Consider the following 72,089-nt stretch of genomic DNA (forward strand, 5'->3'; position numbering starts at 1 on the left):
CGGGCTATGTTTTGCAAGTCTGGCAGCGAATCGAGACATCTTGATTGGGGCCTAGACGAAATGTACAATCTTCGTAAAAAGTTCAGTGTATGGGCTCCCGGAGGCGATCTACCTGATGGCAACGGTCGCTACTCGCTTAAAACCTCGTGGCACGTGGCACGTGCGATTCCATTTTCCCCATGTTAAGTCAACGGGGTTTTGGACACTTTTTGCGCGATCGCCAATGGCGGGAAAACGAGCCAAGGAAGAGGTGGTTTTCTTCCCAGCATTTTATGGCAAACACGTTCCGGTACACGCCAGTGTGCGCTGTATACCCCTCAGAATCTCGGAACGTGTCTTTGCACGAGATCAAAGTTGGAATTTTGCTGTGTTCCATGTTAAGTCAATGGACGGCGATGTCGAGACTTTGCAGAGACATTTTCATTCGATCTTTATACAAAATTTTAGAGATAGATTTCGCCCAAACTCTTATATCTTGTAGAGAAAGGAGCATAGTACATGCTGGTATGCTTCGTTAAGCTGGCAGAAATCGTTTTTTTCTTGTAAAGTTCATTTGAAAATTAAAATTTTTAACATGGAAAGTCAATAGGAGCGTCTTTATTCCTCTATAACTTTTATCGTTAGTAAAATATATAGGTGAAAAGTTAATATAATATACAACTTTTGATGCTCTTTCCACTGATGTATAGAACGTCACTGCACGATGTGCCGTTTTTAAGAAAAGTTGTAAAAAAGCAGGGCTCGACTGTGACTTGAACCCAACCACATTAGAGTATACGAACAGGTGACGGAGATACCTCCCGTGTGCGGATGCGACACTGATTATTGCTAAATATTAGCAGTAGGGCCGCCTGTGGGGTGCCTTTACAAACCTTATATCTCTGCAACCACTGGACCGATTCACTCGCGGTCTTTTGTGTGGGATAGCTTCTTCCTTTCTTACACGTAGTGTGCTATTCTCGATGCGTATGGGTGACCCCTAATGCACGTGCCACGTGCAAAACGATGAGAAGTCAGTTCAGTAACAAGTCTAATAACTCTGTAGTTAGTTTGCCGATTGCGCTGGTACTTTGCATGGATGTTGGCACGCACCCGGCAATGCATTTCCATGTGTCACGGTTGGGGTGCCGCTGCACGTGCGCACGGGCAGGGTGACGCTTCCAGATCTCGAGAACGGCTGGGCCGATTGTGATAAAAGTTGGCACACCGTTAGGGATCGGTGAGTAGGGTGCCGTGCACAAGTCAGATGGGACCCATTTGGCACGTGCGCACGTGCAGGCTGACGCTTCCAGATCTCAAGAACGGCTGGGCCGACTGTGCTCAAATTTGGCATACCGCTAGAGACTGGTTAGTAGGATGCCGTGCACAAGTCAGTTAGTATGTATTTCCATGTGCCACGGTTGGAATGCAGCTGCACGTGCGCACGTGCAGGGTGACGCTTTCATATCTCGAGAACGGCCGGGCCGATTGTTATCAAACTTAGCACACCGCCAGAGATCGGCGAATAGGGTGCCGTGCAAAAGTCAGTTGGAACCATTTTGCACGTGCGCACGTGCAGTGTGACGCTTCCGGATCTCTAAAATGGCCGTGCCGATTGCACTCAAATTTGGCACACCGCTACAGACCGGCGAATAGGGTGCCGTGCACGTCAGTCCGTAGCACACCCACTCCGGTCTGCACGTGCCAGGCTCATCCTTTCGTTTGGCGGCGGGCGTTTTTGCGGCGTTACAGAGGTGCTTGCTCAAACAACCTGCGGTCCCGCGATGCGGAGCCCAGCATCGCAGATGCTGGTATGTGTTATTCACTTGAAATCAATTTTTGTTAAATCAATTTTGTATGGTAGCAGTTCAGATTTTTTTTTTTAATTTATCGGTCAAATGCAATATGCTCTCGCTCCTGCCTGCTCCTTTTTAGGAAAATAAAATCATTTGTGGTCATTTCTTCGCGCAATAACCGACCACTCTTTTCGGGTCAGTGGCTGACTTTCATAATGTTTCAAAATTACGCGGCGGTAGGTTTTCAAGGGACAATTTTTGAAGTGAGGCGTTGAATGGTACTGCAGTTCAATGGCTTCCCATGCCGTATCCATGTAAATCTGTGCAATTACCCTTCGGTGGGCATTATCGCTTAGACGATGCTCGTTAAACTTAACCCTATTCCTGGCGGGGGGGGGGGGGGGCCTCAGGAGCCCCCCTGAGATTTTTTGGTTATTTTTCCCAAACGCGTTGAGCTAGGAAGCTCAAATTTTCTGACTTTTCCTAAAAGGCTTCTACGCAACATGTCTGAAAATTTTGAGTTGATCTGACCTCAGGTCAGGTCACCAGAGGCGGTTTGGTGACCCTACCTCAGAAAAGTTTGCAATCACGCCAGAGCTAGAGTTTTTGACCGATCAATTTCTTCTCTTCAGGCTTTAGTTAGGGTACCAGTATGTGCAATTTTTATATCTCGGAATTTTGATATCGGTGATCTAAGGTCAGGTCAGTTTCGCGACCTCCCCATTATAAGTCAATTATGGGGGAAAAATCAACTCCCTGTTTTTACCACTAAAACGGGTCGGAATGGCCCCATATACCATACATGACTTCATATACGATCAACCTTCACTACCTTGAGGTCTGTTTTGCTGTTGGGCAGCTGTGAGGTCATGTGACGTCATCAAAGGTCACCAAAGGTTTTTGGCCAATAACTCCGTACAGGAACAAGATACAGACGCGTGGATGGTCTCATTGTGTTCAGCTCGTCAAGACGCATCGAATGATATACATGATGACCTCGAGGTCACGTGACCTGAGGTCAACCTTTGACCTTGACCTTTCGAGGTCAACATATATATCATTCGATGCGGATTGACGAGAGGATCACGATGATGCCCTTAGTTTGTTCCTATCTTGACTAATTCGAAAGTTATTCGAGAAAAACTCTCTCCATATCTAGCGCCGCCATTTTGACTTTTTCGACCCCTGTGACGTCATCTTTGACCTGACCTGAAAATGACCTTTGTAAAAATTGTAGATCTTGACCGTGCGTATCCGATGCCGTTTACCGTTTGTCGCTGCGATGTGTAGTTTTTGAGATCTGAAGGGGGGCCGAATCGGCCCCTCCCCGCCAGTTTCTTGTCCCGGCGGAGCCCGCCAGGAATAGGGTTAAGACGGAGAGAAACAGTAGGTACTTACGCATGATGAGAATTTAATAGAAATAAGATATTAAAGGGACAGTATCACCATTTTGATGAAATTTGACATTGCATAGGCCCCAACTTTCTGGTCCGGGAACTGAAGACCGATCCTCGAAGCTCCACACCGTTATCCCGCTATCGCCGCTCAAAGTACGAAAGGTGTACTACACTTTGAATCGTGCTTCACTATCTTTACTGTTTAAATGTTCGCGCCGTTTTGAATCGACCGCCAGTAATAAAACTTTTACCCTGGTCATTTCATCAAATTTTATAAAGCCAAAACGTTTTTCGCACTTATTCATCACCGTTAAATTCATTAAATAGTCGTAGGCAATTTCCGCTGTTTCCTTCGGATTCTAGCCAAATTCTAGCGGCTCAACAAAGGAATTCCTTCAGCTTGAAGGAATTCCTTCAGCTTGTCACGTGATATCTTCTGGGCAATACCTAATCATGGACCTAATGCTGCCTTTCCCTAACGACAACTCAATCAGAAGAGCGGCCGCGTAAGCGTAGCGTCAATAATGTATTATCTGCGCCAGTTCTGTAGTAATTTCGCAGGCTTCCAAAGTGGCGGCCATGCTTGTAGTGGTGGTTCGCTCATGAAAATGACTCGCTCATGAAAAATATTTTTCATCGAGTTCGGTCCTGAAACTATGTTTTTCTGATTCAGAAAAATAAGAAATGCTAGTAAAAAAAAAAATCAGCTCCATACATTGATTTTTTTTTTCGATGATACTGTCCCTTTAAGTTGATAATGGAACTGATTTGCAGCCTAACTGACAGTAAGCCGTTTATGGTTTGTACTGCATACTTTTTCCTTTGGCAATGCCTTTTTAAAACATTCTAAAACATAAATCAATTTTGCAATATAATAGTGTGTGCTCTAAAGTAACCTAATTTTACGGCAGCATTTTGCAAAAACGCCAAGCGTTTCTAGTGGACAGACGTAGCGCCGCGGTAACGCCGTGACAATGGCAGCCGCCTCCAGCGCGGTATATGGCGTGCGGTGCCTGTGCCCGGCCCGACTGCCGCTATCGCTCAGCAGTGAATAATAGCCGGCCACGCCGTCACGGTAGTGACGTGACGCACACACGACAATCTCCAGCGCGTATTGTCGCGCTGATTGGGTGCTTCAGGCCGCCTATATCTGCCCCCAATTAATGATTGTTTTGCCAATAATAAACGTCATAATGTCGGCAGTCGTCGGTAAATAAATGACGCCCTATTATGGTGGGTGATTGGCCGGCATCACTGTTGGTGTGCCAAACACAGTTAGGCCTAATTAATACGGCGCGACAGTCGGCGGCAGATGTGACAGGTAGCAGGGCGGGGGGGGGGGGCGATAACGTACAGGAGCGGCGCGGAGGAGACAGGCAGAAAATATGGACGAGCTCACCCTGGTTAAGTGTTTTATCATCACAAATAAGCATCATATGTTTGTGGCACCAAAAACATTTGTGTTCCGAAGATTAGTTGCATGGAGTAAGGTGGGTAAGAAATGGGCTGGGCCATCGTGGGTTTGGATTTCCATGAGCAACAAATGGCTGAGTACCTAGTAAAGAATCCTAATTTGTGCGTGGCAATTGCAATTTTGATGAGGCGTAGCTAGTATAGTGGACGCTTTCGCACTGGAGCTTGCAACGTGGAGCACCATGCCACCGTAACCCACCATCCGACACCCATCACGACCTTTTTGACTATCTGTCAAGTTACAATAGACCTTTTCACGGCGGTTCGCTGGTGAACAGGCGGTGGGGGGGGGGGGGTCTTCGTGACCTAGTTGGGTCTTCGTGACCGAACTAGATGCCTACATACTCAAAAACATTCTATGTGTGTTTTTTTGTGATTGGAAAGTTATTGCTCGCACATCATGTGATTTATAGTATTTACATAGATGCGCATTGTGCATTACCTGAAAACATAGCATTTCAATGAGCTTTTACAGTTCTAAATTCTATCGGGCACAATTTCACAAATGGATTGCGTACTCTTGCCGACCCCTTGCGGAAAGAGTACGAATTTGCAGACTTTTGCGAAATATTTGATTACTCAATATCTAATGCAGATGCAGGGCTAATTCTTTGCAACAGCATGGGTAAATGATCACATGATCAAGTGGCATTCATGTTGTTTGCTTCCTAGGTATTGCGCTAGAGTGCTGCAAAGTTTGGTGCATACTCCTCCTAGCACCTCACCTATGCCTAAATAACTCAATAACACTCCCGGACCGAAGATCAGAAGCTTTCCGTTTTTCATTGACTTACCTCCTTCCTCCTCAAAACACAATGGAATGACAACCACACAGCTTTTGTGGTTTCACCTGCGTCAGCGCAGATGTGAGATATTACTTTTGTGAGTCTGACTCAGTAGCTCGTATTTGAAAATAGCCCGTGCAAAGAGCCACCAAAAAACTGGCAAGTGTTACGCCAAGTGCGTTCAGCGTCCGACAGTGTGCGGCCATATCGCGTGACAAAGGGCGCCGATGGGCGGCAGCTGCGCGGCCGGCGGCCCGCCGATCTGCAGCGGTCCCCGAGGTGGGCGGCTGCCGCCGACCCGATCCACCCAGCCACCGCTGCCGGCACCCCTGGGAGGCGGCCAAACCGGCGCGCTGCGCCGCCACTCGCCACCGACGCTATTTATTTGCTAATGTGTGTAATGCGCGGGGCGGCGTCGGCGGCTCGTCTCCGGCCTGGCGGCAAACTCCGCGCGATTGGCCGTCTCCGCCGGCGCCCGAGCCTACAAAGCGGCTACAAATTAGATCGGCTCCGGTAAAGGCCCAGCTTGATATTTTTCGAGCCGCGTCGGCCAGTCAGTTGGGGACGGAGGGCGGGGACAGGGGCGCCGGGGGAGGGGCTGCTTTCAGCGCAGCAGAGGAGCGCGGCTCAATCAGACCAGTTACTTCCCCCCGGCTGGCGTCGTATTGGATTTGTGACAGCCGGCGATGCCGACCGGCTGAAAACAGAGCCCAAAGTGACAGTCTAACGTGCTCATACGATACACATCAGCAGTGGGTAACTCGCCATTTTTCAAGACGCTTCCAGTATAATGTCCCTCGCTCAAACTTTCTCTGCTGCTCCGCTGCTATCGTTATTTCAACAGAAGTTCTTGTACGCAAAATGGAGAAGCTGAAAATCCCAATGCCTCGGTCCTGCTTCTGTTTATAAAAAAAAAACATTTCATATATTTACCAGGTTTGAAATCAGGTGGGAAAAATTAGCGAATGGCATGAGCTAGGCAGACAAATAAAGAAAGGAGAGAGAAAAAGACGGAGTGACTAAGAGAAAGAGAGAGAGAAAAAAGAAAGAAAGAAAGAAAGAAAGAAAGAAAGAAAGAAAGAAAGAAAGAAAGAAAGAAAGAAAGAAAGAAAGAAAGAAAGAAAGAAAGAAAGAAAGAAAGAAAGAAAAAGAAAGAAAGAAAGAAAGATAGAAAGAAAGAGAGAAAGAACAGAGTGAGATAGGAAGGGAAAAACGCAGTGAGCGGGCGAGATAAATAGAGAGATGACGATGGAAATAGGAAGAGAACAACTAAGTGGCAATGACTGACCGTCCGTTATCCACTTTGTCGCGTTCTGCGCACTGAGTACCCACTACCCAGCCATTTACGTCTCACTTCGGCCATTAATGCTCAATCCTCATAAACATTCGGGCAGTTCACAGTTCGTTAGGTTAATAGTTCTCGTCAAAGGCGTAACGCGCCGAGGGCAAATTGCATTAGGCCACTTACTGTAACAATCAGCCATAGTAAATTACGTTGAAAGATAGCCAACGAGCCGAGACGCGGTGTGCATTAGTGTTTTCAAAATGCGATAACCAATAACGTCCGGACGCCATCAGAGCCGGGGCCGGCACAGGGAGAGAGCAGAGGGAGGAGGGAGACTGGAGAGAGAGAGAGAGAGAGAGAGAGAGAGAGAGAGAGAGAGAGAGAGAGAGAGAGAGAGAGAGAGAGAGAGAGAGAGAAAGAGAGAGAGAGAGCGGGGGAAGGAGCCAGAGCCGAGGAGAGGACCGAGCTGAGGGAGAAGCTGGAGGAAAGAAAGAAAGAGAGAGAGAGAGAGAGAGAGAGAGAGAGAGAGAGAGAGAGAGAGAGAGAGAGAGAGAGAGAGAGAGAGAGAGAGAAGGAGGGAAGGAGAGAGAGAGAGGGAGAGAGAGAGGGCGTGGGAAAGAGCCTCGGAATAAGGGACCGGCACAAAGAGGGGAGAAACTTGATATATAGACCGCAGGGGAGAGAGGGAGAGGGTGAGAGAGAGGGCGGGAGTACAGGGAAAGAGTCGGGAACTGAGGGACCGGCGCCGAGAAAGGGAGGCTGGAGCGTAGAAGAGAGAAGGGGCTACGGATGTGACGAAAAAAGTGTCCGTAATTGTTCGCGAAAATTTGGACTAGTACAAATTTGACGATATCGATGCATCACTCCATTTTACCTTAAGGCGGCAGAGCTACAGGCAGGCACCTTGGGCATGAAATACCAATTACCAAATTCGACCGTGGCTTGTATTGGTGTACTCAAGAGTTGCATCCGATTGACATCTCATATCGCCACTGAGTAAGACGACAGTGCACCGTTCGCACCCTGGCGCTGGGCGGGTTCTTCCAGAGGTGCTCGCCGAAGACCCTTATTAGACGACCAGCCGCACGTGCCGCATGTGGGGCGGCGCGTGTCTGCTGGAGTGTGGCACGTGCCGCTCCCATTAGGTGTAGGTGAGCCGGGCGGCCGAGGGACGGGGGCGGCACAAGCCACGCGCTGGGTGTCACTGTGAGCCCCGGCAGCTGTAGGACCAGCCGGGCGGGCCGCCGGGCGCCACAGCTGGTCGCGTTTGGGTATTCACCTCCTGTGGGATAATTGGGGACTCGCGGCGACTCCATTCGCCGAATTCAGCGTCACACAGTCACTCTCAGCATTCAGTATTCAGGCATTTCAATATTTCTTATTACTTTGCGTCATTCTTAAAAATGACTATGGCCAAGAGAAAGTATTATTTTGAAATACGCATTACGGAGTTTTGCATTTCATTTCGCGCAAGTTATTTGGCTATTTGGTTGATATACAATCCATGCATTTTTTTAATGAATTTCAACAGCATGTCTTAAAAGAAAGAAAGAGAGAGAGAGAGAGAGAGAGAGAGAGAGAGAGAGAGAGAGAGAGAGAGAGAGAGAGAGAGAGAGAGAGAGAGAGGAGAGAGGGGGAGAGAGGGAGAGAGAAAGAGTGTTAGAGAGGGAGAGAGAGGGGGGCAGATAAGAAAGAGGAGGAGGAAAATAAGAATTAACTAGCAGAACTAATTCTACGCTAGCAGCATAGGTACGGGTTGATTTGATCTACATTCATAACCGCATTGAACCCAATCCCGGTAGCGCGCTCAGTCACCCGCGGGTAGTAATTACGCATATACGATCACCTGGTGTTCTACACATCAGTGTTCGGCCATTTTAGTGAGCAGCGCATGTCACGGGGCTGTCGGAGCATGGCATTTCGGCTGAGGAGCGGCGATAAGTGGCATTTTCCTCCTTTGTGGCCGTCGTTCGCCGGCTGTGTCCTCAATCATGTCCTCCAGCGAGCGGCTCGCGCGGCCACCGGCCGCCGCCAAGGCCGGCCAGACAGCGGCGCACAACCCTCCAGGCAATATTATTCGTTTATTTGTGTGTTTCAGGCTGGAGTATGATAGGACTTTGGGGTTAACTTCAGTGTAGCTATTCAGAATAGAGGGAGCAATACAGGTGCCATGAAAAGGCCGCCAACGCACATTTTCCTACCAAGATATGGGTGCGTTTGTATGCGTTATAAATCCTTAATAATGAAAAGTTGTAAATGCCGGCTGCCGGCTGGTATATCACTGACAGGTCGGGTAGAGGGCCGTCAATAGCCGATAGCTGTAAACAAACACGATTATTGTCTCGGCAGTGCTGCTTCCAGCTGAACATACAGCGCACCGATAAAGCTGCCGTTCGTGCGCCTATTTGGCCGCCGCTGTGGCGGTCGACTATGAGGCGTTTTTATGGCGGTCGGTTTGGCGATTGGTGTTTGCCCATCAGCCGCTGGCTGCCGGTGGTACCGTGTAATAACTGAGCGCCCCTGGCCCCTCAGCGGCGTGTGTCCGACAGCCGCGGGGCACATACGGAGGGGGGGGGGAGGAGAGGAGCGGCACCGTGCGCCGTCCGCCGCCGTCACTGCGCCGCTCCTCGGCACGCGGCGACACAACACCCACCCGCTAATCACACTGTAACGTGGCCCGGGAGTCATGGCATGCTGTTATCATTAGCGAGCGGACGCCGCCCAGAATTGCGTCCCCGGCACGATACTGTCCCCTCCCCCTCCCTCCCCGAACGGGCGCCACTCCCACCGGAACGACCGATCAGCGCTCTCGTGGAAAGGTCGACAGCTATAGGCGAACTGACGGCGCTCACCACCGCTGCTGCGACCTTTTACAAGGTTTTGAGAAGCCGAAAGGCGTCTTAATCGTAATGGTCACGCTAAGCGTTTCCTGAAGCACGAGTAGTTAGCGACGGTAGTCGGCGGCTTCTTCAGCGAATCACTCAGCCATTGGGCGATGGGAGTCGGTCGACAGCTCCTTATCGCCGGCGCCGGCGGCCGGTGGCACCAAGCACCGCGACCGGTCCCGCTGCCGCCTGGCACCGGCCGCCCCGCAGCCACGATCAGCCACTATCGGCACTGCGAGCCGCGTCTTATACGCGTGCTTCCTTTTACTTTGTTTCTTACCAAATGGTCACATTGAAGTGTGAATGCATTCGTCGAAAACGCGCCCATTGGAATTCATTGGAAAGAAAACTCGCCACTTTTACGTCTTTCACCATGATGCAATAAGAATCACCTTTGTAACATATATGTATATCATAGCTTACAATTTACATAACGTTTACGAATGCTCGGAGACACTCGATGAACCGCTAACATGTGTCAAGAAATTCAAGAATAAGCAATGTGAATGCAAAGAGCACATATTTATGTCCATGACGGTATGTTCCGTTGACGTGTTTCGCAAATGTTCACAACACACAAAAAAGGCTAACGGGACTGTACCACTGCACCGCGAGGACCGGTGAGGGCTATAAACCTAGTGATATTGATGATATGTTGCCGATTGTCGATATCGAAGTGCAAACGCGCCGTCGCTCACCGCAGACCGGTGGTGGCTGCCCGGTGCTGATCCGAGGCCCGGTCCCTGGTCGTCCCTGGTCCCGCCCATGTCCAGGCAGCAGCTACTGACGGTCGTGTTGATCCGCGCCCAGCTCAATCGGCCTTTGGACAGGCCCCGTGCTGCCGATCCAGCGCCGATCGGGCGGCCGGATTCCTGGCGTGCCGGCGGACAGACGGCACCTCTCCAGCGCTGAGAGCTGTAAGCCGATTACGGCCAGAAGTCGAGGGGAGCGCTGACTCTGCGGGCCCGCTCTGAATCACTGCGCCGTGGCCGGCGCGCGCTAATCGGCGCCACTTTTGTCGCCCCATAATGGGCCGCGTCGCCGGCCGGCGGCTGAGCCGCGCCTGCCGGCAAACATGTCTGACGTGCGCTGACAGCCGGCGGCTCGCTTTCGAAATACAACTAAACCAACACTCGGGTGTTAGCGGCGACACATTAGGGCGAAAATACCATTGTTAGGATAAAAGGTCAGCTAAGTTGATACGGATGGAGCCTGACACAAAGCGCGATATGGCCGTTTGTAGACATTTGAAAGAAATGGCGTCTTTTAAATGAACCTAATGAACAATTAGAAGCTCGCTCCATAAAGTTGTTGAGTAAACACCGTGAAGTAAAAAAGGCCTGCGGTAGGCCTCTGGTCGCCTCTGGTCGCCTCCGGACGCCGGTCCGGGCCTCTGTCCGGGAGCTCACAGCTCCGGCTCCGGCCCGGCCGCGGCGCGCCGGTCCTGGTCCCGCCCGTCGGACGCCGGCTGCTCCGCCCACCGCCACATACAATCCTCCAAATGGCTCTAAACTTGGTTAATGGCATCAATCTGTTTCAATCCGAGCACTCGCCGGTGCTGCATTAGGCACTGAATGTTTCAGTGTGGCTCGGCGGTTATGGGCCGCTTCTGAAGGCCCGTACCAGCGCGCTGGCCATGCCGCCGACTCAAATCGAATGGCTCCATCGAGGCCGGTGTTAATGTTTGATTGGCCGCGGGACGTCGTCACCAGCCGACCTGGCCGTAAGGAGGGGGAGGGAAGGGGTGCACACAAGGGGTGCTGAGCTGGACACGTGGCGCCGTGATAGCGGTGGCTACTGGCTAGTTACCATTGGACACGTGGCGCCGTGATAGGGATGGCTAGTTGGACGCGTGGCGCTGAGGGATGGCTAGTTGGACGCGTGGCGCTGTTATAGGGATGGCTAGTTGGACGCGTGGCGCTGTTATAGGGGTGGCTATTTGGGCACGTGGCGCTGCTACAGGGGTGGCTTGTTGAGCTCGTGGCACCGTCCAGCTAGTCATGGTGCAGCTGGTCGTGCTCCGAGAAGCTACAGCAGGTGTCCACGACACTGGGTAACCCTAATGGTGGCAGCGAGAGCTATCCGTGCCCCTGAGAGACACTGGAGGTGTCCGTGTCCGTGGGAGATATTGGAGCTGTCCACATCCCTGCGAGACACGGGAGAGCCCCTGGGGGAATTGGAAATGTTCGTGTCCCGGAGGTACATACTCTGGAGCTGTCTGTGGGGGATATTAGAGCTGTCCATGTCCCTGAGAGACACTGGAGGTGTCCGTGTCCCGGAGAGACTCTGGAGCTGTCCTGGCAGGTACTGGAGCTGTCCATGTCCCTGAGAGACACTGAAGGCGACCCATAAATAACCGCAAAATACGGTCGTGCCCCCGGGAGGGCAAATGCTGGAGCTAGGGCTGACCGGGCCTCGGGGACCGATGTAGCTAGCCACGGAGAGTAGAGGTGATCGCTGGGGCTGAACGCACCTCGTGGCCCGGTGTAGCCAATCACAGAGAGCCGCTGGAGCCTGGAATGACCACTGGGGCCAACCGCGCCCCGGAAGTCGCAGCTGTTAGCCTCAGGGAGCCGCTGGGGTCTGGAATGGCCACTGGAACCAACGGCGTCCGGGGGGGGGGGGGGTGTTGCAGCTGTTAGCCTCAGTCACCCGCTGGGGTCTGGAGGTGACCGCTGATGTTGACCACTGTAGATAGCCTCAGAGAGCCACTAAAGTCTGGAGGTGACCGCTGGAACCGGCCGCGCCCCGGGGACCGGCGCCGCTGTCAGAGCTGTCCGCTGCCGGAACCGGCGCTGCATGTTTGACCACGTCACGTCTTCCCCTGGAAATGGCCTGTCTGAGAGCGAGCCGAGGGCCTCTGATGTTCCAATCCTATCATACAGCGGACGTGAGCCTCGCGCCTGCTCGCGCCCATCATGCCACTGGTCAATTTCAGTAATGGCAGGCTACGATCAAAGCAGATTCAACTTGTTACAAGCACATGCAATGACATGTTTCAGAGAAGGCTGTACCGGTTTTGAAGCGTCTGTAATTGTTTTGTATGCGCAACTGCTACCAACAGCTAACGGAAGACGACAGGCGGCGGTGGAGGTGCCAGACGGAGGTGGATGGTCAGACTGAGCGACCGCTGTAATTACATAGAACTGCATTTCCTCTGTTCCTGTCGACCTGGAACCTATAGTCCCGTTGTAGGCTGTAGGACAGGTAGGTACGCCACAAATTTCACGCAGGCGTGGATGCATATTGAAATGCATGAAAAACATTACCTGCCTAGCATCAATTGAGTCTGAAAATTCCCAGTCGGAAACGTAAAATTTCCTTGTCAAATTGATTCACTATCCTACAAAAAAAAAAAAAACGCTTGGCTGCTGTTAGGTACATCGACAGACAGTACATCGACGGTATATCGATGTTAGAGTGAGTTTGCGAAATCGGTGGATCCGCGGAGTCCCTAGGGAATCCACGGAGTCCCTAGTGGCTCCGCGGATGAACATCAAGTCTAGTATATTCGCGGATAAACGGGCGGGGATCCGCGGATGAACAAGACTCTTCAGGATAACCGCGAACTCCCTGAAGAGTTGACGAGATCCGCGAACCACCCGGGGAATCCGCGGAGTAACGATTCATTCTAGTGAGTTTGCGAAGTTCCTATGCGTTTCGTGCAGCTATCTTATGACAAGAATCAGAATGCAAGGCATATTGGATAGATCGTCTGCGACTTAACCCTCACCCGTATTGGTGTTTTCCCAGTTGCTGTTGGAATTCACCGAGTAGGTACCGATTCATTCTAGTGAGTTCGTGAATTATTCTTTCATGTCGCTTAGACGTCGCTCGCAAATATTAATATGCAATTAAATAATGGACGGTAAGCCATTTTTGGCGTGGTTGAAATTCTGCGACCAGTCTGCTTACTTTTCTCCCAACCATTAACCCTATTCCTGGCGGGGGGGCCTCAGGAGCCCCCCCCCTCAGGTTTTTTGGTTATTTCTCCCAAACGCGTTGAGCTAGGAAGCTCAAATTTTCTGACTTTTCCTAAAAGGCTTCTACGCAACATGTCTGAAAATTTTGAGTTGATCTGACCTCAGGTCAGGTCACCAGAGGCGGTTTGGTGACCCTACCTCAGAAAAGTTTGCAATCACGCCAGAGCTAGAGTTTTTGACCGATCAATTTCTTCTCTTCAGGCTTTAGTTAGGGTACCAGTATGTGCAATTTGTATATCTCGGAATTTTGATATCGGTGACCTAAGGTCAGGTCAGTTTCGCGACCTCCCCATTATAAGTCAATGGGGGAAAAATCAACTCCCTGTTTTTACCACTAAAGCGGGTCGGAATGGCCCCATATACCATACATGACTTCATATACGATCAACCTTCACTACCTTGAGGTCTGTTTTGCTGTTGGGCAGCTGTGAGGTCATGTGACGTCATCAAAGGTCACCAAAGGTTTTTGGCCAATAACTCCGTACAAGTACAAGATACAGACGCGTGGATGGTCTCATTGTGTTCAGCTCGTCAAGACGCATCGAATGATATGCATGATGACCTCGAGGTCACGTGACCTGAGGTCAACCTTTGACCTTGACCTTTCGAGGTTAACATATATATCATTCGATGCGGATTGACGAGAGGATCACGATGATGCCCTTAGTTTGTTCCTATCTTGACTAATTCGAAAGTTATTCGAGAAAAACTCTCTCCATATCTAGTGCCGCCATTTTGACTTTTTCGACCCCTGTGACGTCATCTTTGACCTGACCTGAAAATGACCTTTGTAAAAATTGTAGATCTTGACCGTGCGTATCCGATGCCGTTTACCGTTTGTCGCTGCGATGTGTAGTTTTTGAGATCTGAAGGGGGGCCGAATCGGCCCCCCCCCCCCGCCAGTTTCTTGTCCCGGCGGAGCCCGCCAGGAATAGGGTTAATGGAAAGCTGGAAAGGCTACCGCGCATCTGAGCGATCATGTGAATGTATGCAAGTATGTATGCATAACAGTAATGCTCACTCTTCTCCAGGGACGAAGCTTCCCGTACAGTTGGTGGGGCAGTTGCCCCCCCCCCCCCCCAACTTGCCCTTTTACCACAGCCGACCTGACTCGACCGGTCAGCACCGCGCCTACAGACGCTCCAGCCCGGCGCCACAGTATCTATTCTGGGGAACATTTGGACTGGAGGGGCAATGGCAATGCTGAACTTCGATACAAGAACCCAACACGTACATATCAACCCGCCTTTGAATATAGTTATTTGACCCAAGTTGACCGTAATTGGCTGAAGCCATTGCGTACTTGCAAACAAACTAATGAAAACTTAATCACGCATTGGCATTAATTGAGGTTGTTGGCTGTTGCGTCTCAAAGGCGATTAAAAAGACAGGATGTCCCCTATGCTATTTGGAATCGACCTGGAATGTCAACCAAATACCAATTGGCCTGGGGCCGTATGGTTTGGGTATTATTGGCTTCTTCTATGTAACCACGGAAAGCAAGCTATTTTTTCCGCGAAAGGTTTAGCTCGATCAGGGGCCGCACGGCAAGGGTTCCAACGGAACCCTCCCCCGCGGACAACTCCTCCCGCACACGGTAGCGTCCGAGAAAACAATAATACCCCGTTGGGGGAGGCAATTTGCCACCCCCCTATGGTTTATCCTGAATGCCAAATTTTTAGTTCCTTCCCGGGCATCAATTTGACATCTTCACACAAAATTTCAAGTCTTACGTCACCTTAGGTCAGGAGTTATTGAGGTCAAACTGAGGTCATGTTCGAGCAAAAATGACCAAAAAACATGAAATCTTGAAACCATCACAAAAGCTACGGTTACCAAGCAATTTCAAAGTTCTTTATGTGGTTGTGTAGAAATAAAACGGCGCTAAAAAACTGTTATCTCAGATTTTTAAAATTGTGGGATTTTAACCCCCCCCCCCAAAAAAAAAAACTTAGTCTTTTTTTAGAAAAACGCAAAATTATTCCAAAATTTTACGAAAAAAACGGAATATGTATGATAGTCCGTGCGCTCTTCTATCTCCATACCAAATTTTAGATCGATATCTCCTTTTTTGGCCAAGCTATGCGAAAAACTGTTCAAAATTGATGACGTCATTTTTTAACTCAATTTTTAGCAATTCTAGACCACGTAGCGCAAAACAAAGACCACCATTAGGCTCCCCGTGACGAGCTGCATCGAATCGATTACCATTTTAAAAAATCAGCTTAAATTTGACCTAATTTGACCTGACCTTGACCTGAACTTCACCAGAACATAACCTTAACTGGCCCCAAAGGCTGCCTGACCCACATAATCGCATTTGTCATGTAAAATGGACCATAAAACATGCATCATATGATATTTTCATATTCTGACCCTCAGTGACCTGACCTGGCATCAGTGACCTCAACTAGCAAAATATGTGTTTAACGAACAATTCCCATCGATGATTTTCAATGACATGCATTTTACTCGATTTTACAATCACATTTCTTGAAATGCCTGTAAACGGTGAAAATTCGACATTTGACCTGACCTCACTCGCTTTGACCTAGGTCAATGAAATTGGGTCACAAGGTAGTTCTCCGCCGTGGCTACCCAACACTGTTTGCGGCTTGTTGCTATGTTGCGTGGTTCTCGAGATCTTAGGGGGAGGGGGCCAAAATGCCCCCCCCCCCCCACAACAGGGCGCGTTGCTCCGGCAGACCCCAACGGGGCGCGGGTTAAGTCGCAGATGATCTACCCAATGCATTCTAGTCTAGGTAGCTGCACGAAACGCATAGGAACTTCGCAAACTCACTAGAATGAATCGTTACTCCGCGGATTCCCCGGGTGGTTCGCGGATCTCGTCAACTCTTCAGGGAGTTCGCGGTTATCCTGAAGAGTCTTGTTCATCCGCGGATCCCCGCCCGTTTATCTGCGAATATACTAGACTTGATGTTCATCCGCGGAGCCACTAGGGACTTCGCGGATACCCTAGGAAATCCGCGGATCCACAGATTTCGCAAACTCACTCTAACATCGACAGTTCCCAGCAAGAACATCTTAAGTGTCAAATTTTTCGAAATTTAGGTTTTATACCATTCGAATCAGCTCGTCCAGCTGAGTTGAATGGTATCAAAATATCGATTTCGAAAAATTTGACACTTAGGATGTTCTTGCTGGGAACTGCCGATATGTTTGACACTTTTGGACACTAAATGATACGTTTAACACTTTTGATAGGGTTATAAATACTCCCAAGCTATCTCAAAGAATATTCAACATGTCAAAGTGGAGAAAGGTTTGAAATGTGCATCAAAAATCAGAATATGTCAAGTCAAAAATTGCTTTAATAGCATTACATTGAAAGTTTCCATGGAGCGCCTGAAGTGGGCATTGAAGGGGTTATGCATGAGACATCAAGTTGTTGGTGGTTTATCGTTAAGCGAAGTCCTTACGGCTATTTTTTATGGTTATACATTTTTGTATAACCATAAAAAATAGCCGCATTTGTATAACCATAAAATTGTTTTTATAGATGTGTCTTATACATGCCTGCATCGAAGGAGTAATAAAAATAAAGAGCACTTGATGTCTGCTGTCTAATGCTGCATAAATGTTTTTGCAATTCAGTGTCTTAATCTAATTTATTAGTATTGTTTTGTTAGCCTAGTACACAGACAAAGCACACGCACACATACATAAACTCCGTTTCAATAATTCACATTTACAGTCTTATGTCCATAGTCTGCAATAATGAGCACGCAATGTGGTTTTGGTCTAGGTTACGTCGTGTGATCGGCATAAGCCGTGTTTGGATCAGCCAGCTGTCGAATTCGGGCTCAAACGGCACAAAAACAGCAGCGGAGAGCCAGCAAACTTTCAGCAATCAGCAAACGAACTCGGAAATAATTGGGTAGCTGACGACCTGAAATGGGCAGCGAAATAGTGCACACAGCCATTGACGTTCACCTAAATGCCGCCGTGTGTGTAATGCAACGATATGGAGCTGGCAGTGTTGTTTTTGCATCCGTGGTATGTTTGCTCACCAATGTGATTCAATTTAAACGTCAATTTCGGGACGTGAATTCCTTAACCAGCCATTGTTGTGGTGTAATCTGAGTGGGTATTTTTTAGCCCGCTGCCGCGGACGGCGCCTGTTTTGACGGCTAGCCCGTTATTGATAGTCACTCGGCCACTCGACGTCGGCCGGCCCCGAGCCCACACAGCACACATCAAACTGGGCTGGAACGCCATGCAATACACACCAAACTGGGCTGGAACACCAGGCAACACGCATCAAACTGCAAGGGCTGGAACACCAGGCAATACACATCAAACTGGTTTGTAGCCCTGAGCATGCATTACCTATTGAGTTGAACGCCATCCTCATGCGCGACTCCTCACCAATCATTCCCAGCTCCTCTCACCAATCAGAAATGATCCTGGCCTCTTGAAACTCTTCAACATTATTGTGAAGGCAACAAGCAATGATTAATCGCGTATTAACGATGTCATGAGCTCCATAAAAGAAAAAGTATATGTAAAAATCAGCTAGTGCAAATAAGTAGTAAAATATACACTACCAAGTTGTATCAAATAGTCATCATATCGACATATCTACGATCGACATCTCTATAGTACCTACATCAAGCGACCATTGCTCTCAGTGCAGGTAACGCGCGGTGTTCGGTTCGTGGGCCTACGCTACGAAAGATGATTATTGTCCAGTGCAGGCTCTAAATTGAAGATGAGGATTTACTAACCACAAGCGGTGCTTCTTGTGGTATACATAGAAGAAGCATTGCACATAATAAAAGATTCGTTTGCACGAATGCATTAGGTGTGGTTTTTATATCTTTATTATCTTTGTCAGGATAATCCGAGAAACCAGTTTTTGTGTTTTGGATACATGCATGAGCGACATCAACAATTGCAAAGAGTGATTTTCGTCGTAGATGAGTGAAGCAATGTAAAGCTTGGCGCGTTAAACAAACAAAATGTCACTTAATTATTCCAACCTCTTTCCCCTCTTCCTCTGTCTCCTCTTTCCTCTCTCTCTCTCTCTCTCCCTCTCTCTCTCTCTCTCTTTCTCTCTCTCTCTCTCTCTCTCTCTCTCTCTCTCTCTCTCTCTCTCTCTCTCTCTCTCTCTCTCTCTCTCTCTCTCTCTCTCTCTCTCTCTCTCTCTCTCTCTCTCTCTCTCTCCATTATATTAAATGGACCCACAGCTGTGCGTTCGCCGGTGAATATTGTCCCGTTTTGGGCGGGTTGCCGAGCGCCGCGCCGGCCGCGGCCGACCAGCCGCCGTCTGCTGGCCGGCCGCCCCGCTGATTGGTCGCTGCCCGCCCCCCCCCCCCCCTCTCTTCCCCGGCCGCCCGTCGCTGAGACGATTGGCCTCTATGGCGTTTGCCTCTCTGGTCGGACGTGCCATCAGTCAGCGCCCACACAGAGCCGCTCGTCTGTTATCCATTTGGCAGCATTAGCAGTCTTATCCTTATACAAATAGACTTACGCCCTGCCCACAGCGCCATCGCTCCACTTTATTGCCTCCCATTTCATTCTTTACATTTTCTTTTCCGTTTCATTTACCCTGTTCTTCCATCTATTATTCGATGCTTTTATCTGACTGTCATAGATGGCCGGACGGAAGAATGGCTGGCTTTGTGAGCCGGGCCGTCGGCGCCCGGCCCGGTTGCATCCCATAAATGTGGCCACTAATGAGGCGGCCGGGCGGGCGCGCTGCCGCCGCCGCCGACTCGCGACGTAAACCGCTGACACAGATGATGATGCGTTCGCGCCGCCTCGTGACAAACGACCCCTTTTTGGCGCGAATTCTTTCGGATCGGGCCAATACGCGATTTCCGCGCCATTGCCGGGGCTCTCAGAGAGCGGTGTCTGATCGTTAGTTATACATGTAATGGGCGGCCTGGCCCGGCGGCCCCGGTCGCGGGGGCACCGCCAGCACGGGGGCAGGGCGCACTGCGGGGCACGGAGGACGAGACAGGGGCACACTGCGGGGCACGACACGGTGGACAAGGCTCACTGCTAAGGCTATGTTAGTCACCATTCACTACAGCACTGGACTGGGCACGGCGCGACAGGAAAGGACGCATGCGAGCCGCAGCTGAGTGGGCCGCCACTGCAAATAGCTGGTCTGCAGTCGCCTGAGCCCTGACCTGTGATCAGGCGACGCCGAGGCCCGTGGAACGGTAGCCAGCCAGACATTAGATGCATCGCAAGTAAGAAATCACTGTGCTACGGAACACCCATCAAGAGAAGCTAAGCTTACTACTGAAATTGATTACCGCTACATATTCACACTCAGCGGTGCGAAACGTTCATTGAATTCTGGCGTTGCGGGTGGTACCTACAGTAGGTCTATTAAAAAAGTCCCCAGCACCAGTGGGCGCTGCCTTCGCTGAGCCGAACCCCCGTCTGCCCGTCCTATATCGCGCCGGGCTCAGGTCAGGTAGGGTCAGCGGGACCGCCGCTCGGTCCGGCCCGCGGGCGGTGGACGGGCGGCCGGTAACGCTTTCCGCCAGCCAGCTGTAGAATCCAACAAACGAGACGGCCACCGCTCAGCGCAGCGAAACCGGTGTTAAAGAATGGCAGTAGATGTTCATGGCCACAATGATTATGAAATAGTCATTGTTAGCCCGTGCCCCACAGGAATGCCTAGACTCTCACGCCCTGTTGAAGGGGAAATGGGGATTGAGCATCATTCTTATAACTCAGCTTTGGGCATTCAGTTTTTCTCACAGACAATGACAATACAAAAACAATGTAATAAGACCAGACGTTTCGACAACAAAGTGCCTTCGTCAGTGGAAAACAAGATATAGGCTTTACATCGATAAAAAATATAGAAAATAAGAAATATAAAAAAATAATCGATGTAAAGCCTATATCTTGTTTTCCACTGACGAAGGCACTTTGTTGTCGAAACGTCTGGTCTTATTACATTGTTTTTGTATTGTCATTGTCTGTGAGAAAAACAAAATGTCTGACTCTTCTAATTTGGGCATTTAAGTGGTATTCGAAGTAGCGTCGAAAGTAGCAAAAAGAAGAAAAAATACTTCAGCCAATTTTAGATCGGTTCAGAGCAAAAGGTCATGTCACCAGAGGTCATCGATGGTAAAATTTTGCTTGGACAGGGTGCGTTGTGCGCACCGGTGCATTGGGTTTCCAATTTCCATGGAAACATCAACAGACTCGGAAGCTCGTAACGCTAGCGTGGAGCCGAATTCACATCAACCACCGCTACAATGCATGGCAGCGCAGCGCAGCGTGCTGCAGCGCGGGACCGTGAAACACCGCCCATGGCTATCCATGTGTCAGGGCAATCCAACTCACGTGATGGGCTCGGCCCCAGCGGAGCATGAGGCTCATGACTCCCGCCCAGGCCCCCTGTCTCCCCCTAATTCCTGTCATCCTTCCCACTCTGAAATCGACCGAAAGAGCCTAACCTAACACAACAAGCAGCTCGTTTACCGCTATGTCTGAATAATATTGTCAGATTTAATTAAGGTCAACGGCTTAGCACGTAAATAACAGCAACTGCCACCATCGGTATTATGAGAAAACCAATTGCTTTTCCACAAACACTAAAAGTTTTAAGCTAAACTTGCATGAAATTAATTTTACCAGCCTCGTGTTCCTCTTACCAAAACGCTTCGAACGAATCAAAAATTGATCTTTAACCCTCGCCGGCACAGGCTATTTTGCATCCTTCGACGGCACAAGGGGGGAGGGGTGGCACGACCCCCCTCGCGCTTGGCCCCTGATTGAGCTAGAGCTTCGCGGAAAAAACGAACGTGTTGCCCGTCACGAGAGAAAGCCGATGATACCCAATTTTAAGGTCCTAGGTTATCGAGTGACCTTCCAGGTCAGGTCAATGACCCGAAAATCGGGAAAATGGGGACCAGTTAGAAAGTCGTAAAGTGTGGCTGCTATGGGGTTTTGCGGGGTGCTGATCACGAATATCGTGTTAGTTTTGATCAGAGATGATGTCTTAAAGCATTTAGATCAGGTCGGGTTAGGTCAGGTCAGGTCAACCGGTAGGGGTCACGACGGGTATTCGTAATACGTGTCATCCGCCTCTGACAGCTTCGTAACATGTTACGAAGGCACCAAAACTACTTTGTAAATGTTCAAATGGTTGCTGAATTCGAATTCAGCTCCAAAAACTAGCGTAGAAACATGTAAAACTCGAAAAAGTGAGCCGAGGTCACCAAAGGTCAATGACCTGACCTGACCTTCAGGTGATTCAGATGGTCAAAGGTCATTTGGGTCAGGGTCATGGAATTTTCAGGGTAGGTGTAAAATTTATCAATGCGAGGGTACTGAAAGTTTCGTCGCCATCGGCCGCTTTTTACGCGAGTTATTCGCGAAAAACCTTGGGGGGTTGCATCGGTCATTTGAAGACTTTGGCCTATGTTCAAAGACATGACTTGACCAGAAATGGTCATGATGGATAGCAGGATATTAGATCCGTATCGTGAAACTTTACAAACACTTTAGATGATTTCATAACTTAAGCATGTCTATCAAAAATATTTATTACATGGCTCATGTGTAAGCTGGGTGTGTGATCATGCTTACGAGTTGCCGGGTTCACACCGGATTCCGGACCGGCAAAATTCCGTCTGCCGGGCCGGAAAAATGGCCAATTCCGTGCCGGAAAATTGAAAACTGGTGTGAACCAGGGGGCGTCGAAGTCTAGTTCCTACCAACCTGGCACTCCCATGCCTACGTCACCACGAGGACGCCCGAGGGCATTTACATGTTGAAGATAGGGAAATTGCCATAGTTTAGAGCCGCCTGAAGGGCAACCTTGAGATAAATGATAATGTAAATGTGTGCTAATATGATCATCAACATGTTATTTATCCAAATCCAGGGCCAATTGATGGATAACTTGTCACGTTTTCCAGTGGTGATGCGCTAACTTTCGTGGTTCTTGCAGCCAATAAGGGTGTTTCATAGTGCGATTCAGCCGCATTATCGACTTTAATGCCCTAAACCGCCACGAAACATACGATTTGCAGCTTCCTGGCGTGATAGCTGCCAGTAGGGCTCCGGAGTCGGAGTCATGAAGTCGGTCGGAATTGACAGTTCTGACCTGAGTCGTCGAGTCAGAGTCAGAGTCGATTTTAAAAGCTGGAATCTGAGTCAGTCACCGAAATTTGATCCCCTCCGCAGACCTTTCAGGGTTCCGTAGTCGGAGTTGTAGTCGGTCGGAGTCGACAGTTCTGACCTGAGTCGTCGAGTCAGAGTCAGAGTCGATTTTAAAAGCTGGAATCTGAGTCAGTCACCGAAATTCGATCCCCTCCGCCGACCTTTCAGGGTTCCGTAGTCGGAGTTGTAGTCGATCGGAGTCGACAGTTCTGACCAGAGTCAGAGTCAGAGACGATTTTGAAAGCCAGAGTCGGAGTCGGACTCACCAAAAAACCGAGTATTTATAGTCACCGTGAAAAAACCATTGCCTCCGCAGACCTGCTAGGGCTGTGGAGTCGGAGTCAGTCAGAGCTCCGACATTTGAACTCAAAGTCAGTTGATTTTTGAAAGTCTGAGTCAGAGTCGGAGTCATCAAGAAACCCATCGAGCATCGACGATCCGCAGTACCATGCAGTAAGGGCGCTGCCGATCGATGCCCCTGAATTGCCTATGAATTGAATGAATAGATGACAATTAATTAGGTAGGTACCTTCTATCATTCATCCCCTGCCACTTGGAGGACTTACTTTCAGTAGAAAAAGGCGCATTATTTTGTTTGTTTATTTATTGACAAATATTTTTTGAGCAGTTAGGGATACAGACACAAATACAATGATAGCACCTCGCTGGTGCAAATAATTGCTAGATAGATGTTGAGATGTGTTGCCATTGAAGAATCTACTGATTTTCCTGGCGGCTCTCGTTTTCAAGTAACTACTTGTCTTGTAAGATCTCTTGATTGCTCACTGTCTGGCGTCTTCCAAGATTTTCTGAAAGCTAATCAAACGTTACCATGGCTGCTCTTGATTGCATGGCGCTTGCTGGTTCTGGGTTCTTAATTGGTGGTTCTTGCGTCTGATCCTGTTGCTTCATGTTCCATCACATCACATTAAATTTCTAATCTAATGGAACAGACACTTTTACCTTTTATTTCACTATCAGTCGACTTGCATTTACCCCTGTGGCCTGCTCGCCCTTTTATTTCGACGCTAGAATTTACCAATTATTGAAAAAGCCTCGGATAAAAAAGCAAGAAAAGTATGTCAAGTTAAATAATTGAGACGGTCCTAGAACACCAGAAAAAAATTCAAAAAGCCTGTCCGTCTCACTCCCCTCACTTCATAACAAAAACGCAGCAAAACCAAAACATGCGAAAGAGTCCTTAGCAACGCCCTAGCAACGCGTTTGTCTGAAGTGCGCAATATGTGTCACATCTGGAAAATTTAGTAGCTACTTGATTACTCAACTAGAGTTGGACTATATAAGCTAGGCTTTTATATAAAAAATAAGTATTTGCTTATTGAATTTATAGCAACTGGTCGCTTAGCTTCGAAATAATGATTTATTACAGAAAAAGCTTGTTTGCGACATATTTGTAAAGAAACAGCGGAAATAGCTTTGACTCGTGCGCTATTCTAGTACATTTTTGGTAGAAAACTTCGTCCAACCTTATGTTTTAGGGCCTTGGTGTGAACCAGCAAATCTGGCAACTTCTTTTGACCGGTCCGGCAGGCCGGAGAGCCAGATTTTCCGGTCCGGCAAAAAGTTGAAATCATCTCAACTTTTGCCTTGCCGGATAGCCACCGTTTGTGATATGAAATTAAGGCACGAGGGAAATAATATTATGTTTCAGCGCTACAGGACCAATTTAACCAACGGTGCCCTAATAGTCTCGCGATTTTTCACGAGAATATAAAATTCAAGCGTAAATTTGACGGCGTTTCATTTTTTATTTCAAAACATTTGCATCTCAAACGGAGTGATAGCTACATTTCTGTTTTTGTATTTCACATGACTCCTGGCCTTTTCAAATTATAAATTAATTTCATTGGTTGGAAAATATCCACGACTTTATAATAAAAAGATAAATATTATAAGGAAGCGGTGAAAAGGGCGAATTTGTGGAACAACATTGCGGACGCGCTGGTTGTAGAAGGAGCGGAGCCAGTATCTGCAGAAGAGATTATTATCAAGCGCTGGAGCCGGCCGCAAGACAGGTAGCACAATGTACAGGTCTCGCGGGTTTTAGCGGTAGGTTTTGCACCTAGAAAATTTAGTGTACTTCAGGTTATATCTTCGTCGTCTTAAGCTTTTAAGTGTTGAAGATGCGATCGAACTGTTGGGTAACAAGCCGGCCATGATCGTGTAAAATGGCTTCATCGTAGATCAATTAGTTTCTGAGATATAACCGGAAATGTAAAAGTGCAAAACCTATCGCTTAATCTCGCGAGACCTGTACGTATTGCTAACTTCCGTCGTCTACGAAGTGGAGTCAGCCGAGCAGATTCTGAAATCTACATTCTACAAGACGCGCTGACAACACTTCTCTGCCCTCGATGCCCTCCTACACAAGCACATAGCAGCTCGGGAGGGTGGAGGCAGTTTTGCCATTCAATCGCAAGTAGAAGATTCAGGAAATACGATGGTACTGAATGCCAAGGATATTATCCCGCGCCCTGCTGGGGGGGGGGATATTTGAACCCTCCCTGTGGTTTTTCGCGAACATCTCAAAAACGGCGGCTGTTTTTGGCACACCTTATCATGCATCTTTTCTGCACATGTAAAAATTGTAGACCAAGGTCACTTAAGGTCAGGTCACCAGGTCACTTCAAGTGACCTCACCCAAGTTATGCGTTGGCTTGTTGTAAATCGTCGACATTCGACCTGAAAATCGGTGAAATTCGGCTTTCCATTACCTCTGGTGACCTGACCTTTGATTTGACCAAAAAAAAGTGACCGAATTAATTTCGTCATTAATTTTGACACTCTTTCGAACGCCGCCTTCCCCGTATCGCTACGTGGCCCAGGAGCCGAGTTAAAAGGGGGGATGTTAAACACCCCCACCAGCAAGGCGTGGAAATTTAGGATCACCAGCGGGGCGCGGGTTATGGCAGTAGAGTTCAGTGACAGTCAGATGACCGATTTTGAGACCCAGCCATCTACATCAGCAAGCGTAATATCAAGCTCGCCGTCTCTAATGCCCAGCCCGCATGCTGTAAATGTTAAATTGTATTAATCTTGCTAATATACCTACCAGTGAAGTATGGATGATTTTCGGTTGGGTGGAACTGCATCAGGGACTTGTAAAGCCGTCACACAAGTATGTTCGATTTCAAAAAAAAAATCGCGAGATTGCTTGGTACCTTCTTATCGTACTTGATGGTTGATGATTATGACATTTCCGGCTCGACTTTCCGGTTTTCCGGTTCTAGCGACTTTTTTGACATCTAGCGACAATTTCAACATTTTCGTGCCGGCCCGGCAGACGGAATTTTTCCGGACCGGAAAACCGGTGTGAACCCGGCTTATGTTGAACGCAACTGATAATGTTCTGTTGGCCACAATTTCTATATTTAATTTATCCTCCCGGACTTCATATTTTTATTAATGACACCTTGACCATGTCGAGAAAAAAAACGCTTAGGAGATTTAACAGCCTGAGATACATTCATTATAAGGAAGGGTCAAGGGTGCTAGATTTCTTCCGTCCTCGCTATCCTCAGGAAAAACCAATCCGCATCGCCCCTAGTCTTCATGCTTCCCTCTCTGGACTGGAGGTCACCCCACCAGCCAACCTGTAGTTGATGTCGGTTCCATTCCAAGACACATGACCCTCTTCGGGTGACCGTTGGGGAGACGGCTGGACCGCCCGACAGGGCAATCGTCCCACGGGAACAGTCACGCTTCCGGAGTCCGCAGATCACTGTCGCTGGCTCGCACAACCAAATTACTACACCAGAGCATAGTTATGTCATAGCTCTGCAAGGGCCTTCTCAGACCGAAAAAGATGGCTCCCAACAAAACAAACAGTTTTCTCATTCAGTATTGTATCTCATCAGGCACCACATGTTTTCAGAGTGTTTATCATGCGTTCCGTCCTAAAAAAGCGCAGTTCAACTTTCTCCCATTGACTTAAGCGATCTCAAAATTGACCCACCTTTCTGTCAGCAATGTCAAACTTGCAAAGTAAACGTTTCAAATACATATACTGTTGCCCATTGAAATCACTGAAGGTTTTAAAGTGATCGGTTAGTCGATGTATTTAGATATGATGAGCACAGGAACTTTCCTTGAGGTGAGGTCACTTGACGTGACCTGGTGTTATGACCTTGAATTGAAAGACTTGGGCGGGAAAAATGGATCATTTGAAATCTTAAAATGATAGATTCAATAATTGCAAACACTATCCCGGCCAAATAGTGAGTGAGAAGGGAGCGATTCCCCTTAACCCCATGTTTAGCTCCTATAATTGAGCTAATTGCTAGAGCCTCGCGGAAAAAAAACGAGCGCTTGCGTCGTTACGTGACACAGCGACTGTCACCCCATTTTAAAATATCAGTGACCTCTAAGGGCAGGTCAAGGGCCCCAAGGCATTGGATCGGTTTTTGGTGAATAACTTCGCAAAAAGGTCGCATTGTCGTCATTTCGATACAATCGTGTTTTCTGTTCTCAGACGCGTCGATTTATATGCTTTTTTGCTTAGGTGAAGCAATTTAGGATGTTTAGGTCAATGTCATGTTAGGGCAACACAGGTCACGAAGCTGTTGAAAGGAGGACATGCTGCACAACATTTGATTCGACCAGCCTTGCAGAGTCCATTGATGGCTGTCCCACTCCCGACTGGCTAGCTCATTTTGATCGGGAGTTATTGACGAGCACTCCTATTGACGAGCACTCCGTCACGCAAGGTGAACAATGCAAAAGTGAAGCATTAAACCTTGCCAAGAATGTATGAAGTCACGATTTCATGTGCGTGAGGTATAGTTTTAGCTCATTTCCGACGCCAAATTAACAGTTTCCATATTTTCCCATTATGCTTATATGACACTAAGTGCATTACGGATTTGCATCATTTTATAACCGACAACTGTGCAGTCTGCAGAGGTTTACATAAGACGTCATAGTTAAGTGACCTGACATGAAAACGTGGTTGATTTCAAATGATCCGGCTTGAGTCAAATGTAAGGCATATGAAATGTCAGCCTTCTATCATCAGTGTGCTTTGAGCTACCGAAAAAAAAATACGTGGTGGCGGCACCCACCCCTTCTTCTCGGCCGGCGAGGGTTATACCTCGCTTCGAATTATTGCAGATGCGACCGAAAACAAAGCATTTATCTGTGTCTAGAACGGCCGCTGAATTGTTGGACAAGATCCCCAATCTTAATTTGCTAGATGGGAATAAAATACTCGGCATAGGTATGATACATACCGGGTGGCCCAGAAAAAACGTTCCGAACTTTGGAGGCCTATGTATCAAATTCGAGTACAAATAACGAGCCAAAATTTTCATCAAGTTTGTGTCATTTCTTTGCGCATTGATATGCCAAATTATAACACTATACCATTATTTTCAAGCTGGCAATCTTGAGTTGAATTAAGCAAGACGTTTTTGCTTTTTTTGCCGATGTCAAACGATAGTGATAATTGGGTTAGACCGTCTCATGTTATAAAAAAAGAATAAAAAATAGAGCACGTGAATGAAACCAACACGTATGTTCTTATTTTAAATATTTTTGTCTCACTTATGTGCCAAATATTCAAATACTGATCCAAAATGGTGCTCATGGATGCCATTCGTTTCAACACCAAATCATGTTTCGAGCAGGAGTGGCACGGTGCATGGATTACTGCTGATTACTTTCCTTTCAGTAGATCAAACAGTAAATCGACCGGAGAAGGAAAACAAACTAAAGTAGGCTGGTTCCTGTGCCAGAAGACCACAGAATAGGAAGCTTAAGAAAAACAACATTGCCAGCAGATGACAAAAAAAAAAAACTGGTTGAAAAGCTACCCTTTCCCAGGAATGTCAGCCAGGAAAGCATTTGAGCCACAAGATGGTTAGAAAACTGGAAACTTCTTCCGATGCCGCTGGCACAGAGCCATCGTGGTTGCCTGAGGGAATGTGTCATCCTGAGACCCGAACCATCAATGAGACTAGCTGCCAGTAGAAGTCATGGCTCTAGGCCGCGGTGCCGCTGGGTGAAAGTGACCCGTTCACTCACATTTTGTAGTAAACATCGGAGCAAAAAAGTAATTTTTACATGGCATGCTTGAAACACGAACCGTTTAAAAAGTAATTTACCGAACACCATGAAAATCACACCATTTACTGAAAATGTGTGCCGCATTGACTATTCGAAGTTTCAATGTTGTATCTTTATCACTTTCTAAGAAATCTTGATTTAAAGTTGGGAACGTTTTTTCTGGGCCACCCGGTATATACCCCTTGATTTGCCCTCGCGCAAAGTCAATTCTAATCATCACTGTCGCTTTTTTATCCGAGATGATGTCGCCACTAAACGGGTTGCTTTGTTTGCTTGCTTGCGTTGAATGGTCATTACGGATTATTGAAGGATTATGATATAATAGGAATGGGGCAAGGGAGGATATGCACTGCAGTGCAGGTGTTTAATTTAGATCACAAAGGCATCGTTTCCGGCATCGTGCAGAGTCACTATCTTCCCCTCCTCTGCACTGCGGCATCTCTGCGCCCCACACGCGGCGTCCTCACTCCACGGCCGGCCGCCGCCAACCACGGTATATAGAGAACTAGGTAAAACCGGTTTGCCGCTTCAACACTAAGGTATTTTGACCACTATTTTCAGCTGACCTTATCAGTCCAAAAATGAAAACTATGCAACAGATTTCAATATGTTTTATTATTCAAATATATATTTTTAATTAATGTACAGAGAGCACAGCTCATCAAAATCTGTAAAGTAACAACGAAAATAAATTTTTGCCCAACTCTGCCATTTCGAAAATAATGGTTCTAAGGTTTTAGGGGTTTGTCAAGGACAACATTATTTTTCTACTCTTGAAATTTAAAATCAAAAACGAAAAAGTAATATCATTGGCAAAAATTGTTTCCTTTAATTACAAAATCAGCATAGTGCTGAACTTCTCAGCCTACCGGACCTGCCATTGTTCTACCACAAATTATCGATTAATATCAGTGATGTGGGGTTATAAACAGGGGCGTAACTTTTTGGTTTTCGTTGGGGGGGCAACGCTGTCGGGGGCGCCTTTTTAAGGGCATGGGGGCGCCTCCCCGTGACTGTCTAGAAATAAGTCTTATTTCAGTTTACGGCAGCATTTTTTTTTACCATAGCACGTTGTTTTTGTGCCGTCGTGTTTTGGCACGTTATGTTGCAGTTTTTTTTCTGAAATAGCGCGCCAAAAGCGCGGAATTATTTTGTAACCAAATACATTTTGAAAGCACTTTGGGGACCAGAGACCGGGGGCGGGTAGTGGAATTGGGGACCAGGGTAGTGACGCCTTATTAAACAACGCATATGGTAGTTCTTCTAAAGAAACGAGACGAACTGATGAATTGACAAAAAGAAAAGAAAAAACAACTGATAAAAAGGCGAGATTAAAGAAACAAATCTGTAGAACTTCACCCCACGCAGAAGCAAGGGATGTTTTTACGCCTCCCCTTTTAAGTTAAGAACACACTTCATACTGCATCTTTTCCGCACGTGTTCTAGAAGCAAACCAGTGGCAAAAATTTGCCCTCATCGAAAAAAATAAAAAATTGCCCCCCGCCCCCGCCCGCGCCGGGCCGGGGGGGGGGGAAAGTGAACACCTCCCCTGCGGTTTTTCGCAGATATCTCAAAACTCCGCGCCGCCGTTTTTGGCACACCTGTTCATGCATCTTTTTTTTACACATGTGCAAATTTCAGACCCAGAGCTCTCAAGGTCAGGTCACCAGGTCACGTCAAAAGACCTCACCTCAGAAAAAAGTTGCAATCCTCGTCATAGCTACACCGACTGAACGATCGCCTTGAAACTTTCAGCGATTGATAAGAGTAACAGTATGTCTAAAATGTTTATCTCGGAATTTTGATATCAGTGACATATGGTCAGGTCAATTTTGCGACCTCTCCATTATAAGTCAATGGGAGAAAATTGAAATGAGCCTTTTTTGGACGAATGGTATTTAGAACCCTCTCAAACATCGTTTCATAGGTAAACATGATACACTGAATCGGAAAAAATGCACCTGTGACCCCTCTGTGTGCCCTTGAGGTCATCTCAGGTCATAGACGGTCACCACCAGTTTTTTGGCTGTAACTTTTGATAAAGGCGTGCTAGAGCGATGAAAACACTTCAGATGTATTCAGCTCGACGATACGGATCGACTGATATGCAACATGACCCTTTTCGGTCAGGTTATGACCTTGACCTGAGGTCAAATTTTAAAAATGACCTTTCAAGGTCAAAAAAATAGTTCATTCGACGCGTCTCGACGAGAGGCACATGATGCTGCCAAAAGTAATGTCGTGGCACTCTTAAGTCAAAAGTTATTGCCGAAAAACAGTTTTCGTGAAAACTGCTATTTTACAGTTTTTGCCCTTTGGAGGCTAAACCGTTGACCTTAGGTCAAATCTGAGAACAATGGTCAGAAAGGTCTGTAAAAGGGCTATCGAATGCGCTTTTCCGCGGCGCTGTAGCTCTATTGGTCCCGAGTTAGCCGTTGCAGTTTCCAAAATTGTTGAAATGGCCTACATTTGACCTTCGATGACCTCAGGCGACCTGACCTTTGACCTGACCCAAAAAATGACCGAAGTGTTTCCGTCATTATTTTTGACGCTCTTTCGAATAATGCTTACTGCGTGTCGCTACGTGGCCCAGGAGCCGAGTTAGACCAGACACCCCCCTCACCGCCCGGCGCGGAAGTCGCGGAGCACCAGCCCGGCGCGGGTTAATCCCAGGCTGAGAGCGTTCAAGCTTAGGTCACCCATATACCTCTGTATACCGAGACATGCAGAAGTCTGTGGCTCACCAGGTGATATCAAGTTCTCACGAAATGATAGGGGAGAGTGGGGTGGGTTGTATCAGTTTTTACTCCGAGACCCATAAACTCGTAACTATCCGTGCAATAAACTCATTATTTCCATACTGTCCCCTTCCTTGATTCTTCTGCTTTTTTGTGCAAAGTAACTTTTCCGCTACCTCTACCAGTTTTTCTTCTACGGTCTGCCGAATAGAACAATGTTTTTGATACAACTTGCCCCATGGCTTGGGTGAGTTGTATCACATGGTGGGGTAATTTGTATCACTATTTCACGTTTCAGGGAGTGTGCTTGCTACTGGTTTTGAACATAACAGCAACATTAAATGGGGTTAATACAATGTATAGGTATGCTCAAAGGCTTCACTTTATTAGACCAAACTTAGGTCAATGCAATCCGAACGAAACATCAACAGACTAGACGCAAAAGTGGCCCGTTAAGAGCAAAGAAGCCAACACATTGTGCCGAAATGGAACGAGCATTGACTAGCTACCTACAAACGCGAGCCAGGGCTTAGCTTTCGCGATCAAAAGCAACATACCCATGCATACATACATACATACATGTTACAACATACCCCACCCGGCTCTGATACAACATGTACCTAGCCGCCATCTTGGAAAAACATCCTCGTGCTAAAAAAACAGCGGACAGCTGGAGAAATCCGTTTTCACTCACGCAGCCTTAGAACCTACCCTCACCACCGCTACGGAGATCTTTCAAATTCGTGCACATCTAAATGCCCAAAACACACATTTTCTTGCAACTTATTTTTTTTAGAATGACATTTAAAAAAAACATAAAATCGGCTCTCACCTCGAGACGCGTCCACTCAGCCACAAGACAGAACAGGGAAAGATGGCGCCCGGAAAACCTCGTCGGCTGGTCGTGTCGCGAGCGCCATCCATTGGATAAGTTTGGCACAATTCGCCCTGATACAACTTGGACATGATACAACTCTCCCCGCTCTCCCCTACAAATTACTCCTGCTTTGATCTAGAGGTGGCAAAACGTGAAAATTTTGGGAACCAGACTCGAACCAGACCCGGCTGGACATTTCTGGAACCAGTCGGACCCGGTCTAAGTTGGAATCGGAACCAGTTGGACCCGTTCCCCAAAAGTCAATTACCTAATACAAACCGTTTGTAGAAATCATTAATTGCATCGTGTAAAACAGCCCTTTTCCCACTGATAATACTTATGAACTACAGTGTGCAAAGGAACATACATGAGCAAATGTTTTCTTTCCATTCACTTTATATTTTGCAATCATATGTAGTGTCCACTATGTATGGTTTATGGTAGGACCCGGTTGGACCCGCCAGAAAATTTCCAGGAACCGGTCCGGACCCATATGGGTCCAGACCGGTTCTTTTGACCGGGTCCTCGGGTCCACATTTTGCCACCCTTTGAACAAAAAAGATGATGTAGGATACCAGTATAGTAAGAGGAGCGCTAACATTGGCTCGATGGGTGCTATGAACCGTTGGGACGCTACGCCAAGCAAGAGTGGCGCTTTAACAGCAGGGATACCATAACACACAAGGCCCTGTGGGACGATTACATTGACTCAAGGGGCGCCCTTTAGAATCGGTGCGACACCGTGCAGAGGGCGCCATTCTTAACCACATCAATTTTAATACTCACTGCAGATGGCCTCCAAACTGTCTCGAGGGGTGCCTTCAGGAACCGATGGAACAGCCACCGAAATAGGGGCGCCGCTCTAGCTGCAGTGATGAAATAAGGTATTGACCGCATTGACCAGAGGAGCGCTTCATGTGGCTAAAGGGGCGCGTTGGTAAACTGGTGGGGCGCCACCCCATGCCCAGCGAGGGGCGTCGTACTTAGCAAGGAAATTATGTAAGTCAGAGGAGCGCGAACTTCGGCTCGAGGGGCGCTTGTATGAACCGTTGAGGCGCTAACCTAGCTAAGTGTGCCGTTTTAGCAGCAGGGATGCCAAAACACACTATAGCGTGCTATGGTATCTAGGCCCTCTAGCCTCCCCCCCCCTCCCCGAGGAGCGATGATTATGACTCAAGGAGCGCCCTTAAGAATTGGTAGGCCACATACATTTCATTACTCAGTGCAGAGGGGCGCCAAAACGGGCACGAGGGGCGCCTTCAGGAGCCAATGGGGCAGTCTACGGACTGGGGGCGCTGTTCTAGCAACAATGATGATAAGGTATTGGCCAGAGGGGCGCTTCATCCACCTGAAGGGTCACATTGATAAACGGATGGGGCGCCGCTCTGCATGCGGGGGCATTAGTTATTAGCAAAACAGATGACATAAGACGTGCGTGTTGTCAGAGGGGCACCACTTTGGCTCGAGGGGCGCTTTTTAACCAATGGGGCACGCTATTTAGCTAAGTTTTTACTTGCCGCAAGCGGCGCACCATCCCTGAGGAACGTTACACAAACGACTGACGACTCTCTCGACATGGGCATCAGAGGTGCCCCTATAGACCTCACAGGCGTCTCTAATTCCCATTGAGGCGCCCCTTTGGGCTTCAACTGGAGCTCCTCTTTCTATGGGCCTCGGAGGCGCCCCCATTTGGCATGCAGTCTCCCCTCTTTCGTATTGGGGCGCCATTATGGCCTTAATGGGCGCCCCTTTTTCATGTGGGCGCCCCCTATACTATAGACCTCAGAGGCACCCCGAAGGGCCTCAGAGGCCAATAAGGTGCCCCTCTTTCGCATGCAGGCGCCCCTGGCCCTGTGGCCATCTCAGGCGCCCGTGTTTTGCATTGAGGCGCCCCTGAGGACTTCATGGGCGCCCCTCTTTCGCATGCAGGCGCCCCCACGGCCTCAGAGGTTCCCCTCTCACGCATCCCATTTCCATATAGGCGATGGCGCCCCCTTGAAAGATGGCGCACGCGCTCCTATGACGCCGCTGGCCCGTGAGGGCGCCTTTCGGGCCTGGGGGCGCCCACCAAGGTTGGGGGGGGGGCAAACGGAATGTTGGGGTGGCAAAATTTCAAGTTGGGGGGGCACCTGCCTCCCCAAAAGTATACAAAGTTACGCCCCTGGTTATAAATATGGTCCAAAAGCATCAAATTTAAATTATCTTTCAGAATCTGTGCATGATGTTGCCTTTTTAATGTTAAGAACTGAATTTAATAGCTGTTGAATACACAGCCGCCATTGGTGTCCTTGGTCACCCTGTTCCACTAAATGTAGTATTTTTCAAAAACTAGCCTATGGCGGTGTCTAAAACATTTACCAAAATTTACAAAATTGTATACACTATTAGAAATCTGAAAGCTTAAAGCTCTATGACCTCTGGCATTTTGACAACTTACTTCCGAATCTCGAATTTAGATTTTTGAGAACCCAACATTTCTGAACGAAATCATTGCTCCTTGGTCAAACTGTCAATCATCTGCTTTCAAAAGGTCTTAATTAAAATCAAAATTTCATTTTCTTTCCAGATATGGATATTTTATTGCAATTTAGAAGGTGTTAAGTATATTTTTTTGGTCTAGAATGAGTTACCATTCATGCTGCTGAAGGTTACACTATGGAAATTAACGAAATATTACTAAAAAACAAGCCTATGGCGGTGTCTATTTCAAGATGAATAATAAACAAAATTCAATTGTCTATTTGTTGATATAAGTCGTAAAACATGATGACCTCTGGCATTTACGAGATTCGGTGTTGAAAACTGCAGACCATGATTATCACCCACAGTTGCGCACAGTTTTCTGTACTGCTTTCGCTGGCAAACGCCAGTGCTCGCATTTGATTGGTCTAACGGCGTTTCTTTTGCTAATTGAGAACACTCTGCAGTTTTATTTTGGTTTCTATGTATTTTGTTGATTATTGTTGATGTTGTTGGATTTGGTGATATTAGGCAAGGTATTAGGCATTTTTCAGTCACACCATTCCCGTGGTATTATGGGGTAAGCACTTTTAATGTTTTATTGTGAGAGGTTACCTGTGCCAGGTTGGGTGATTTTGTTTAAGTTTTTGTTCTATGGTTTAGTTGAGATTGAAATCACCAGGGCAGAGTTTGTTGCATTCTGCATGCATGTTCCTGTTCCTCATACCCTTGTTCCGCAAGGCGTACATTGTTTGTTTTTATTGATTTGTCATGCCTCAATTACCAATCCTACGAAGTATGTAGTCTACCGGAAGTCTTTATAAACCTAATGCCCAGATTCATTTTGTGCATCCGCTCTCTCTTTGCGCGCTTCCATGGTGTTCTCCCTCTCGATTTCATCCTCTTTCTCCTCTGCGTAGGTATCAACCCCCTGCTTCGGACGGCCATTCAGGTAGATGCCTTTGGAGCTTGCAGCAATGAGTGTTAGAAATGAATTACCAGAAATAAATGATGCTGTGAAAATTAATCAACAAAAGCTGACAAGGATGAGTTATTAAAATATTATATCACTAAAAAGTTTTATTTGTGTAGCGATCATGAAGTACATGCCCTGCCCCTCTGGCCAATCCTGGTCAATCCTGCTCCGGGTTGTTCAGACAACTACCCCATGTGGGAAGCCCGAAGCTCCCCCAGGAGTATGGCCATAATAGCTGGGTGTGGTGAGTGTCACAGGACTGATAGCCCTATAAACACAGGTCGGGTGGGAGGGTATTAGTAGAATAAGCTTAGGATGTTGGTTAAGCCCTTTCCTCGTCACCCGCCTCTGTCACCAGTTTTCTCCTCAGCCTCCAGAGCTGGTAGAGTCCATCCTTGTTCTGCTCCATCTCTTTTCTATCATCGTTAAAGAGGAATGCTTTCAGTACCTCGTTGGGTTCTTCCACGTATGGCCTCAGTAGAGCTAGGTTTCATTGTCTTTCTTCTGTTAGCTTGGTACACTCTAGCATAAAATGGACTTCATTTCCTTCTTCTTTTCCACAGAGCTTAATCACCGTTATCACCTCATCCACCGTCTGCTCAATGTGTGAGGAATATGGAGACAAAGGCTGCTTGATAATTAAACAAGTTCTGTGTTTTCTCAGGAAGTCAGTACTTTGTTAGATATGTGATGAGTTTAACGTAGACAATTGCAGTCTTATGTGTCGATGAAACTAAAAGTCTTGGAAACATGATAAGCTTAGCATAACATTCTGCCATTGTGTTCATGTGTTTGGCTTTGTCGTTCCTATTGTAGGTATGCTTTGTGGATTCTGAGTTCTGACCATATTATCTTCCACCAGGTTCATTGCTGGCAGTGGTTCAGGAGACAGTGGTTCGATCCAGCTGTAGAACGTCACCTGCAGGAAGTAGCATTGTGATGGCCAGCCACGTGGCGCGTGTATCCAGCCACATTGTCCAGAAACCATCACATCATCTCCAGGTCAGTAACCGTGTGGACCAGTCCAACGCGTCCACAGGTCACTGGTCAAGCTGTATACCACCACGTCACTAGGTCAGTGACATAATGGCATTGTGTGACCCGTCGCCGCGTCCTTATAAGGACCACTCACCTATAGGTGGGTGGCTCGGGGGAACTTTTTGTGTTGCCGGGATGGGATGTCTGCTAAATGCAGGTGCCGCTGCAAGTGTCGTGACGTATGATGGGTCTCAGGCTCGGATTTCGATTTGTCGAGTGAGAAATGTGTGTACAGGCTAATGTAATGTTATTATAGCTGAGTGTGCAACAGGAAACGTTAATCATGAGCTGTGAGTCGTTGTCGCCGTGGCTCGTAGTGGTATTTGACGACCATCGTGACCTGTGACGGTCACCGTGACTGCTATGTGATGGTCGCCGCGGCTGGCATATGACGGCCGCCGTGACTTCTATAACGGCCTTTGTGACTGAATCGTGACGGTCGTCTTGATGTGCCGCGACTCGCTGCTTTACAGGTCACTGGTCGCGGGTGCTCGAGTTGACTGTGTCTTCAACGGCTCCACGGTGACCAGCGCCGCCACCGCCGAGACCATCCGATTCCTGAAATGATAATGGCCGTACACGAACAAGAGGCTCTATGCATCCAGATGCAAGTCAAGCGCCATGCTCAGAGGCGTCATCCGGAGAAGGCCGCACAGTGCACTTTAGGCTGAGCTCGGGTGTAGTGCGCGCTGACGGATAGGATGAAATTACGGGCCGGCCATCAGATTTCAGTGCGGGGATGAAGATGGTCGGAGCCGACGTGGCTCGGTTGATGGTGTGCCAGGAGGGCTGTTCACGGGCCCTGTGTGCGGTCGGACCGCACACAGCCTTCAAGCTCCGCCCACTGCGTCCCTACGTCAGCCTTCCGTCACCGCACACAGCGATCGCTGTGGCCGGTCGGGACTGGCCACAGCGGACCGTCCACCGCACGCAGCCGTGACGTCAGAGCCGCCTACCCATCCCCTACCACCACGCCTGCTGGACGCACCGCACACACCGCACGCAGCAGTGTGCGGTGCCCGTGAACACCCCTAGGGTTAATTCAGAGTGGAGGCGAGACACCCGGATCTGTGAAGGATACGCCAATACGGGTCTCGACGTCGTCTCGCAATTTGTGCTATGTAATATGACAGCTATGCCGTGGTATTCGACATTAGGGCCCCCTAATGAAGTTTAGTGGCTCGACGAGGCGCGAATTGGAGACTCCGCGAGCCGCCTGGTCCGAGGCAGGGTCGGGAGAACACTCTGTGGGGAGGGGGCGAGGACGGGGAGGGAGGGGGAAACGGGACGGAGGGGACAGCCGTCAGTCTGCGGCAGAGGCCGGCGGGGAGCGGAGATGGACCGCGGACAGCGCGTCCCTGTGTGATAGAGCGTGTGCTTTACGTCCTGTGAGTCGGGCTCGTGAGTAGTGTGGGTACGGCGCCTAGTGAGCACCATCGAGGACGACTCAGTGGAGAAACGGGGCATGGACACCGCTTATCACTACGACCGCGACAGTCACGGCATGGCAGGTGGGTCCGGTACGCCGGCACCAGCGTCCTCCACATGGGTCATGTGTGATATGGCTGGCTGTGTTGACGAGTTACCGGGTACCTGTATGAGTCGTGTTGTGCGTGTGTTTGTTACACCGGCAGCGGAGGGTGCCGGGCCGTTCCAGGCTGACAACGTCGAGATTGGGCCGGTAAACGGCCGACGGCGGGCGAGGGGCGTGCAGGCCGACAGCGCCGACACAGGGCCAAGGCGGCCGACAGACCGGGTGCCGGGCCGTTTCAGGCCGACAGCGCCGACACAGGGCCATGGCGGCCGACAGACCGGGTGCCGGGCCGTTTTCAGGCCGACAGCGCCGACACAGGGCCATGGCGGCCGACAGACCGGGTGCCGGGCCGGTTCAGGCCGACAGCGCCGACACAGGGCCAAGGCGGCCGACAGACCGGGTGCCGGGCCGTTTCAGGCCGACAGCGCCGACACAGGGCCATGGCGGCCGACAGACCGGGTGCCGGGCCGTTTCAGGCCGACAGCGCCGACACAGGGCCATGGCGGCCGACAGACCGGGTGCCGGGCCGTTTTCAGGCCGACAGCGCCGACACAGGGCCATGGCGGCCGACAGACCGGGTGCCGGGCCGTTTCAGGCCGACAGCGCCGACACAGGGCCATGGCGGCCGACAGACCGGGTGCCGGGCCGTTTCAGGCCGACAGCGCCGACACAGGGCCATGGCGGCCGACAGACCGGGTGCCGGGCCGTTTCAGGCCGACAGCGCCGACACAGGGCCCATTGCGGCCGATCGACCGGGTGCCGGGCCGTTTCAGGCCGACAGCGCCGACACAGGGCCATGGCGGCCGACAGACAGGGTGCCGGGCCGTTTCAGGCCGACAGCGCCGACACTGGGCCACAGTGGCCGACAGACCGGGTGCCGGGCCTGTTTCAGGCCGACGACGTCGAGATTGGGCCGGTAACGGCCGACGCCGGGCGCCGGGCCGTGCAGGCCGACAGCGCCGACACAGGGCCACCGCGGCCGACAGACCGGGTGCCGGGCCGTTTCAGGCCGACAGCGCCGACACAGGGCCAAGGCGGCCGACAGACCGGGTGCCGGGCCGTTTCAGGCCGACAGCGTCGACACAGGGCCACAGCGGCCGACAGACCGGGTGCCGGGCCGTTTCAGGCCGACAGCGCCGACACAGGGCCACAGCGGCCGACAGACCGGGTGCCGGGCCGTTTCAGGCCGACAGCGCCGACACTGGGCCGGCTAGCGGCCAACAGCACGGGTGCAAGGCCGTCAGACTGTCAGCGCCGACACGGGTGGTGGTCGACGGGTGCCGGGCCGCCCGCGCGCAGCGGGGCTCGGTGGCGGCGGCGCGGCGGCGCCCGTGCCGGGCCGGCTGCGGTCGAACCGGAGGAGCCGGGATACAGATGGTTTACGACCCTGGGTGGCCGAGGGTGCCGGGCCGCCCGCGCGGCGGGGCTCAGTGACGGCGGCGCGGCGGCGTCCGTGCCGGGCCCGTGCGCGGCGGCGTCCGTGCCGGGCCCGTGCGCGGCGGCGTCCGTGCCGGGCCGGCTGCGGTCGAACCGGCGGAGCCGGGCCACAGATGGTTTACGACCCTGGACCCCTCCCCCTCCCCTTTATGGCAGGCCCGCCCCAGACGGCGGGACACGAATCGAGTATCACTGGTCCGTTGGGAGTATCACGTGTCTGGAAGGAGTATCACTCTTCTGTCTGGTGGGAGTATCACTAATCTCCTGGGAGCGTATCCTGTTCGGAAGGTGTCACATGGCTGTTGGACCATAGCCGGCGTCAGCTGAGAGGTCAGATGTCGGGTGGGGGAGCGTCGGGCCGGCCGAGGCGGGCGGGACGGTCGAGGGGATGGCTGCATGGCGGCGTCCGGGGGGGGGGGGGGGCGAGGCGGGACCACCGGCCATTTGAGCAGTACGTGCACGGCCGTGATGGCGAGTGGGTGGCCAGGGTTTCCCAACGGCGGCGCGCATCCGTGCGACAGTGACGTTCAATTAGTGACGGTGACGTACGAATTGCTACGAAACAGCCTGGCGCCGGGCTCCCGTCGAGCCTATGAGACGGGCCAACGCCGGTACATTGAGTTCTGCAGGCGGTACGGGCTGACAAGCGTTCCGGCGTCGGATGACACACTCACATATTTTGTGGGTCACCTGAAACGGGCGGGACTAGCCGTCGCTAGCGTGAGGCAGTATTTGGCAGCAGTGAGACACCTTCATCTTCAGTGGGGTCGGCCGCTGCCAATGGGCATGCCCCCCTACACTGCGGCCGCGCTTCGTGGCTACGAGCCTCGGGGCGGCGGTACGGAGCCCCGCCGGCAGGCGATCGACATATCGGTTCTTCGCCGCCTGAAAACCCGTTTGGCATCATTATTGCCATCGGCTTGGGACCAGCGGTGCGTCTGGGCTGCATGCACACTGGCGTTCTACGGCGGCCTGCGGAGCAGCGAATTCCTCGTCACCGGCCACGGACGGGGAATACGGCATGGTGATGTGTCTTTCACATCGGTCGGCCTTCGGGTACTGGTGGGAATTCAAAAAAACCGACAGCATGGACCGCCAACGGCAGTCGAGCTCCCAGTAACAGGCACGTCCACTTGTCCTGTGAAAGCTATGTACCTGTACCGACAGGCAGGGCGCGCGGCGGATGGAGCGCCGCTCTTTGTACTGGACTCGGGAGCAGTGCTCACGCGACGACGGCTGAATGATCTTCTCCGTCGCGCGCTTGGGCCCGGATTCTCTTCTCACTCCCTGCGGATTGGTCTGGCCACGGCTGCGGCGGCGGCGGGTGTGGCCGACCCTGTACTGCGCCGCTTGGGACGGTGGCGGAGTGCAGCGTGCGACGGATACGTCCGGGGACACAGGAGGGCAGTAATCGAGGCCTTGGTCGCAGTGGCGGGGTCGGGCCATTAGCGCTCAGTCTGGTACTATCGGTATCTTTTTTGTCGTGCGTGTTTGTCCACATGTATACTAGTCGAGATTATGGCCGTGTGTACGGTCTGACAGGATTGCGGCCGCTCCGCGCTGCCAGCGGCGAACAAGATAGGATCGACGCCCAACTGCGAGCGGAGTTAGACTGTGCACTCGCGATGGGCCGCCAGGATGGCGGCATGCATCCGGGGTCCGGTGACGAACGCGGCGGCGGTCACGAAGGTGTGCGATCGCATGCAGCAATCCACCATCAGAGCCAACACCGCGATCACCTGCCCCGGCCGCCGCTACGGTGACGGCGGCCGGCGCGGCGACGGCGACGGGCCCGGCTTTCCGCAGTGGGCCCCCGGCAGTGGGGGCGGGGCCGTGTGGGCCGGGTACAGGGCCGGCGGCTGGCGGCCGTGACCGAGAGCCGGTGGCACGACCCCGGCGGCCCGGCTGTTATAGTGCGGAGGACTCGTACATACGGGGACGATGGGCCGGGACCGATGACGTTCTGGGGTATGATGACGATCGCGAACGGGCTGCGGCGCCGGCGACACGTTTCGGCGACCTTCGACGGCACGGCGGCGGCCCTGAGCCCCGGAACGCGGACCCGGAGCAGCGCGGCCGCACCGGGCGGCGGCGGCGCCGCCGACACAGCAGCGATGGGGGACCGGTGCGCCGCCGGCGGCGGGACGACCTGTCGTCCTCATCAGAGTCGGAGTCTGACGAAGAGGACGGCATCGACCGGAGGGTGGAGTATCGGGCCGCCCCGACGCGGTCACGGACGGGGGCGGCGCCGACGGCTCTGCGGCTGCCTGCGATCCAAGTCAGAGCCGAGCGGCGGCTACGGAACAGGCGCCTGTATGTGTCAGTGGAGGAGGCTTACGATGCCGCAGAGGGCCGGCCGAACACGGCCATGGAGTATGTCGACCGTGTGGCCGGCTTGCTCACACACACACAGTGTTTCACTTCCCTGAGTGCGGGTTGCAGGTGGTTGGGTACCTGAGTTGGCTTGTCGGGCTGTGTGCGCGGCGCTCGCTCCGCGACGTACAAGTGGCCGATAGCCGGGCGCGTCAGGCCATGGCCATGCGGCCGAGAGATTTCATGACGCATGATGATCTGGACCGGTTCGCGGCGCCCGCGGCCCCAGTGCGGAATGGTGGGAACCCAGGCCCCGGGGGAGGGTTTCGTAATGGCCGAGTGACATGTATGCGTCATGTTCAACGGAACGTGTGCCGTTCCCCGTGCCCCGAGAACAGGTATCACCCGCCGTGTACCGAGTGTGGTTCTCAGGTCCACCCTACAGGTTACCACGGAGCACCAATCGGCGGTGGCGGTTTTGACCCGGCATTGGGCCGCGGCCGGGGACCGGTGAGCCGCGGCGGTGTTTTTCCCTAGTGCCCAGGTGAGTGCAACACCTGCCGCGGCGCGAGACGCGTGCCCGCCTACACCGATATAGGCGTCGAGAGACTTGACCAAGTGTTCCGGGGCTGTCCCAATGTTAACCTAGAAACGCGGAGGTCGTCTTGTACCGCTTTCGCGTCAGAGCTCAGCGGATAGGGTTCAGAGGGGGCCGCCGGTGGAGATTCACCGCGACAACCGCTCCGCCGTGCGGCGCAGCAGGGCCGTGTGTGCTGCGATTACTCGGGAAATCAATAACGGATTCCCTAGGGGACCTGTTCAGACGCCCGGCTCTTTTTAGACCTGTCCCACCCGATGGGAGCTTTGTGGTGTCGGTCGGGGTGACACGGACGACGCGGTCGCCGTCTACGATCACATTCAGGCGATATGTCGCTATATATCGAACTTTTGGGGGTCATAATAGACACCGTCGCCACTGTCCGGTTATCGAATCTGAGTGTGCCAATACACTACAATTGCCTATCGGTTCCAGTTGGGGCATTTGGTGGTAGATGAGGAGCGCAACCAAAAAGTGGGTGAGTACGGCCAATAACAGCCAAATGGGAATGCGCCGGTCCATCTCCGCTCCCCGCCGGCCTCTGCCGCAGACTGACGGCTGTCCCCTCCGTCCCGTTTCCCCCTCCCTCCCCGTCCTCGCCCCCTCCCCACAGAGTGTTCTCCCGACCCTGCCTCGGACCAGGCGGCTCGCGGAGTCTCCAATTCGCGCCTCGTCGAGCCACTAAACTTCATTAGGGGGCCCTAATGTCGATTAGTGTTTCCTCCTCTATCGCCATTGTCCCGTGCTCCCATTCCCATTTGGCTGTTATTGGCCGTACTCACCCACTTTTTGGTTGCGCTCCTCATCTACCACCAAATGCCAGTAAGGGGCAGGTTTTGGCCAGCGCTATATTAGAAATCGTGAGCGTGCTAGTTGCAATCAATCGCGCACTTCCTCCTGAGCATCTGTGACCGAAAAAATACTTTCTCTGGAACGTTCGTCGTAAAATATGTGTATCTTTGGAATAAGTTGTCAGAACATGAATGATTTTTTGGTGTCCACTGCAGCTGCTGTTCTGGAACAGAAACCTGCCGAGATCGGCTGTGTATGTACTATGTACGCTGTGGCAAAATCAAGCAGCCGTACCATGAATCAAAAGCGATATGTGAATTAAAGTGGATATTTTTCACTATTTTTTCAGTTTTATCATACAGATCACAGAAATGCGTCAAATACTGATCACACCCGGTTCCAAACAACTAAACCCTTGCGATCACTGGAAAGTAAATAAACAATAATACCCATGTGGCTGTCTTGTCTGGCGTGATCCGAGACTCTCTCTCTCTCTCTCTCTCTCTCTCTCTCTCTCTCTCTCTCTCTCTCTCTCTCTCTCTCTCTCTCTCTCTCTCTCTCTCTCTCTCTCTCTCTCCCTCTCTCCCTCTCTCCCTCTCTCTCTCTCTCACTGTCGTTGCTGACGCACAAAGGACAACACGGCCGAATCGCGACGATGGAGAGCACGGAACGATGCTGGTGACTGGCGGACCAGCGAAAACAGGAAAGGAGATGAATAGCTCTAGCTCCCGTCTGCGCGCGGAAGGCGCTGATTGGCGGGGCTCGTAGACTCCATTGGCTCATCAGACTGTTGTTGTTTTTATCCCTCCCCTCCCACAGGCGTAGCCAGGTAGCTAAGTTGTGCGCGGAAGCGAGCGGCCAGAGCGGCGCTAGGTGTCGCCCTCCCAGCGACCGGGCAGTGCAGCTGGATGTGCCCCGGATGGTCCGCCTCTGATCTCGGCACACTCGGCAGAGTGCGGCCGGACACTCCATGGAGTTGCATAGCGTCGATAGGCCATATGGTGTCGCTGTCGTAATTATAAAAGCGTAAGTAGAAGGTTGAAGCAAGATATAGAATGCTTTTCTTTACATTTAATATAGCAAAGCACAGCTTTATGCGCTGGCTACGATATGTTCGTGTCGGTTGCGGCAGTAATCATCGAAGAAATATATGATTTATGAACGTTTCTTGATCATAGAATGACAAAACATTGCAATGTTTGCCTGTTGTGAAGATAACTCCTATACTGCCGCTCTATCGTCCGGAATTATTCGTGTTTGATCGCGTCGATTCCGCCTCTCTATCAGCTGATTTTTGTTTCCGAGTCACGTGACCAACCGGTGTCTCCCTGCCGCCAACTGACCCACTCGCCGGGCGCCGCGACCTGACCCGTGTCACTGCCGAGGCCTGCGCAATAGAGTCGGGGCTGGAATCCGGGGGTTCGGCCGGCCGGCCGCCGCCGCTGGAGCGGGGGACTTTTTTAGTAGACCTACTGTACGAGTAGATGACGGCCATTTATTCCAGCGCCGCGGATTGTTCATTGAATGTGTCACAAATAACGCTCCAACGTAATAATTTCCGATTCCAAATTGGAAACTTTTTGCTCCGTTATCTTGATCTCCGATTAGTTAGTAGCCTGTTGGAGGACCTGTTATAGTTGGAACCTCCTTGGACTGGCACTGCGTTGTCGGCGCACAAAAGCATGCGTCTTGTTCGCATGTGGTACTATAAATCAAAGTGGCCGTGAGCTGCACCATGTGCACTGCACTGCCCACTGCAGTAAGTTATTGGATGCCACGATATGGTTTTGCCTGCTTCTATACATGTATCACGTTCTCCAAAACATTGAAGTAGGCTGTATACGCAGAATCGTGCGATCCAGCTTGACTTTCCCCATAAAAGTTTTAGATCCGAGGTGCGTTTTTTCGGCTACTTTAATATCTATAGTCGTTCATTGCTTTCGTTCCGAATTTTCTACCTTCGCATCCAGGTCGATGTCAAGAAACATGACACCGACCTCGATGCGAAAGTCGAAAATTCGATACGAAAACATTAACCCTCGCACGACCAGGCCATTTCTCATAACACGAACGACCAGGGGGGGGTTGTTACGACCCCCCCCTGGCGTTTCGAAACGGAAGGTCGTAGAGCTTAGCGGAAAAAACCAACGGATTGCTCTCAACGAGATCTCGCGATTGGTGGTATATTTTTGGTCCTAGGTCAACATTTGACCTACTTATGACCGGTCAAAGGTCAAATTTTCCGAAAGAATCAAACTTTTTCAACTTTCCGCGGCGATTGCGGCAAAACGGTAAGAGATATCGACTTGAAACCTTCACTATTGTGTTCCTTGATCAATTCTCTATCGTTTGGTATGTATTTCGTTTCCCTAGCTCTAAAAATGGCGCGTTGGGAGCGCCGGAAGTCGTCAAGGTCACAGTCGGCGGCAGAAATTCGAAAAATCAAAATTTAAATTTTTGAAATCTGATTGTATTTTTGGATTTGGGAGGTCCATTTGCTCCCTATAGAAGCTAATATTGCTGCATATTCCCATTGAGGTGACAAGAATTAGCAAAATAGTGGTTCGGGCGCTTTTCAAAAATAGTACCGGACGCTGTTCCTCTTGTGACGTCATAGCTCCGTGACCTGACCTAACCCGGTCAATTTTCTTGCACCACACGATAGCCAATGCTTGCCCCAACATGCATGGGAAGTTTCATCATGATCCATCAAACAATGTGGGTATCACCGGCAGAAAACCTAGGGATTCGGCGCACACGTTTGGTAACTGTCGGCCGGAGGCTGTACCTCTTATGACGTCATAACTCCGTGACCTGACATGACCCGATCAATTTTTTTTGGCAAAAGATGCGCAAAGGTTGCCCCAGAGGGTATTGAAAATTTCAGCCCGCTACGACAAGCCGTTTAGCGTGCACTTCGAAAAAACCTCAGGGGGGTTGATACAACCCCAGTGACGTACCCAAGGGAGGGGCCACGGGGGCCAAGGCCCCCCCCCCCTGAGCGCCTTCGGCGCTCAGGGGGCCCCTCAGGCCCGAGGATATTTTTTTAAACACTGGATAAAACGTCTTTTACTCGCAAGAAAAATTGATATTAAAGTTTCATTTATGTGCCCTGGGTACCCGAGGGGCCCCTGCAGTCATCCAAGGGCCCCCAGTTTCCTGTGCCCCTGGTCGCCTAGGGGGCCTCTGGTAGCCGGGGGCCTGGTCTCATGGGGGCCCCTGATAGCCTGTGGCCCCTAGTCGCCTAGGGGGCCCTGGTCGCATGAGGCCCCTGATCGACTGGAAGCCCCTAGTTGCCTAGGGGGCCCTGATAGCCCGGGGCCTGGTCGTATGGGCCCCTGATAGTCTGTGGCCCCTAGTCGCCTAGGGGGCCCTAGTCGCATGGGGGGCCTCTGGTTGCATGATATTGAGGCCCCTGATCGCCTGGGGGTACCTAGTCGCCCAGGGGGCCCCTGGTAGCCGGGGGGCCTGGTCGCATGGGGGCCCCTGGTTGCCTGGGGCCCCCGATCGCCCCTAGTCGCCTGGGGGACCCTGGTCGCCTTGGGCCCCTGGTAGCCTGGGATCCCCTGGTCGCCTGGGGGCCCCTGATCGCCTGATGGCCGCTGGTCACCTAGAGGGCCCCTGGTCGCCTGGGGGCCCCTGGTATCCGGGGGCCTGGTCGCATGGGGCCCCCTGGTCACATGGGGCCCCCTGGTCGCCTGGGGCCCCTGATCGCTTTGGGGACCTGATCGCATTGGCCCTTGGTCGCCTGGAGGGCCCTGGTCGCCTGGGGCAGTGGGGCCCCTAGTCATCTGGAGGACCTGGTCGCCTGGGAACCCCTGGTCGACTGGGGGCCCCTGGTCGTCTGAAAGTACGCTTATCACCTGATTGATCCCAAATCATCTGAGTGGCTACTGGTTACTGGATATAAGTAGTGACTGGAGTAGGCACTCATCTGAAGGAGCCAATATCTTTCACGGTGCCGGAGATATCACAGAAAAACCTGAATACCCCCCAACCTTGGCCCCAAAGGCGTCATTGGCTACCACAGGGATGTGGGTCGATTTGCAATCGCATTTCCTCCTAAGTCCTATTCCTCCAATTAATACAGAGTGTCCCAGAATTACCCAAACATTTACTTTCTGGCTAAAAGTACAATTGCGCTCGATTCCTAGTGAAACATATAATAGCCGCGTTTACATAGGGCTAGTTGCCAGATAGTGGAATTCCGATAACGAGACATTTATTCCCCACTATTATATTATATACCTACATATCCGGAATTGGAGGATGTTCAGTAATTGAGGCGCTCGCTCATAAAATGCCGTGCGTTTCATGCACACTCTTCAAGCAAAAATATTTTTACTTTCCAACTTTCCACATTTTCTCAAGGTTTAGACCGTTACAGAGACCGTTTTAATTGACTTTGATGAAGTTGAACGCGAGAAATCACAACCAAATGCTACATTAGGTTGTAAAGAACTGAATTGCGTTTTCCCACACACGTGGCGTTTTCTCACCTACGTCTGCAGGAGAGACCGGACACGATATGCCCCCCCCCCCCCCCCCACCATCGAAAGGTTCTTCATGACTCCCGGGGGCCCCCGGGGAACCTGGGGGGCCCTATACTCTGTGGGGGGCCCCTTCGAAAGCAGGTGGCCCCCTCCTGGGCGAAATCCTGGGTACGTGCCTGTACAACCCCCCCCCCCCCTAGGCGTTCTAGGGTTAAATGACTAGTAGCCGAAAAACGTGCCTTGAATTATGCTGTCGTAAAAGCTTGAAATCATACATTGTACATAGTCTTAGATCCTCTAAACGCGAATGAAGACATCTCCTCAACGGAACAATTGCGTATAAATGCTCATATTGGTGTTCAATTGAACATATAATGAAATCACATTTGTTTACAACATCTTACTTTAAAACAAAAATTAAACTTCCTTTAAGGAAATAGTTCACTTTTAACATGGGGTTTTGAACTGGAATAGCAGTTTCATAGCTTGAGCTGAGACTAGCACAAATCAGGAGCTTTTACAGCTCAACGATCACCCTAGACGAAGATATTCCATTTCTCGTTCCGAAAAGAGTGCCTTGCAGAGGAATGTGTGCCTTGCACAGGAATGCAGCCACGTCATCGTCAGCCAATCAGCATGCTGCTTACAGCCAATGCAGCATGCGTAGGTTTGAACTACGCAATATGATTGGTCAACGCGTAATAAGCTTCCGCGTCAAACATTATTTTACATAGAATATAGTTCGTCCTATATTAAAATATAGAAAATAATTGTTTTTACAAAAAGGTTTTATTTTATTTTCTGATCATTTTGAGCATAACAAATCATAAATCCATAGCAAAATACTAATTTCAGGAAAGTGAACTGTTTCCTTTAAAACGGTTAATAAATAATTGCTTGCGTACCAACGGAGCGAAATGTTTAAAATGGTGATCGATCACGTGCATCAGCCTGACCTGACCTGGCGCTCTATCAGCATCCAATTTTGTTTACTTGCCCGGCTGCCGCCTCGTCGCCCATGTTTCACATGGCAATGGTGGCATTCGTTCTCTTTCTGATCCTAGATTATCTTGCCTCCTAGATCATCCAAGGCACTCGGCACTTTCCCAGGATAGACTCCATGACGTGTGGAGATAGTGCTGCAGTTAGCCCGACATCGCTTAACTCGGCTTTCCATGGCTCCTTCTTCTACCTATGAGCAAAACGAAAGCGTCGCCCCAACTGCATGCATGGTGCCTGTGTGCAAATGCAATGCATATGGTGCATAGTGGCGTTATGTCATGCGCGTTGCGCTTCAGGACAGGGAATAGGGATCAAATGGAGTATGGACCCGTATTGCGGGCCAGCATCGGACGCTCAGAACACGGCCTTACATAGAGGAAGAAGGATCTTTTTTACTGGCTTATGAATGATCATTATAGGGTAATGCAGTTCCCTCAAATATAAATCTCTGCAATATGACCCACACCCCGCCCCCAGATATCAGAAAGATCTCCAGACCCGGTGCGCTTGATTTGTTGCCTTTGACATCCATCACAACAGAGCCATAGCCACACACTGCTCGGCACACACCTGTTCGTTCCGAGACGAATAGACGGGGGACCATCAGATCAGCTCTCAAAGAGTGCAAACATCAGTAAAAAAAAAAAAAAAAAAATCGGCAAAATCTCAAAAGTGGTCAGTCCAGACTACGAAGGTAGCTCTATCTAGTGCAGGGCGCTATCATAGGTAGCTGGAAGGATGAAAATGGAACGCATTCAAAGGGTTAGATCACTTTTTCCCTCAGAAAAGTTCTGAGCACTGAACGTGCTAAATGCTTGATGCTGGCGCAATACTAAACAGTTATCATTCGCGTTTCTAAAACAAGAAACGTTAATGTCGTGACAAAAGCGGCTAGCAACTGTCTCAGTTTTATTCCCCCCTCCCCCATTGAAGAACGTTGATTTTAATGGGTGGGACCGATGGCTGTGCTGACTGCTATCTTCGCCCCAGTCGCTTGACTTTGGCACTTGGGAATCGGCCGGCTCCAACTCTCGAGCATCGGTTTCCGGGTCGATGCGCTGTTCGGCAACCCCATTTCCGATATTTTCTCCCTCTCTCTCCCTCCTCTGCCGCCGCTCTGTCCCTCTCAGCGGCGCCGGAAGGGTCGCGCCGGCCGGCGCGGGTCCGGCGGCGCCGCCACTGATGGCCGCCGGCACAGCGCCGCCGCCGCCGCCGCCGCCGCCGCTCCGGACGGCCCTCGATGGCACTGGCCACCGGACGCGCCGGAAACCGACACCGAGCCGCCGCGGAAGACATTTGATTCGGCGTGGCGCGCGCGCGGCCCGGCAGGCCATTTGCGGGATGTGCTCGGTGACAATACACACTGCCGGCCGGCGGGACGCGGCTGAAGGGCCGTAATAGCCCCCCAGTGGCCCTGCTGAGTAGGCAGCGGATCTGCCAGCGCTATCTTTGGCCGTGATGGTGCTGTTGTATTTAGTTGATTATCTGCATCAATAATGGAGTGGTACTCGGCCAGGCGCCCGCAGGAAATGATCATACAAATGTGACTATCTGTAGCAAAATAAAACTATATTCATTCATATAGGACGCAGCTGAAAGAAGACGATAGTCTTTCATGTTACTCTTAATGTATAGAATCACTACAATACAATATAATACAATACAATATTTAGAAGACTCGTATTATCGTTATGCAATATGCATTGATGGCTCTTTCAAGCCCGGAGTGTGTGATTCATGAATGGGCCACAACTGAGCCGTTCATTGAGAGTACACAGGAAAGTACCACTTTTCGTTGATGATGTGAACCACATATTTCGTAGAGCAAACAAGTCCTATCGCTGCTTGCCCTCACATTTGCCAAACGCCCGCTGACAGCGAACATTATCGTGATTGGTGTTTTAATATGAAATGCAACGCATTGGAAAGCGATGAAATGTTTTATTTGTGAGTGCTGCCCGGTTTCAGTCTCCGAAATCAGCCTGATTTCCGATGAGCGTCTTGTGTACACAGCGTACGACAGGCATTAAGTGTCCGCCAGTTACACCACACCACTGGCGGATCCTGGGGGGGGTCCACGGGGTCATGACCCCCCCCAAAAGGTCTGAGAGGGTCATTTGACCCCCCCCAAAAGCCGAAGACCTAAATGCGCTATAGACGCCGTCTTGCATGCTCAAAATCACCTGTCAAACACTTCTGAGCTAATACCTTTGTTTTTCTGGATCGTGTTGCGTGAAAAGGCGTATTGAAGACCAGAATCTTACTCGTTTTTGTCTCAACCGTGCGAGCACCAGGGGATGATCCAGGAAAACTCCAAGGGGATGGTCATGAATTTAATTCGTGGTGCCCCTACCTATACGCAAAATTAAAAACTCAACGGATTTCGGTCACTTAATTTTGGTGATGTCCTATTTTCATTTTTTATTTTGTTTGTTTTATTTTTAGTGCCCCTGGGCCCTGGCAGGTCAAAATCACGTCTGAGGCGAAAGAAATTCACGGGAATCCCAAAAATCACGTCAGGACATTCAGGGCCCTCTGACCAGCCTGACAGCTAGGGCCCTTCTTACTTCCTGGGGCCTCCAGTGAATAACCGCTAGTGTCTGTGTCTGACCGCTAGGGCCCCTCTGACTCCTCAGTAGGTAGGAGGCCCTCTGTAGAGGAGGTCCTCTGTAGAAAAGAGGCCCTCAGTAGAGAGGAGGCCCCCTGTAGAGAGGAGACCCCTTTAAAGAGGAGGCCCTCTGTAGAGAGGAGACCTGCTGTAGAGAGAAGGCTCTATGTAGAGAGGAGGCCCTGTGTAGAGAGGAGGCCCTCTGTGGAAAGGAGACCGCCTGAATGCAGAAGGCCCTCTGAAGAGTGGAGACCCGCTGTAGAGAAGAGGCCCTCTGAAGAAAGGAGGCCCTCTGTAGAGAAGAGGCCCTCTGAAGAGAGGAGGCCCTTTGCAGAGATGAGGTCCTCTGGCTCTTTGAAGAGAGGAGGCCCTCTGTAAAGGAGGCCCTCTTAAAGGGAGAGACCCTCAGTAGAGAGGAAGCCCTCTGTAGAGAGGAGGCCCTGTAGCTTCTGTAGTTAAGAGGCCCTGTGAAAAGAGGAGGCCCGCAGTAGAGATCGGTGGTCCTCTGTAGAGAGGAGGCCCCCTCTGTGTTTTGACAAATGTTTTTGCAAATTTTTCGCGGCGCTTCGCGCCGCCGATTTATGTACATACGTACAGGTCAATACGAAATCTTGACTGTAATTACATAAACCAACCGTGTCAAATTGAATCAGAATTCATATGTGTGCTGTAAAGGAACTCCGGCTTGTACTGCAATGCTGAAAGGGTGGTAAAATTTGTGTTTTGGAGCTGTGTTTCGACACATTCTTTTGCAAATTTTCTCGGCGCTTCGCGCCGCCGATTTATACACCAATCAATAAGAGAGAAATAACAGTGACTGTAATAACACCAACCGTGTCAAATTGAATCGGAATTCATATGTGTACTGTGAAGGAACTCCGGCTTGTACTAGCATGCTAAAAAGGTTGTAATATTTGTGTTTTAGAGCTGTGTTTTGACAACTTTTTTTTGCAAATTTTTGCGGCGCTTCGCGCCGCCGATTCATACACAGGTCAATAAGAGAGATCGTGACTGTATGCTACTATTTACTAATGCATTAGGCTAAAAGTGAGGTAACTATATCTACTTCTGGGTTTTTAAGTCGGTCGACCCGCCTCCCCCCCCCCCAGTAAAAAATCCGTGGCGACGCTCCTATATAGGTGGGTTTCACTAACTAAAACTACTGAGCCGAGTGACTTACGATAAAACTTCATCTTATAAACGACGAAGATCAAATGTCATTTTTTGATCTCGACATACTCGCTCCCTACCCCCCCCCCCCCCCCGGTCGTCAGAATTCATTCACCAGACCTGGTATGTCGGCCGACTGGTGACCCCCCCCAAAACGACCCCCTAGATCCGCCCTTGCACCACACCGCACGCTACTGAGCTTTTACACCCGGCTGGCGCTTTTAAACTGATGAAAACGGTAAAGGGCCCGTGACAACACCAGCACTTGCGGTGAATGTATTTTCAGCTGCATTATATCTAATGAAACCATCAGTTTCTTCGTTGATCGGAGGCTAGTCGCATGGTGCTTTGGGCGTAACGAAGTTGGTTTAATTCGTTGCGATGTTTTGCTCAGCTCTTTTAATTTCAGCATATTCGTTTGATGTAATTTATAAAAAAAAATGTAACTTGGTGTTCGGAAGCACCAACAATATCCGTTGTGTACATTCTGTCTTAAAGACGACTGTGACTGCTTTTCTGTCCGTCTCCATGTGCGTATTGCCGTATATTGTGTAGACATGTGTCTATTGAGCTTGTGTGCCCATTTGTGTATTGTAGCCTTAAATAAATGTAAATTATGAATGCATTTAAAACCTGCTTATTACACTTCGATGAAGTCGTTCCTATTAACCCGCGCACCGACGGGGGGGGGGCGGATATCCGCCCCCCCCTGAGGTTTTTCGCGGATAGCGGGAAAACCGCGGCGCGTAGCGCCGCGAAATTTGGTATGACTATTCTCTCATCAATTTTACACATGGTGTGCAAGTTTGAACCTCCTAACTTTAAAGGTCAGGTCACCAGGTCACTTTGAATGACCCAACCTCAAGTCACTTTTTTGCAACTTTGTCACCGTGCCAGAGCTACAGTAGATGTCGGAGGCCTTTGAAAGTCGCAGGATGTTATTAGGTCATTAGTAGCTACAATTTGTATATCTCGGAATTTTGATGTCGGTGACCTAAGGTCAGGTCAATTTCGCGACCTCCCCATTATATGTCAATGGGGGAAAAATCAACTCCCTGTTTTTACCACTAAAACGGATCGGAATGGCCCCATATACCATACATGACTTCACATACGATCAACCTTCACTACCTTGAGGTCTGTTTTGCTGTTGGGCAGCTGTAAGGTCATGTGACGTCATCAAAGGTCACCAAAGGTTTTTTGCCAATAACTCCTTACAGGAACAAGATACAGCCGCGCGGATGGTCTCATTGTGTTCAGCTCGTCAAGACGCATCGAATGATATACATGATGACCTCGAGGTCACGTGACCTGAGGTCAACCTTTGACCTTGACCTTTCGAGGTCAACATATATATCATTCGATGCGGATTGACGAGAGGATCACGATGATGCCCTTAGTTTGTTCCTATCTTGACTAATTCGAAAGTTATTCGAGAAAAACCCTCTCCATATCTAGCGCCGCCATTTTGACTTTTTCGACCCCTGTGACGTCATCTTTGACCTGACCTGAAAATGACCTTAGTAAAAATTGTAGACCTTGTCCGTGCGTATCCGATGCCGTTTACCGCTTGTCGCTATCTTGCTTCGTTCTCGAGATCTCAGGGGGGGGCGGTCATCCGCCCCCCCCCCGTCGGTACTAAGTTGGCGCAGACCCCCGTCGGTGCGCGGGTTAAAGTCGTTCCACGGCTGGTGGACATTGTGTACCGTTTTACGGTTTTACGCAGCTGATGCGGTCAGGCGGAGCTATGAACGGCCGCGCGGCGCGATCGAGCGCGCGCGCTTCCGGGTAATTTTGGGACCGTCCGCGAGCCATCTATGTCGGTCACTGACTGATTGGTGAAATTGCTTGGTACTTACTCCAATTTGGTCACCGGCTGAATATGTAATTATGCGGCGGCGCGGCGGATTTGTGCGCGCTGCCAGCGCCCTGGTGCCGGTACATTACACGCGGCTGCGGAGCGGATCATGAGCTTCGACTTCAGCCATGAAGCGGATCACGAGGTCGACTATGGAGGGATCACCAGGGCTCGGTGTGGTCCCAGGGAGGGTCACATGGGTCGGGTTTGTGAAGCAAGTATGTAGTTATATTTCGAGTGGTGGTTATGGTCCGTGAGAAAATCGTAAGACGTTGAGGCTGATGAGGATTCCGTGTCTTTCAAGCTGCATGACTGTCTTTAAAAGGAGAAAGCGTAAAGCAATGGGTGCTAGGTTATTGGCAGATAAATTATATTGCACGTTTGTGTAGAGCAAGATGCAGCAAACGACACATGCCTTATATATGTCATCTTACACGAACTGACGAAGAAATGAAACTACAACTCTCGGCACTCAAAATGAGCCGACAGTGTAAGTCGTCCTGCATGCCTGACCTGTGTGATGACCTGTGCCTTCTCACAGAGGAAATCCTCCTGCGTCAACCCGCGCCTGTCAATCTACCTACCGGCCTTAGGAACGTGGGAACATTTAAAGTCCAGGTATCAGGTTATATGTATTTCAACCAGGAACAGGCCCCAGGACCACTAGTAAATAATTGCCCGCCGTTGATATTGCACAAGCGCACACAAGAGAATCCGAATATCCATCAAGACAGTAGATAAAAAGGAATGCTGCATTTTCGAAGGGTGTTAATCTGAAACAAAAATGCAGATTCGCAGTACAATAAAGTTTAGAAGGAACGAACACAAAATAGCGAATGAATATTGTATTATGGCCAACTAATTAACTACCAATCACTCGACATTTCTGCTCTGTTGAAGCATGCAATTACCATAAAATTACACGTCACACAATTAACGTCTCCTAGCTTTCCAGCTTTTATTGACAGGAGGGCATTTCAGCCCACGCAGCCAGTTCTCACCATCTAAACGGTTGTCCAATCCTTGTTTCTGCATTCCGTCTAGCCGAAACATCACTTTTCTCCACAAGTTGACGTTAGACTTCAGTGTCCAAAAATGCAGTAACAGGACAAGTGCTTTGAACAAATGAGTACACTTCGCAAACAAAAAAAGACATAACACATATTTACCTATACATACACAAGTAAATGTACGGAACGCAGACAAGACATGTCGAACCTCAAACAACATTGGTATATAAGCGGCTCTGCTTCACATGTAGATAACTACTTACCCCTTTAACACAATCGAATGAATCTCTGACGCTGTCAATACTCGATCAAACAGCGCTCTGCAACAATTACGTTATCATAGCAAGGGATTGCCCCCAGGGGAAGTATATGCCTTCCACAAACGTAAAACACTGTCAGGTGCCTTGGCGCCCGATACATGCACATATACTATGCGTTCACGTCACACTCTCCATATAATACGGTGCTGGGTCAACTAAACTGCATACCCGGCCAATAATCACCGGCTGCCTCGAACTAGAGTCTCACATGTTCAACGGCTCTGGGAGAAACAAAAATCGCGGATATCGCAGAATTGTTTTCAGGCGACCGTGGCCGGGTGTTCAGCGGCTGAAGTCGAGCGGGTGACTTGGTCTTTGGTTGCCGGTGAGAGAACACACCTGAGTTGCCGCTGGTGCTCGGCTCGTGACACAGTAGCGGGCCGCGCTTGGTGATACTGTCTGCCGGGCCCTCTCGCCCCTAATAGGAACGTTGGGCCCTCAGGGCAGCTGTGTCTCACCCACCACGGACCCAGGGCTGACTTGCTCCCCGTTTGGTCGGGGTCAGACTGATGACCGGCTCAGCAGCTCATGTGTGCTCGGCGCCTGGCTTGGAGGTGCCTGAGAGCGCTGTCAGGTAGTGTGCCGCCGACTGGAGGCCGCCGAAGGGGCTGAGCGCGGTTGGCGGCCCGGCGCCGGCGGCCGGCGGCAGCAGCAGCCGTGGAACGGTCACTGAGCGCTGCGCCAGCGCCGCCGCCGCCTGACGGTAGTAAAAGTCCAGATCTGACGGAGACAGACGCAGAAACGTCAGCGGGTCGTCAGCGGACACTTGACACACCTGAGAAGCCAGCAGATCGACAAAATCTAAAAGCTAAAAGTCCCAACTCAGTGTCGAGCTCCGCAAACATCTAAGCTCCATTTGTATATCACGTCCGCTCCTTCAGGATCTAATTCCTCAGGAGGATGACCCTGCGGCACTCACTGGAGGCGGGTGCTGCTGGCCAGTACGGCGTGCCGTACAACCGCTGAACGGCCGCGTAGTTGCCGGCCTCGCTGAGAAGCTCCAGACCGACGGCCGTCTGACGCTTCCACTTAGTTCTGGAACGGGATTGAGATAGGAACGTCACTGATGGCGTAAGAATGGAGAGCGGAAAAGCAAGCGTGCAGTCCATGTTTGAAGATGTGGAGAAGGGTAAGACATGGCGACCGGTAACATCGCATGTTGAAAACACATCAAACATCAGGTTGCATGACATTTGACAACCATCACTCACACTTCAACACACCTTCGCACACGAATTGCATCTAACATTCGATTAGCCTCGTCGCCGTTATTCCGCGTTACCGTTATTTCGTGGCAGGAACTTGCATCGTTCTAATCTGAATCCATATCTGTTCATATCTGACCCATATCGCTGGAACTTAGCGAACGTCATTGGTAATGGCTGAAAACATACAGACGGCCGCCCAATTCGGCGAGAACCTCAGAACTCGGCAGCCGGCAGGTCTCTCCAGTTGGTGAAGACCTTTGACTAACCATATACAAGCGAGAACGAAACCTGAAGCAGTCAGGCTACTGGATATGCGGTCAGCTCGGTGCAGAGATCCGTTCTAACATGGTTGGCGAATGACACCAATGTATTTGCTGCACTGATGTTTCACTTGGCGCTGCGCACGGGGCCGGCGGGTGCCGTGCTCCGTCCGTTCTGCGGCGGCAGGACACGGTAAGTGGCGTGCTGCTCGGGCAATACCCCGACAGCAGAATCAGACACTCCGGCATGATTCCACTTGGGCAACAATACGGGCCCGGCCTCGTCAGGTCACGCTGCACGTCAGTGGCGTCGCTCAATTGTCAGCCGGCCGGCGACTGAATGGTCCCGGCCAGCAGGCACGCACCGTCCGCCGACACAGCCGACACGGCATCGATTCAGAATAATTGATCCGGCGCCCCTGTCCCGAGCGGCGGCTGCAAGATGACGGCGCGCTTCCGGTGAATGATGTAACCCGGCTAGATGAGGCTCACCCCTACCGGGCAAGACCCCTCCTGCTGCCGGGCCGCCCCGCCCCGTCTGCTCCCTGCCGGCTGCTGCTGGCGTGTGCTGCTCACGGGGCTCAGAAGTCAGCTCTCGGGAGTGGGACGCACGCTCCCCGCCACCGGTCTGCTGACTGCTGGCCGTGCAATAGCCAGAGCTGCACAGCGGGTGACTGGGTCATTCCGCCTCCAGCCAGCCCTTTCGCCGGTCACCAGGGCTCTCCTCGGCACGGGCTGAGCCGGCCGCCGGCCGCCGCGAACCCGGCAAAAGCCGCAAATCATTCTGACGGGTGATGAATAATACGGGATCAGTTTGATTAATGTGCCGGCGTTAGCGACGTGTGACAATGGCGCCGGGTGTAAATCGACGCTCGACTCCAAATCGCACCCATCGTGCGCTTTTATGCCCTGGCTACATGAATACGCACTATAAGGCCGCAGCGATCGTATTCAGATCACTGTGACGGGCCAGTAAAAAGCGCCCTTTATTGCCGAAGGTATCCCGCAGAAAAGGTCACCTGCCACCATCCGAGATGCTTTCCGCGGAGTTCACTACCAAATGCATCGTCAGCAGAGATCTTAGCAACATTTACTACCTCAAAGTCATCTGACCATATCATGACGGGATACTCTGCTGGGTGCAACAAAAATAAATCACCATTCGACCACCACTGGATAACGTGAATGCGATAAGATGAGATCAACAGCCGTCCCATTTCTCACAGCATGTAGATGTGCATTTGCGAGACATGCATCAAAATATATTAAAACTATCTGTTGGGTCTTCCATTACCGTTTAATTCCTCACTTCCGATATAAGAGCAGTCATTCGTCGATGGGCATCATATTTACAAAGGGTCTTGCAACCAAAGATCGATCCAAAACCCGTTGATAAAAAGTCTTTTGGAGTTTTGGCCGAATCAGGCTGTCCAACTCATGCTCCGAAACAATCCATTCCGATCGCAATAATCGATACGCCATTCGACATGCCTTTGACTTAAACGGTGCCGCTGCGAGTTCTATCCAAAGTGGCTGACATAAGTGGATCTAATTGGTCAAAACCACTAAAATCACCGCTATACGTGGTTAGAAACCATAATCATTTTTTTGAAACGGATAATTCGACTTCAAAATAAAAAATAATAAAATAATTAATACCATCCTAATGGCCAGCCATGACGAACCAGACCAAAGGACACGAACAAAACCACAGAATAAGGCGGAAATGGTGCACGTCAGATTGACAGCGGCGCCACTCGTTAATGACGATTCTAGCTAAGTTTTCAGTATACATGTCAATAATTCTAACTGCGTCCTCATGCTTGGTTGAGGACATGCGCCGGGTCTCGGTTTAAGGGTGTGCTGTAGCTGTAGTGTGCTGTAGCTGTACTGTGCGACACGGACGAGAGCGCCTACGTGCGGTAGGCCGACCGGTCTGTCCTTACATGGTTCCGTTTGCAAAGAGTCGCCATTGCAACGGCTATCAGCCGTACGCGATGTTACAGCCTGGGTGGGCTATTCAATGGACGCTGTAAGCGGGCAGACAGAGATCTGAGGGGTATGATTGCCTGGCTTTTCCATTATGGTGTTGAATAATGCGGGTGCTCGGTGGCGACTCGAGTGTTATCAGCGCTCACACGACGATGCACATCGCCGGGGTATCTGCATACGGCCAGCCGCCGGACGGGGCCGAGCGCCGAGCGCCGGCAGGTCTGCCCGAGGGCCGCGAAATAGGGACACTGGAGACACTGCACCGATACCGGAGGAACGTCATCATTTTTCTGAGACATTTAATGCCACAGGCCACCCCACATCTATGATAATAAGTTCGAACATCCCATCCAATTCCTGAACACAACCCGAGCGTTGGGAGCGCTTTTTGCTGGCGCGTTGGTGCCTGGAACGGGGCGTCATCGTCATCTCGCCGCCCTGCTCTCAGACCGTGATCAGACGCGATGATCGCGATCAAACCGTGATCAGACCACGTGAACGCATTTCGGCACGGCTCGGCGCTCCAACCGGGCTGCTGCGTGCCGCCAGTAATTATCATTTAATAATGCCTTCTGTTGGCCGGCGATCTATCAGGCCGACCATGGGAGTCAATTTTCGGGCCGTGCGACGACCGCGCGGAGCTCCCATGACGAACGCGCAGCTATCGGCGCAGCTATCGGCGCGTCGCGTCGCGGCTCATTGGCGGGGTGTTGGCAGCGGGTGGTGCGCCAGGTCTGTTCGTCGGAGCCGTTAGCAGTATCAGCGCCCGCGGCGCACCCGGGCCGACCGGCAACGGCAGCACAGCGCTGAGATAGAACAGCGCGGGGTCAGCAGTTACCTAGCTGTCCTCTCTCGGCCGACTCACCTCCTGTTCTGGTACCAGGTTTTGACCTGTGTGTCGGTCAGGTTGAGTTTGGCCGCCAGCTCCATCCTGTCCTGGACGCTCAGGTACTTTTGTCGCTCGAAGCTCTTCTCCAGCGTCTGTAGCTGGTGGTCGGTGAAGGCCGTCCGCGCCTTCCGCGACTTTTTACCACCGGCGCCACTCTGGGAGTCGGCGGTGGCCGAGCCCGCCTCCTCCTCTGAATCTGTCGAACAGCAAACACAAACACGGTTAGGCAGTATCGACACCGAGTATCGATGGGTTCGACGAAATAGGGATTCCCATCATGAACATTACGGAACGGGACTAATCATACAATCTGCTTAGACACTGATTCAAACATATTGTAGTAGCAATAACATAGGAAGTTCGTATTTAGTTCAACCGATTCATCTTCACTCGCGAAATCCCTGATCCCCGTAGCTCTCGTTTAATGCTAATTTAGTTTGCGCGCAGACTGGAATTGGACCTGATTGGTCTGCGGTAATCAGAATGATAATGACACATTTAACTTTCGTCTGTTGGCGGCAGCACCGGTATCGCGCCGCTGTGTATGGGTTGTAATAGTGGGCTAATGATATATTGACAGTTGGCGAGCCGGACGCCAGTGCCGACCGGCCCGCGGCCATCTCCCACCATTAGCGCGTCACTTTCGACACCAGGACCGGCGCTGCACCGTGACGCCGTCAGGCCGTCACTGACGGTGACAGGACTAGTCCCGCCGTTACTGGTGACAGGACTGGTCCCGCCGTCACTGGTGACAGCCGACAGGACTGGTCTCGTCGTCACTGTAGTGATAGGACTAGTCTCTGCGCCACTGTCGGTGACAGGATCAGACACCAGTACAACAGCCACATGGTGGCAGGCCCAGTACAACAGTCCCTGTCGGTGACAGTATTTTTTTTTGCGATAACTTGGAACGTGTTACAGAGAGCTGGTGTTAAGCATGCCTGGCCTTTGATTGAAGTCACATCCTGTGTCACGAAATTTATTTTCAATCATGCAAGGAAGTTCATGTTATCCATGGTGATTCAAATTTTAACAAAAAAAAAAAACAGACTATAAAACTGTATACTAACCCGCGCCCCGTAGGGATATCGGCGAACCCTACCATCCGTAGGGTGAGGGGCGTTTCGCCCCCCCCCCCCCCTCTCCGAAGATCTCGGAACGCTGCCGGCCGATTTTCAAAATTCAAACGGCGTTCAATAGCCCGGGGAACTACCTTGTGACCCAATTTCATTGTCATCGGTCCAACCGATGACGTCACAGCTCAGGCAAAGGTCGCATTTTCACTGTTTACAGGCATTTCAAGAAATGTGTTGTAAAATCGAGTAACATGCATGTTATTGAGATCATCGATGGAAAATTGCTAATCAAACACATATTTTGGTATTTGAGGTCACTGATACCAGGTCAGGTCACAGAGGTCAGGTCACTGAGGGTCACAAGATGAACGTGTCGTGTGATGCATGTTTTATGGTCCATTTTACATGGGAAATGCGATTATGTGGATCAGGAAGCCTTTAGGGCCAGTTTAGACAATGTTCTGGTGAAGGTCAGGTCAAGGTCAAGTCAAGTCAAATTTCAAAGTTGATATTTTGCATAAACTGGGTATCGATTCGATGCAGCTCGTCACGAGGAGTCTGATGAAGGCCTTTGTTTTGCGCTACGTGGTCTAGAATTGCTAAAAATTGAGTTCGAAAATCTGAGGTCAAGTCATCATTTTTGAACCGTTTTTTTCGCCATAACTTGGCCAAAAAAGAGGTATGCATCTCAAATTTGATATGTGGATAGAAGACAATAGAGTTCATCATACATATTCTGTTATTTCGAAATTCGAGAAAACTTTTTGGATTTTTTGGCTATTTTATTAAAACAAAATACTTTTTGGATTTTTGGGGGCCCAAATCCAAAAGTAAAAAAATCTGAGATCTTAGATTTATAGCCCTGTTCATTCTACACCTTTTATGCCTAAAACGTTTGTCTGTATCTTCAAAGCTGTACGCCTATAGCTCTTTGTGGCCAATCTATCATAGCCTCTGAAAAAATTGTCACAATGTGTGAAAATGTTGCCCGGAGGGGTCCTGAAGAATGTTTGGTGGCGATATCTGCAGTTGCTTAGGAGAAATCATCTACGGAAAAGAACTGGGGGGCGTTTCGTCCCCCCCCCTCCCCCCACACACTTCAGGCTATATCTTCGTCGTCTCAAGCTTCTAAGTGTTGAAGATGCGATCGACTTGTTGGTTCACAAGCTGGCCAAGATCGTGTAAAATGGCTTCATCGTAGATCGATTGATTTCTGAGATATAACCGGAAATGTTAAAGTGCAAAACCTACCGCTTAACCTCGCGGGAGCCGTACATGTACAGTCTGTCTTGAAAGTACCGCAGCATGGCAGGGTGGCGCTGGTGGGCCGCACAATGGGCGGGCGGCCGCATTTAGCGCGACAAAAATACAGTTTCGCCTGTCGGAGCCTCTGGGTGCTTGAGAGCGAATAATGCTAAGGTGATATGTCTTTGGATGTTGTTTAAGATATTTCTGGGACACAAGAAGTACATTTATTTTATGCTTACCATAGCAGCCCCGTGGTGCAATATTCAATGAAAATACTATGAGGTCGCCAAAACACATCGTATACATTATCAACCGTGCAGGAATGAAATGCGAACTATTTCAAATGTTATTGCTTTAACCTTCGCCCGTATTGGTTTTGACAGCCACGAACGTATCGGGGGGGGGGGGGCGTCCGGAACCGCCCAGGTAGTTGGACGTTGCCCTTGCCGTTTCGCCCCTGATTGAGCTAGAGCTTCGCGGAAAATAACGAGCGTGCTGTCCGTGACGAGAGGAAGTCGATGATATCCAATTTTAAGGTCCTAGGTCATCGGGTGACCTTCCAGGTCAGGTCAATGACCCAAAATTCGGGAAAATCGGGACCTGTTAGGACGTCGTAAAGTGTGGTTGCTATGGTTTTTTCGGGGTGCTGATCACGAATATCATGTTATTTATGATCATAGATGATGTCTTCATGCATTTAGACCAGGTCGGGTCAGGTCAGGTCAGGTCAACCAGTGAGGCTTTTGCCGGGTATTCGTAGTGATGGCAACCGCCTCTGACAGCTTCGTAACATGTTATAAAGGCACCAAAACTACTAAGTAAATGTTCAAATGGTTGTTAAATTCGAATTCAGCTAAAAAAAACTGGTTTAGAAACATGTAAAACCCGAAAAAGTGAACCGAGGTCATCAAAGGTCAGTGACCTGACCTGACCTTCCGGTGACCTTGACACCCGCCCTTTTGCATGGGACCAACATCATATCACATTTTTGAACGCTTGAAGCCACGAAAAGATTACAAACGCGCGGCTAATGCGAGCCGACATACACCGAAACGAGATTCCGGCCAAACATGGTCTCGAAAAGTAGGTCACAGGTCAAGGTCATTTGGGTCAGGGTCATGAAATTTCAAGGGTTGGTGTAAAATTGATTAACGTGAGAGTATTGAAAGTTTCGTCGCGATCGGTCGCTTTTTACGCGAGTTATTCGCGAAAAACCGAGGCGGGGGGGGGGGGGGGTCCGTTCGACCCCGCCCCTATACGGGCGAGGGTTGAGGGACAAGTTAAGTCATTCCGTACCAATCTAGCTGAAGAAAAATCGATTTTATTGCAACCGGTAACAACACTCTCAGCTGTGTCACGTGACATGTCAACCAACGAGCCAATCAGCGACCCGGAATAAGCCCACGTGTGGGGTCAGCGACATGCCTCATATCGCCCAGGCGCCCGGCCACCCTCGTGCCTCGGTGTGCACGGGCATATACGTGTCCGACAAAAATGGTTATAATTATGAAGATCGCGGGTATTAGCAGCTACATTTTATCGCAACTTGTAGATAAACACTCATTTTACCTAACCAAAGAACTACGTCGCGGAAATCGGCGGAAATTATAACTTTAGGGTTCTTTGAAAATAAAAATTTGATTTTCTGAAACCTTGTTCGTAGCGTCTCACAAACATCCATGTAGATATTGTGCAGGGGAGTTGTGGGAAATGAAATACCTGTCTCTGCATTGACTATGTCCTTGTTCATCGTAAAACTTCAGAAAATAGGCTTACCGCCGGGCAGTTTCTGTTTGATAAATCAACGAACACAGCGCATTGAGCATAGCAGATTGACCACCATGTGATGGATGGTAAACATTGTCGAATGTTTCGCTCATTTTAGCGTTGATGGCATTATGCCAGCAAGCTTATTTGGGTATTTTTGAATGCCCCAGGTATTTCTTAGTTTAAACACATCGTTGTTGTATGTTGTTGTCGGAGGTCACCAAAATGATTTTTGTCGCGCTAAATGCGGCCGCCCGCCTATCGTGGGCCGGCGCAGCGGAGGGCGGTCAGGTTTGAGGGCCACTGGATCGCCTGACCCTTGGGGGAAGGGAGGGGAGGGAGGGAGGGAGGAGAGGGGTGGGCGCGAGTGAGCGGGCTCTCGGTGCTGCCAGTGCGGCAGACAAGGCGCTGTTTTATGAATACGATATACAGAGACACCAGCTAAGCGTAGTAATTCTCTTCCTGACATGAAAGTTTTGATAAATGGAAAGTGAAGCTTCCCTTTCGAGCCTCGCCAGACATTTACGTGTTACACTTGTAATCCGGCCAGAGGACAGCGGATGCGGCCTCCGTCGTTTCGCTCAGATTAAGCTAGGGCTTCCAGAAAGTTGTGTGCGTGGTTACGAGACACACATTGACAGTATTGGCTGCTTTATAGCGTCTACTGATGGAAATGGTCCGTAGGAACCCGCCTTACAGCCGTTCGGCTCCTGATCGGATAAGTGAAATGATCAGGTCGGCCCTGATCATTTCACCTGCTGGGACCTGATGTTTAAATCACAAAATGCCTGGAAACGCGTAGATAATATGCGCTGACATGCACGGAGTCGGCATTTTGGCCTGACATGGTGTCGAGAAGGAAGTTACGGGTCAAAGGCCATTGGGTTCAGGGTCATTTTCAGGAAAGATATAACATTGATAAATTCGAGGATATTGAAAGTTTTGTCGTGGTCGGTCGGTCGGTCGTATTTTACGCGAGTTATTCGTGAAAAAGCCGTGAGGAACCTCCTCCTGAAGTGTGAAGGTTAAGATCTCAGGTCAACCGGTGACCTCTCGAGCATTCTTTAGTGCCGGCGAGCATCATAACTTTTCCTGAGGCTAGGACACTATAATGTAGGTAACCTAACCCGCGCCCCGTAGGGGGGGGGGGCCGAAACGCCCCCCCCCCCTGTCCTTTTCGGTCGATATCTCCTAAACGGCTGGAGATATCGCCACCAAACTTTCAGGACCCCTCCGGGCATCAATTTTACACATTGTTACCCAAAAATTTTTGCAGAGGCTATGATAGGTTGGCCACAAATGACGTCAGAGTGACGTCATGTTTTGTCATTTTCGACCGAAAAAAGACCTTCGCGAGAAGACCTGTCAGGACGACAGCCTTGAAGATACAGAAAAATGATCAAGACATAAAAGGTGTAGAATTGACAGGGCTACAAAACTGCTATCTCGAATTTTTGAAATTTTTGAGTTTTGACCCCCAAAAATCAAAAAAGCATTTTTTTTTATATATTCGCCAAAAAATCCCAAAAGTTTTTTGAGTTTCGAAAAAAACCGGAATATATGTGATAGTGCCTATCGTCTTCTATCTACATACCAAATTTCAGATCGATACCTCGTTTTTTGGCCAAGTTATAGCGAAAAAAACTGTTCAAAAATGATGACGTCAAATTTTCAAACTCAATTTTTGGCAATTCTAGAACTCGTAGAGAAAAACGAAGACCACCATTAGACTCCCCGTGACGAGCTGCATCGAATCGATACCCATTTTATGCAAAAATATCAACTTTGAAATTTGACCTAATTTGACCTGACCTTGACCTGACCTTCACAAAAACGTGACCTAGGCTGGCCCCAAAGGCTGCCTAACCCACATAATCGCATTTGTCATGTAAAATGGACCATAAAACATGTATCACACGACACATTCATATTGTGACCCCCGGTGACCTGACCTCGCTGTGACCTGACCTGGTATCAGTGACCTCAGATAGCAAGGTATGTGTTTGACGAACAATGTACCATCGATGGTTTTCAATAAATTACCAATTTACTCGCTTTCACAGCACATTTCTTGAATTGCCTGTGAACGGTGAAAATCTGACCTTTGACCTGACCTGTGACGTCATCGGTTTGACCTAGGTCAATGAAATTTGGTCACAAGGTAGTTCTCGGGTGGGGCTATCGAACGCCGTTTGAATTTTGAAAATCGGCCGGTAACTTTCCGAGATCTTAGGGGGGGGCCGAAACGGCCCCCCCCCCCCCCCCTACGGGTGGTAGGGTCCGCCGGTAGCCCTACGGGGCGCGGGTTAAGTGACCCGACCTTAAAAGATCTGGGTCTGATTCTTTCCGCCATCAAAGTGTTTAAAAAAGATGCAATGTCAGGTATGTGTGGAGGGACGTTGTAGCCCCCCCCCCCCCCCACGCAGTAGTGTGCAGACTGCAGAGAGCCTGCTTTGTGAAGCAGTAAATCTAGCCAGCTACTTTGAAGCCGAAAATATAAAGAAGATGAGGGTTCTGAGTCGCGACGGCGCTGTTACGACTGCAACTCCAAATCTGACTTCGGCTGGTGATCGGCTCCGACTCCGACTCTGACTCCGGACCAGTGCACTGCCATAAGCATAAACGTATCACTTGCAGGCACAGGGATTGACGTAACTCTTCCGGACTGCTTTGGTAGCTATTTTGGACTCTGCAACATTTGTTGGAGTCCGCTAAAATTTTCAGCATCTTATGGAGAGAGAGAGAGAGAGAGAGAGAGAGAGAGAGAGAGAGAGAGAGAGAGAGAGAGAGAGAGAGAGAGAGAGAGGGAGAGGGAGAGGGAGAGGGAGAGGGAGAGGGAGAGTGAGAGGGAGAGGGAGAGGGAGAGGGAGAGGGAGAGAGAGAGAGAGAGAGGGAGGGAGAGGAAGAGAGAGGGAGAGAGAGAGAGAGAGAGAGGAGTTTTGATAGAATAAAATTAAATATATAAATATATTAATAAAATTAAACGAATAAAATTCACACCATACAGCCTTGTATGATCTCAACTCTCATCTTGAGCTGAACAGTGAACAGTGAGCACTCAGGAACTGAAATATTAATATGCCGCTAGCTGTTCATACCCATAATCTCAGTGACCTTCCGCACAAATACGCATACTCCGTGTTTGGTATACGATTATCAATCCTCTAACTGGAAGTAGGCGCTACGAACAATTGCTTGGCCAGTCGATCGTAAAATGAAAATATTTGCCTAATAACTTTTATGTATAGGAAGTAAGGAGTAGGTATAATGTGTTAGTTATTTTGTGATGTTTTTTTATGTAGCAGCCATTTGCCTTCTAGTGTTTTTTTTTTTTTGCATGATAATGATTATACTTCTAATAAGATGGAATAGTAATCTTTGGCACATAACTAAAGAAAGACAAAAACACCCAAGTGTAGGATTTGCTTTGGCTTCCATGAGCAAAAGGTTTAGTTACCATTCCATCTTACTTTGATTGGCTTTCGTTTGAATACTATTGTGTTTCAATCTCAACAAGGGTGGTGAGAATGGGAGTTTTTTTTTTACTTTTTATCTCGCATAAATAAATACGAAACAAATTACTTTATCCTAAGTTACTGGATTAATCGATCATCAGATTTAAACCCATAGTTAATCTGAGATTTTCGACAAACTACTGCGTTGACATTGTTCTGTGTTGTTATTCACATTGTTATTTCAGTTTTATTACATTTATTCTGCTCCGTTCCATGATCGTAAATTATTGTTCATTTGTTCAATATATGTCATGTTCTGATAACAATGCAAGTAGTCGCGCTCAGCCTTTAGATTGGCTTCATCTGTCTTTTCGTCGAGAATGGGACCGTATTAGAGCCGGCGATAATCACGGAACATTAGTGTCGGGGCAGACTGCGGCGGGGCAGACTGCGGCGACCCCTAGGAAGAACAACTAGGGAGAACAACATTCGACAGATGGCAGCACTAGACGAGATAATCAGGCAATACTTTAATATTAATGGGAAAGAAATCATGCCAATGTTTGCCCTCACCAAGCATGTTACCACGACAATGGAAGAATGTAGTGTAGTACCCCTCCCCGGGCCCGCCGCGGGCTGACAGCGGCGGCCGGAGCCGGTCCGACCTTTGGCCGGCCGGGTCAGGTAACCGGGATGGCCGCGCCGCGGCGCCGCGCCCGGGCCGGCCGGGAGACGGAGTCGGGTGCCCGCCGGCGAGCCGTCGGCAAGGGCGCGGGGCACATTAGTCGAGTTGAATGTTCACTGTTCAGTCTTGAGTGCGAGTGATGTATGTGTGAATCGATATGTGAGCAGCAAAATCCAACAAGAAAACAAATCCGTGAAAGAAAGGCAACGCTGACAAACATCACCACCATAGTCTTCCTACGCCGAACGAGTTCCACACCAACGTGCATCAGCGAGAGTAAAACTAGGATCCTACTGTGGTCGCGATGGCCCCTCGCCAGCAAAAACTGCAGGTATGTTACTGGACATTCCCTGCTACCTAACTAGGTTTGTCGACGGCTTTCACCGCGTGCATGGGGAGATTACCCCCCCCCCCCCGGCGCCGGGCGCCATTTTGTCTCGCCCGTTCCTCGCCGCGTCCCATAACACGCCGGTGCCATAACGAGCCCCACACTGACTGCAATCAGGTGTCTCACCACCTGCAATGTGCCTGGGGAGCAGCTCACCCCGGTGTGATTTGCTCAGTGTATGAACCTGTGACTTTCTGTACATTTATCTTGTGCCCGGCCAACCAGGATGACCTCCTCTTCCGTACCTACAATGGTTCTTTCCACCAATGTCATTGCTTGCCTGGCCCCAGTCATTGACGTTTCTTAGCCTGCCATGCATTTTTAGCCCTATATACTCTTTGCTTGCCTGGCATCAGTATTGATGTCCATGGCCTACGCCCAATGCCCTGTCGCCCTGACGCCATCTTGGCGGGTCCGACCAGCCATAGCGTGATCGTGACGTCAGCTCTACGTGGCACTTCCAACGCTGGTAGCGCCGCGGGCGGCGGCAGCAACAATAGCTACTGATGGTCACGTGGTTGCCAGCGGCGCAGGCGCGGGCGTGTGACACTTGACCGTCCTCCGCACCGGGGGCGGCCGGGTGACTCATCCGGCGTGACGTCAGCTGCCCTTGAAAAGGCCATGACGGGCCTGTGGCCGGCGGTCGGACTGCCGTTGATCGGGGGTGTTGCCTTTCACCGGTCTGCAGCGGACCGACTGGGGGTCAGGTCACTGCTGGCAATGTGCCACACTGTGGATGCACGTATGCCTGCTGCTATGCTGCATTGCCGCCATGAGCCTGTCCACCGACCGTATACCTACACGGAACGCGCACCTACCTGACACCAGTTGGCAGCGCCAGACTGTGACGCAAAGATGCATTTCCGACCCGGCGCCAAGGCTGAGAAATAATAAGGGGTCGGCAGACACCCCCTCCGGCGGCGCCTGTTGCAGTAGTGGCCCTGTCCCATCCCTCACTCCCCTACAGACATCAACGGCTGTTTGTGATAGCTGCATCTACACACATGCACGGCTGTCCGCGATAGCCCCACCTACAAACAGGCACGGCTATCCGCGATAGCCTCACCTACAAAAAGGCACGGCTGTCCGCGATAGCCTCACATGCCGACATGACATGCACGGCTGTCCGCGATAGTCTCACCTGCAGACGTGCGTGGCTGTCCGCGATAGCCTCACCTGCAGACATGGACGGCTGTCCGCGATGGCCCCACATTGTCACACGTCAGGCTGTCCGCGATAGCCTCACCCACAAAAAGACACGGCTGTCCGCGATAGCCTCACCTGCAGACATGCACGGCTGTCCGCGATAGCCTCACATACCGACATGCACGGCTGTCCGCGATAGTCTCACCTGCAGACGTGCATGGCTGTCCGCGATAGCCTCACCTGCAGACATGCACGGCTGTCCGCGATAGCCTCACATACCGACGATAGTCTCACCTGCAGACGTGCGCGGCTGTCCGCGATAGCCTCACCTGCAGACATGGACGGCTGTCCACAATAGCCTCACATGCCGACATACACAGCTGTCCGCGATAGTCTCACCTACAGATGTGCGTGGCTGTCCGCGATAGCCTCACCTGCAGACATGGACGGTTGTCCGCGACGGCCCCACATTGTCACACGTCAGGCTGTCCGCGATAGCCTCACCTACAAAAAGGCACGGCTGTCCGCGATGGCCCCACATTGTAACGTCAGGCTGTCCGCGATAGCCTCACCTACAAGAAGGCGCGGCTGTCCGCGATAGCCTCACCTGCAGGCATGCACGGCTGTCCGCGATGGCCTCACCTGAAGACATGGACGGCTGTCCGCGATGGCCCCACATTGTAACCCGTCAGGCTGCCCGCGATAGCCTCACCTACAAAAAGGCACGGCTGTCCGCGATAGCCTCACCTGCAGACATGCACGGCTGTCCGCGATAGCCTCACCTGCAGACATGGACGGCTGTCCGCGTTGGCCCCACATTGTGACACTTCAGGCTGTCGGCGATAGCCTCACCTAAAAAAAGGCACGGTTGTCCGCGATAGCCTCACCTGCCAGTGACAGTCCACGTACAATGGCGGCCCGTCATCGACACTGTCACTGTCCCCGTCGCCGTCATCGACACTGTCACTGTCCCCGTCGCTGTCCTGCCGGTCACATCGGTGACGAACGTTTCTGACGTGCCATGGGACCCCATCGACCTCGACTACCTGTCGTGACACCAAGCCCGTCACCGTCCCGCGCCGTGACATATCTGTGCAGCGTGTCCCACGTCGGCGCACCCACACCCTGTCCCCCACTCTGAGACACGCCCCGTCAGATACAAGTGGGGGTGACCCCACAGCCTCCGTGGCGTCAGATAGCGGCGGCCTAACACGACACCGGTCGTCAGACACGGGTGAGTGCCGCTCGCTAGCTTCAGCGGCGTCAGACGGCGCGGACCGAATACAATCCCGCACGGTGTACTGATACACCCCGGATGCCGGGGCGGACTCTGCCGTCACTCCATCGCGCGGGGTCACGTTGTAAATATGAACCGCTTCGGCCACGGTACACTGGCGCCTCGCGGCGATGACTTTGATTGTCCGATGGCACCGCTCCACCACACCATTCCCGCCTGGCTCGTGGACAGCTCGGAATCTGAGAGCCACTCTCCACCGCGCCGGGAGCAGCCATATGACGGCCACGGAACACCGTGTCATTGTCTGTCAGGATCTCCTCAGGGGCTCCGCGCTCGAGAAATAGCTGCTCTAGGTGGCCAACGATCTCGTTGGCGTTGGCGCGACGCAGCGAGCGCCACACGCAGAAGCGCGATGGCCCACAGTCAATGACGGTGAGGTAGTTCTGTCTGCGGTGATGGGTGACGTCGATGGATATGCGCTGCCACGGGACAGACACGCCGAGCGAGCCATGTCTCCACCGCACCGGGGCCGGGTCAATCGAGCGGCACGCGTCACAGTTCTCCACCACTGCACGAGCCATAGCCCGAGTGGCGTCACGCGACACATCACGACGGGCAAAGTACAATGTCCGACGGACACCGGGGTGGCCGGCCCGATCGTGTGACTGGCACACGGCTGCACGGAGCT

At 50.5% G+C, this 72,089-nt stretch overlaps 1 long non-coding RNA gene across 1 annotated transcript; it reads left to right on the plus strand.

The window, feature by feature from the left end:
• Window positions 1-35,416: 35,416 nt before the first annotated feature.
• Window positions 35,417-37,717, plus strand: LOC122388861. Its single transcript, XR_006257880.1, has 3 exons — window positions 35,417-35,481; window positions 36,740-36,879; window positions 37,389-37,717. It is a non-coding gene; the product is annotated as an uncharacterized LOC122388861 (long non-coding RNA).
• The last annotated feature ends 34,372 nt before the right edge of the window (window positions 37,718-72,089 follow it).

This window comes from Amphibalanus amphitrite, unplaced genomic scaffold, assembly GCF_019059575.1.
Source record: "Amphibalanus amphitrite isolate SeventyFive unplaced genomic scaffold, NRLGWU_Aamphi_draft 000337F_arrow, whole genome shotgun sequence".
NCBI lineage: Eukaryota > Metazoa > Arthropoda > Thecostraca > Balanomorpha > Balanidae > Amphibalanus > Amphibalanus amphitrite.